This window comes from Chironomus tepperi, unplaced genomic scaffold (assembly GCF_022539635.2).
Source record: "Chironomus tepperi strain 1889 unplaced genomic scaffold, CSIRO-AGI_Ctep_v1 contig_74, whole genome shotgun sequence".
Taxonomy (NCBI): domain Eukaryota; kingdom Metazoa; phylum Arthropoda; class Insecta; order Diptera; family Chironomidae; genus Chironomus; species Chironomus tepperi.
This window is the reverse complement of record NW_027226196.1, coordinates 118,108-189,973: the sequence shown is the minus strand read 5'-3', so window position 1 is coordinate 189,973 and position 71,866 is coordinate 118,108. Positions and strand designations below refer to the sequence as shown.

The 71,866-nt window shown below is 32.8% G+C and overlaps 7 protein-coding genes and 1 long non-coding RNA gene across 13 annotated transcripts; 3 read left to right on the top strand and 5 right to left on the bottom strand.

The window, feature by feature from the left end:
• Positions 1-16,067: 16,067 nt before the first annotated feature.
• Positions 16,068-16,708, bottom strand: LOC139101057 (larval cuticle protein A2B). The gene is made up of 3 exons (XM_070653925.1): positions 16,694-16,708; positions 16,531-16,630; positions 16,068-16,465 (listed from the first exon to the last, which is right to left on the bottom strand). The coding sequence occupies exons 1-3, from the start codon at positions 16,706-16,708 to the stop codon at positions 16,068-16,070; spliced, it is 513 nt and encodes a 170-aa protein (XP_070510026.1).
• Positions 16,709-18,557: 1,849 nt separating this feature from the next.
• LOC139085570 (uncharacterized) lies at positions 18,558-20,935 on the bottom strand. Its single transcript, XM_070633653.1, has 2 exons — positions 20,274-20,935; positions 18,558-20,033 (listed from the first exon to the last, which is right to left on the bottom strand). Exons 1-2 carry the CDS (start codon positions 20,865-20,867, stop codon positions 18,669-18,671), a joined length of 1,959 nt encoding a protein of 652 aa, XP_070489754.1. The 5' UTR covers positions 20,868-20,935; the 3' UTR covers positions 18,558-18,668.
• Positions 20,936-21,024: 89 nt separating this feature from the next.
• LOC139085601 (DDB1- and CUL4-associated factor 8) lies at positions 21,025-23,552 on the bottom strand. Its single transcript, XM_070633688.1, has 4 exons — positions 22,940-23,552; positions 21,745-22,869; positions 21,559-21,688; positions 21,025-21,369 (listed from the first exon to the last, which is right to left on the bottom strand). The coding sequence occupies exons 1-4, from the start codon at positions 23,302-23,304 to the stop codon at positions 21,115-21,117; spliced, it is 1,875 nt and encodes a 624-aa protein (XP_070489789.1). The 5' UTR covers positions 23,305-23,552; the 3' UTR covers positions 21,025-21,114.
• Positions 23,553-23,840: 288 nt separating this feature from the next.
• LOC139101109 (NEDD4-binding protein 1-like) lies at positions 23,841-27,936 on the top strand. The gene is made up of 4 exons (XM_070653985.1): positions 23,841-24,025; positions 26,019-27,288; positions 27,350-27,574; positions 27,637-27,936. The coding sequence occupies exons 1-4, from the start codon at positions 23,915-23,917 to the stop codon at positions 27,789-27,791; spliced, it is 1,761 nt and encodes a 586-aa protein (XP_070510086.1). The 5' UTR covers positions 23,841-23,914; the 3' UTR covers positions 27,792-27,936.
• Positions 24,021-26,101, top strand: LOC139101110 (uncharacterized). The gene is made up of 3 exons (XM_070653987.1): positions 24,021-24,462; positions 24,523-24,638; positions 24,886-26,101. The coding sequence occupies exons 1-3, from the start codon at positions 24,172-24,174 to the stop codon at positions 25,100-25,102; spliced, it is 624 nt and encodes a 207-aa protein (XP_070510088.1). The 5' UTR covers positions 24,021-24,171; the 3' UTR covers positions 25,103-26,101.
• Positions 27,937-28,937: 1,001 nt separating the features above from the next.
• LOC139101098 (uncharacterized) lies at positions 28,938-31,059 on the top strand. Its single transcript, XR_011545508.1, has 3 exons — positions 28,938-29,072; positions 29,326-30,231; positions 30,594-31,059. It is a non-coding gene; the product is annotated as an uncharacterized lncRNA (long non-coding RNA).
• On the bottom strand, positions 30,978-33,701 carry LOC139101097 (protein KRI1 homolog). Its single transcript, XM_070653973.1, has 3 exons — positions 33,557-33,701; positions 32,084-33,498; positions 30,978-31,903 (listed from the first exon to the last, which is right to left on the bottom strand). The coding sequence occupies exons 1-3, from the start codon at positions 33,687-33,689 to the stop codon at positions 31,055-31,057; spliced, it is 2,397 nt and encodes a 798-aa protein (XP_070510074.1). The 5' UTR covers positions 33,690-33,701; the 3' UTR covers positions 30,978-31,054.
• A 261-nt stretch (positions 33,702-33,962) lies between these two features.
• On the bottom strand, positions 33,963-42,924 carry LOC139085644 (WD repeat-containing protein 26 homolog). Of its 6 annotated transcripts, none has more exons than XM_070633745.1 (5): positions 42,505-42,724; positions 41,553-41,775; positions 39,183-40,279; positions 38,631-38,894; positions 33,963-38,570 (listed from the first exon to the last, which is right to left on the bottom strand). In XM_070633745.1, the coding sequence occupies exons 3-5, from the start codon at positions 39,789-39,791 to the stop codon at positions 37,551-37,553; spliced, it is 1,893 nt and encodes a 630-aa protein (XP_070489846.1). In that variant the 5' UTR covers positions 39,792-40,279; positions 41,553-41,775; positions 42,505-42,724; the 3' UTR covers positions 33,963-37,550. The 6 variants fall into 6 exon arrangements, with proteins under 6 accessions (XP_070489846.1, XP_070489845.1, XP_070489848.1 ...); XM_070633744.1 differs by having other exon boundaries at positions 41,553-41,737; XM_070633747.1 differs by lacking the exons at positions 41,553-41,775; positions 42,505-42,724 and adding an exon at positions 42,874-42,924.
• Between the last annotated feature and the right edge of the window lie 28,942 nt (positions 42,925-71,866).

The window sequence follows — 71,866 nt, the reverse complement described above, 5'->3', positions numbered from 1 at the left end:
TCCACATCCCGATCAGCGCCTATTAATATGTTGCCGTCATGGCGACAAAATAGCAAGTCATGGCGAGTATACTAAGAGGCAGTATCTTGACAAAAACAGCTAAATCTGCCAATTAGCTGCCACTTGGTTCTAAATATACTGCTGCCTCGCCGCAATCAATGTGTGCCGACAGCGACAACCTCAAATGACCATTTTTTCATGTTCCCAAAAGTCATTTTCAAATATGCCGCAACACGACTTCATTTCTTTATGCAGCCGTCATCCAATTCGCATGAAAAATCTACTTAGCATTTAATTGAACAATGAAATAAGTCATAATTGACTTCAGATGAAAGAGATCTGCATGCAATTATGCAAAAATAATTCAAATATTCATCATTTGTGATTGATCAAAGTCAGAGCAGGAATTTCTCTTGCGCAAAAGATTAATTTGTGTTTTTGAGCCTCATGGATACATAAATGTACGTATTATACGCAATTTTTTTTATTGCAGCGTGAGCCATTTAACCTACGAAGTATTGGCAATATTGCTTTATGAGATTAATGAGTGAGAGGCTTATTACATGAATAGATATTTATATTAAGATAACTATTAATATTCATTAACATTATCGATAGAATTAAGAAATTTTGCCGGTAACGTTGACACAGAAATGTGTGAGTTTGGATGTTAATCATGTTGAACTGAGATCATAAGGCGCATAAATGGAAAATCGAGCTTTCTAGATAAAATTTGAGCTTTTAGGATTTTTTGGAAGATTTTTTGACAAAAATTGTGCTTTTTTGAACCGAAATTTTGTATTTTTGGAGCTTTTTGGACAATTTTAAAGTTTTTTTAGGACAAAAATTGAGCTTTTGGATGAAAGTTCATTTTTTATGACAATTTTTCAAAGCTTTTTAGTTCAAAAATTGAACTTCAGAGTGAACAAACGAACATCTAATCATTGTTGGGAGCTTTTTGAAAAAGAACTGTGCTTTTTTGACAATAATTGAGCATTTTGAACTATAGCTGAGCTTTTTGATCATAACTGAGCTTTTTGGACAATAACCGAGCTTTTTGGACAAATTGAAAGCTTATTCAAAAGAATTTTGAGCTTTTGATTCAAAATTTAGCTGTTTATTCAAAAACTGTAAGTTCCAATCCACTGCTTCAAAATAAGATTCCTCAAAATCAGACAAAACCTCCAACTTTACCAATCCGAGTCATATTAAAACAAAAATCGAGCTAAAAAAAGACATAAACATACTCAAAAATAATCGTGGTAGTTAATACAATAACTCAATTTTTTTTGCACAACATCACCATGCATGTAAGTCTAAATGTGCATACAGTACACACCAGATCGAAGGCCCAATATAATTATATTGAAAATTTATTTATAAACACTTCCTACATTTCGTCAGTCAACGCGCAAAAACAATTATTGGCATCATGCAAAATCATCATTCGTTTTTACATTTTACCAAGCCATGGCAGTTACTATAAATAAACAACAAGCTTTTGTTTTCAATTCACTTTTAGGTCCATCATAAGCCTTGAACTAATCTGATGGTGGCGGCAACCAACAATGACTGGAAATAATGACTCAGATGCGAAGAAAAGAGATTTGAAAAATGAATATGATTTGAGATTTGTGCCGGTGCTATTATGTGTCATAAAGTTGATGGCCAGAGTTGGGAAATGGATGAATTGGTTGGGATGGTTGGGTTGATCAATCGGACGAAATCAGCCGTCAGGGTAACTTGGTCGCCGTCACTTGCCGACACCAGAATAGCAAAAATCAGTTAATCGTTTGAAAATCCAGCACCAGGCCGACAAGACTCTGACTTCCTAAATTTAAATCCGGCATCATGCAAAAGTCTCTCAAGCCTGGTGCCAGATTTTAAATCGATTAACTGACTGTCTTGCGCTATTCGGATTAATACGGCGACGTGTGAACGAGTTGTGCTGTTCAACGTTTAGCTATGCTTAACATTGCCTTGAATTTAGATGAAAAATAGGGAAAAAGTAGAAAAGCAAACAAAATTCGACCGTTTAAGTCTTTTTTGCTTACATGTGATTTATTTCCAAACTATAATTAATTTAATTACTGCTCGTTTACTCATTGTACCGTTCTTTTTTCTTCTTCAACGTGCTTCCTCTTTTTGTGCATTTTGTTGATTTAATTTTACAACTTTACTGTTTGTTTTACTGATTTGAGTATTAAAATTGAGGCATTGAACCATTTATGGAACTTGTTTAATTTACCTAAAAGAACATAAATAATCGACTAAAGTGCTTAAAACTTTAATTGGTGCAAAATGAATTTTAAAAGTCATGCAAAAATATTGCCGTGTGATATTTTAACGAACCAAGAAGTTTATGAATGGATTGAGTGTCGGAAAATGTCGATTTGAAGTTGATATTTGAGTCGATGGTAGCGAAATTCTCGAGTGTGATGTGGTTATGAGTTGAAATGTTAAGTGGGAAGCCGCAAATGATTATTTAAGGTATGTCAGCAAGTAATGAAAGCAGTGATGAAAGAAGTTGATAATTTAGCATTCTAGGAGTCATGCTTTAGAGACGCAGCTTGATTTCGATTATTAATCAATGTTGGCAGCAATAAGTCGCACAGAAGAAATGCGTTAATGGTGCCTTGTTGGTTTTCTGATATTATATACCCAAATATATAGCACAAGTCGAAATCCGGTGCATGGCTGATGTAACTCTAGCCTCAGATTGACGAGACTCTAGTTTCAGTTAGGTGTGATTCTAAGTACAGACCAGATTGGCGTGACTCTGATCTGCTGCTAGTTTTGAATCAAATCCGGCACTAAGTCAGAGTCAAGCTGGCTTGGAATCGTAATTCGATAATTGATCCAACTTGTGCTATTCGAGTAGGTATTAACTAGGCTCATATTCTCAATTGCCACAATTTTAACATACTTTTGTTGAGTGTCTGAGCCTTACGATTAACATTAAAAATGAAGAAACAAAAAGTCAAAAATGACGGAACAAAAAAAGCATCAAATTTGACTAGCATGAACTAAAGCGAGCAGACAGAACTTAATTTCAATTATTTTAAGACTCAGTTCCCATAAGCATGATCAAAACAATATTCTTCCTGGTCAGAAGTTAATTAAGAAGTTCATTATAAACAGCAATGTACAGAATAATTGAGTCAAACTCGCAGAATGATGCAATTATTCTAATTATGTCACTTGATGGAATTTAATTATGTGAATTTAATTAATAATTTTTCCTTCAAAATTTCCCACAGAATCCCACAATAAATTATTTCAATTCCACTCACGTGCAGCATGAGAAAATTATTCCTCTTTTTTATATATTTATATCTCATTAAATTTAAATCGATTACCGTTCAAACTAGGCAATAGACAGAACAGGTAAGAGTTTGAAGTAAAAAAATTACAGCTAGTAAAGTTGTCGATGACTTGATAGACTTATTTGAAATAAGAAATTATGAAATTTAAATGTACATTAACATACAAAAATCGAATGGCTGTACGCGAATAGATGCAATATAATAGTAAATTTTTAATGACTCTATCAAAAAAGCCTCTGCAAAAAAAGAGACTATTCATATTTAAATTCATAAAGTACGGATGGTGTGTTTGGGAAAGTTTGGAAATAGTGTAACGCTTACTGACTTGCTATCTTCTGTGGAAGTACAGATTAATTCTGACTAGGACTTGCCGAAAATCTACAGACAGCAGAACTAGTTTGTCCAATCTTGGCAAACACCAATTCTGAACCATGACCTGATTCAGATGTTATTTGATCGTGGCCCTATCACTGTCTACAGCTTGTCAATTTCCTAAACCAAATGCAATACAGTCGGTCTCTATCAACTGCTCAAGTTTTGAGTGGATTTTGAGTCCAAATTTTGGTTCATGATTTTGTTACAAAGCGATTCGGTTGGGTAAGGAACTCTTAAAATGATATTTTTAGTATTACATAGTGTACGAATGTTCCTTTAGGGATCGTTGACGAATGAAGTATGTAGAAATGTAGGACAAAATTGATCCTTCTTTATCATCTCAAAAATGCTCACCTTGGTGCTGGATCATGGTTGAAATACGTCGGCATGATACTCCTTAGTTGACAATTAGCATGCTCATATGGTACAGTGATGCACCTCGGGCGTCCTTATTGCCCATTAAGGGTTATCATTCGGAATCAACATTATCCAACGCAGCAGTATGCCAAATCAGATGACTTACACTAATTGGTAGCAACATATCTTAAAACCATTGTCCGTCACTTACGAACGAACCTCCTTGAAAGATGTCTTTGAGTATAATCTAAATAAAAATCCACATTTGACAAGTATGCTACATAAATCCTATTTAAATGTCAACTTTATGTTGTGACAATATCATTAAAAAAATACATAAGAAATGCCATATAAAATAGTAAACTACTGACTTAGTGACTGACTGAGCAACTGCATAAAAACTATTGAGTACCCATTGAGAAAGCACCTCTTTCATTAAACTGATCCATTTTTAGTATGATGTTAATAAAGTAAACATTATGCAATGTCTATATGCAGGCAGTAGCTGCATTTTAAATGCAGCATGTAGGCATAAGCATTTCATCCAAAAATAATTATAATAAGCAATGGAATCGTGGCGATATATGGTAAAATAATTGATGTATTAAATCAAACTAACAAACATTTATCTTGTGAGCACCTCTAAGTGTATAATAAATGCATGAACAAGCAATCAACATCCCAAAAATGCCAATTAACATTCAAATTGTAGCTTGCTTGCTAGCTTTATGCAGAACATTTGCAGATTGAGAGGAAACACCTTCTTTATAATTAAATCGTTGAGACTTTACTTTGAATGGCAGAATGGCTTGGTTGCTCCTTCATGTTTTGCTATTAATTTCATATCCCATGATCTTTTGATTAATAGTACTCGTAGAATAAGTTATTATGCAATGAAATTTACCTTTGAATACATTTCACAAAAAAAAAAAATTAAAGGTACATGCATTATGCATTTAACATCGCATCGACCTCATCGAGACTCATTTATTTATTTATATTTTAATATATAATATTATTAGTTAGTTATACAAACATTTTCTTATAGAATTATGTTGTTTCGATCATGTATAGAAAGGTATACATTAAGAGAATTGTTCGGGTATAACGACAGTGATGTGCTTTATTTGATTATTGTCCCTGAGGCATGGATACTTGGGATAATTAGGCAGTTATTTTGGAAGCCATTCACTTATTACTGACTTAAAGCATTCTGGCCAATAGTATGAATTTGCATGCCTTAAACCCCGAGGTGATCAAAATCCATTATAAATAGCTAATGATAAATTGATGTCCCGTTTTTGACTAGTTCTGACTTATTTTTATCCACTTGTATATTTCGATAGCCATAGATATCAAATGTGATCCACAGCTTGCCTCAGATATTGCCTGAATCTGGATCTAATTCTGCTTACAGCTTGCCTATTTTCAATAGAAAATACAATCATGTCTGGGCTTCACTGTGATATAAAATCCATTAAGGAAGACTTTTAACTAAAGCATAAGACCGATATAAGTAAAATTTGACATGAATTCAGAACTATGTCAATCGCATGCCGGATTATTCAATTTCACTGAATAAGCCTTATAAGAGCATTAAAACTGAGTTTTGATTCGGTGTTAATTAATATATTGGTGACGGTGCTTTAAGAGTCGTAGTGAATATTTTAAAACCTAAATCACAGCTTTACCTAGGGGCAACTACAAGCAAAGAGCATGCTCTCGTGGTATAGAAAGACCATGGGACTACGGGTACCTAAATTCGGTGTCTATGCTTGTTAAAGCAATCAAACATTCTAAATACATCAAAATCATCCCATTTACATCATTTTAAAATGACCCCTCAAGAGTCAAAAGATATTTTTACACGTCAAAATTGCGCATTTAAAAAAAATTCTTTCCGAATGCATTGCATGAAATAAGCACAGAAAACAAGACAGCAAAAATAATGTTTCTTCTTCATCACGTTATGCGCGTGGCATGATCACTTTTAACGTCTTTCTTCAAGTACAAACTATTTATGAGACACAAAGTGTGAACTAAATGAGTCGGATAATTAATGGTGTATGTGTGGTTAAACTCTTTCTATTTAAGGCTTTTATTACGGGCAATTTTTTGGGACTTTTGTGGTTTATTTTGGATATTTTTGGCGTGGATTTGAAGGATTTTTAGGTTTTGTAATTGATTTTAAGCGTTAGTCATGTAATTTGGATCAAACTTAAGAGAATCGTGAGCTGCAGTTAGCTTTTGATGTTTAGAACTGATCCGAATTCCTTAACGAATACTATCCATGGCTTCTAAGCCTAAAAACCACACGGTGTAGGATTTGACGAAAGTATAACTCCAGATTGACTTGACTCAGGCCTTGCTATTGCCAGATAGATGATTCTATCGAGTCTGGCCTGAGCCTAGAGTCAAGCTGCTCTGTCCCCGGATTTTTGGCAATTTCTACATCCCGTGCCATCCAGAAAAGCTCTAAAATCAACTTGAAAGCTCTAAATCCACCTAGAAATCTCTAGAAATCTGCTAATCTAACAACAAACAACCAGATCAGTTACCAATGATCATCCTAACTAGGTCATAATTTATAATAATCTACCATTTATTTTCAATAATTAGCTTAATCAAAATGAACCTTTTAACACTTAATTGATCTTATATTGTGTAAATGAATGCACTTAAGAAATTATCACAGAATATATTACCAACTTTAATGACTCAACAGAGGTATTAAGCAATTCTAGATGAGAGAAAAAAAAATGAGTCTTTGAATGTCTGTGCAGATGCATTTAAAGTATGATAATTAAATTAAAATTCCAATTAATCATATTCACACCAAATTTTCAATTTGGGTGAATATATTGTTTTTGGTCTATCACTGAAACCACTTTTTTTGATTTGCTGGATTACCCTAGGGGAATTGCCCCATATAGTTGCTAGCCAAAAGTCTGTGCCTGGAAATACCAATCCAACAGTGAAAACCGCATCTCATTTGGTGCTTCCAGTGCCGAGAAATCGCAAAAAAACGCTTTCTGTCATTAAGTTAGCAAGTTAGCAAGTTAGCAAGTTAGCAAGTTAGCAAGTTAGCAAGTTAGCAAGTTAATCGGTGCGATAACTCGTTTCAAACTCAATATTAAGACTTCGGGTTTTTTGCATCTGATAGATATCGGTTATGGCAAGAGCTGTATTGTTTTTGGAGCCATAAGATGCTTCCACTGAGGCACACGATGCAAAAATCTGTCATTTTTTTGCAAAATTATAGCCGATTATTCCAAAACACGTGTCAAAAAAATCGCACTATTAGAGTTTTTTCTTATCTTGATTTTAATTAAGTAAAAATTAAGCATTTATAAATGTGTTTTATCCACAATATTAATATAAGTATTTAAAACGATTTAGCGTAATGCAATCGTAGCAATGTAATAATATTTTATCTTTATCATGTCGTGTGTTCAAGTCCTACTATTTTTTTTTATTTTTTAATTTTTTGAGTTGTTTTTTTTTGGAACCCTTATACTTTACCATAAATATAAATATTAAATAAGATTAATTTATCATAAATGACCACAACTTCATCGTTATCAATCTCTTTGATGATAAACACGTAACCAACGACAAAATTATTACCAGAGTAGATTGGTCAGGGTATTCGAAGCCAAATTTATCCAATTTCCTTAATTCGCTGGATTGGCATTCATTCGATCTTCACAACAACGTAAACAGTCAATACAATTTTATTCATGAAAATTTTCAGGTGTTTTTTAATCGGACCCTTTGTAGCAAGGAAATTAAAGTGAGATCATCCATAAGGTGGTTCACAAATGACCATAGAGAACTAAAGAGACAAAAAGCTACAGCCAAGAATGAATGGAACAGATCCAGAAATGAGATCAACTGGAAAAAATATACTAGGTTACGCAATCAGTACAAATCTAGTTTACGTACAGCTGAACGTAATTACTTGCAAGATCAACTAGCGTCGTGTTCCGAGGATCCAAAGAAATTGTGGTCAATCTTAAAATCTATGTATAGTAACAAAAATGAAGCACCTTTGACATCCTCACCTTTGACGACTCTGTCGAACATGATGGCCAGATATGCGCTGAGCGGTTAAACGAATATTTCATTAACAGCATTGTTCGCTTGTCTGGCAGCGTACCGTCTGTCAGCATGGACCTGAGATTTTATGTTCGCTCTTCTCCATCTCTTTTCAGTTTTCAGAAAGTCTCAACAGAGCATGTACGATCTATTGTAAATGAATTTAGAAACAAACATTACCAGGATAACCTCACAGGCAAAGTTTTGCTTGATGCTGTCACGACGGCAGATTTTCTAATTTCATTCACTGCCCTCATCAACTTTTCTCTCGAGCATGGCTCTGTACCTGACCTATTTAAGATTACAACAGTCATTCCAATACAAAAGGTACCAAAATCAGCGAGAATCTCCGACCTCAGGCCAATTAATACCTTGTCAGTCTGTAGTCAAATATTAGAACGAATCGTCAAAGATCAGCTTGTAGATCACTTTGAATCCAATTCTTTGTTTGCTTCTGAGCAATCCGGTTTCCGGAAATTCCACAGCTGTGAGTCCTCATTAGCCCTTGTTATGTCGGATTGGATTGATGCACTTGACAAGAATCGAATTGTAATAGCAGTTTTTCTGGATTTAAAGAGGGCATTCGAGACTATCGATAGACAGCTACTTTTACGTAAATTAGAGCTATATGGTTGCGATCCTACTGTTATCAATTGGTTTAGTTCTTACCTACACAATCGATTCCAAAAGACTAAATTTAATGGTTTCCTCTCGTCGCTCCTGCCTATTATTTTCGGTATTCCGCAGGGAAGCGTCCTCAGTTGCGTGCTGTTTATAATTTTCGTAAATGATCTCGTAAATGTAGTCGAGCACTGTAGAATTCGAATGTTTGCGGACGATACTCTGATTTACCTTGAGTGTGATGCAGATAAAGTAAATGAAGCTGTAGGTCACCTAAACCACGATCTGAACAAAATTTATGAATGGCTCTGCTACTCAAAGCTTTCCATTAATGTTGAAAAGACAAAAGCAATGGTTATTACCAAAAACAGAGCTTTACATCAGTTGTCAGCAAGAGTATTAATCAACAACGAGAACATTGAAATTGTCAATTCAATTAAGTATTTAGGCATCATTATAGATAATCACATGACATTACAGGAACAACACGAGACCATGCTTAAAAAACTAAATAAGAAGTTCTTTGTATTTAAGCGCTGTGAACCAAAGATGAACTATGAAAGCAAAAAACTATTTGTACAGTCTCTCGTGTTTCCGCACTTTAATTATTGCTCTACAATTTCATTCCTCTTCAGCAACACTCAAGTTGACGACTTCCAAAAAATATTAAATCGTTTTATGCGAGTTATACTTAAGCGTGATAACCAAGCACACCGTCAGGAAATGCTCGATGTTTTCAATTGGTTATCGGTGAAGCAGCTACTAAATCTTAATGTATTATTATTCTTCCACAGGCTGGTAGTTTTTGAATCTCCAGATTACTTGTTCTTCAAGCTACAGAAAGCAGCATGTGCTCATCGATATCCGACAAGACGTGGCGACCAGTACATTCTACCTAACTATACGAAGCCTTTCTCACAAAATAGTTTGTTCTATAAGGGACTGCAGCTCTTTAATGAATTTTCAACCTATCGTAAGGAACAAGGCAGACACGCGTCCGTAAAAAATATGGCAACTGATTTCGTGAAAACACGATTCCCTTTAAACTAAACGCATTCAACAAGACACATGTGAGCGGTTGAAACACTCGTCACTCGTGTCCCATACCATGAATCTCCGCGTTGTGTGATATGAGCTGCTCGTTCTTAGTCCAGAGTGGCTTGTGTATGACAAGTAGAATGATCATGATGATGATTATCTGCTTTTCATCAATAGCCTGTCCCCATTCACGGCGCCACGCTTGCATCAGATCCAAGGATGTACTCGTGCAGCGTGGTGTGACAAACAAGCCAACAAAGTAGGATAAACGGTGGCCTCCGGGTACCTAGTCCATAAACACAAAGGCTTGCGTGTGAGAGCACGGTTGAATGGAACACGACGTTTATGCCTCTGCTTCGTTAGTAGCAGCACCATTGTCGAACAGCCGAGTTAGTAATGGTGTTGGGATGTGATTGTTGAGTGTCAAACCACAAAACTGTCTTCTTTGAAGGCTTATATGAATTATTTTAATTGGACTTTTATACTGAATTAATTGTGATATATGAATTTATTGTTAATCAAATACCTTTATGGTAAATAAAACCCATCTATCTATCATAAATATTGCAAAACAGACACCTGTGACAGGCAAAAACCATACAATTCCTTGATAATTTGTATGGATTTGTAAGAAATTCTATACAAGTTGGTTTTTGTCTGTCACAGGTGCCTGTTTTGCAACTCTATATTAAATGTATTAATTAGAGATATCTTTCGATCAATGCCTATTTTTTAGAAAACAAAAACATGTGATAAAATAGAATCTGCGCTGGCTCCTATAGTGATCTATATAAGGACTGTAATCTACCCAAGTCGGGCGAGCGAAGCTCAGCCCGGCTCCTATAGTGATCTATATTAGTACTGTAATCTACCCAAGTCGGGCGAGCGAAGCTCAGCCCGGCTCCTATAGTGATCTATATTAGTACTGTAATCTACCCAAGTCGGGCGAGCGAAGCTCAGCCCGGCTCCTATAGTGATCTATATTAGTACTGTAATCTACAGTGTGAGTAGAAAAATAGTTCGAGCGAAGCTCGAACATCAACAGTTCGAACGCAGTTCGGACTTGGTTGAGCGAAGCTCACAAATTTTTGCGCCCTGAACGGAGCGAAGCGAGTGAAGGCGTGAAAATTTTCCCAAACAGCACAAACTGCATTTATATCAAAAAATGTTGCCGTGTGGAAAAAAAATAGTTCGAGCGAAGCTCGAACATTAATGGTTCGAATGCATACTTCATTTGAATAATTTTAGTTACTATGTAAGTAATCATTATTTATCACATTTATTTGATGAATCTTTTATTTTGTTCAAGTTGTTTTTTTAATTCTAACTTTTCTGAACAGTTTTCTGATCTGTGTATGGTGTGAATATTCCATGAAGCGTGATCCGCTTCATTACTAGTTTTTATATAATCATCAGTTGCAATTAAATTTCTTCATTCGCATCATCATCAACATTATATTGATAACTAACTATCCACTCACTTGATTGGAAGTAAAATTTGCTTGCGCAGTTTAGCATTAATATGAATACAATATGTGTGCAATTTACTTGGTGGGCAATTCTATAGAATGTAATGCATTTTGAAAAATTTATATTTTGAAAGCTTTTTGATAGAAAGCTTCAATTTGAATAAATAATGGAAGCTTTTTGAAAATTGTGAAAGCTTTTTTGAAGAATGTAGAAAGCTTTTTGAAAAGATTGAGAGCTTTTAAAAAGAATTAAAAGATTTTCTGAAATGATTGAAAGCTTCTTGAAAAGATTGAGAGCTTTTTGAAAGGAATGAAAGCTTTTTGCAAGGATTGAAGCTTTTTGCAAGGATTGAAGCTTTTTGGAAGATTTTTGGAAGCTTTTTGAACGAATTGAAAGTATTTTTGAAAGGATTGAGAGCTTTTTGAAAGAATTGTGAACATTTTGGAAGAATTCCTAAATTTCCCAAAAAAGAGCACAGCCTTACAATCCAACAGAATCACCCAAAATATCCAAAACCAATTAACAAAGTGTCATTGCACATTATTATTGTTGTCTGTTGTTATTGTGCATCACATTGCATAAATAGAAGCTATTGAATGATGATACTCATCAAGTTATAATGGTTTAAAATTGAGTCTGCATCGTACGATGATGAATGAGTGATCATTAGAGTCAATCAAAGCATGTTGCTGCATTTTCTTTCCTCACCATATATCCACTTACCTGCATGTGTCATACGAAATCTTATTAATTAATGGAGAAGAAAGCCATAAAGTAATAAAATAGACATTATTAGTTTTATATATATCAAGTAAGTTGCTGCATTGCTGCAACATCTAAAAATGTGTGAGAGACCTGCGTGCCTGACTCTTGTTTTTAAAATTGTGTTCACCTTGAAATAATTTTTATGTCTTTCATTGCCTCTATTTTCGTCATCTCGGACGTGTATGCATGTTTACTATTGTCAAAAAGTACCATTTTTTAAATTATGTCCAACTTACAGATCTACTAGCAATTTTCAAACTGACTAAATCCATAATTGGATGGACATTAAACTAAATGAAGTCTGAATTAAGGAAAATTACATGTTTGAATAGCTGAAAAAGTTGATATTCATGAATTACATATTTTTTTCCATTGATCTACAAGATTTAGGTGCTAATTAGATGCTTTTTTTTGGATAATTCGTGCATTTATTCATTGTTAAAGTTCAATGATGGGCTTCCATGTATGAAGATTATTGGAAGTCAATTCAATTTCATGTAACAATAAATGCTACTTCCGACTGATTCAATTAATATTTTTTTTGATCTTGATTGAGCTTGTAAGTAGCAGTAAGTAGATTAAATTGTGATTGTCATTTGTAATTTAATTGTGGTTTTGATTTTATGCTGTATAATAATTATGTTTTGTGTAAAGTCAATGACGAAGGTTATTTTATAGTGATTTGATTTATGGAAGGATGTTGCTATTGGAGACAGCAATTGGAAGTTGGTAACTGACAAGTAATTCCCATCAAAAGAGTCAGATTCAGGTGTCTTCTAAAGGAAGTCATGAATCAAAATTGATCGATAAAGACAGTGAAGTTAGGAAGTTGGTAAATAGAGCAGCATAACATATGTAGTTTCAAGTGTATTACTGCATATGCATTTAAATGACAAGAAGTAAACCCAATCGGCACAAATTTTCCATGGCAACCAAGTGGCTACCACATGGCGTTCTTGTTAAGTGCCATAAAAATAGCGTCTTGGATGCGACCCAGATGGCAAATGAAAATATACCCAGATGGCATGATGATGGCTGTTTTTGTGGAAGCGAATTGGATAGCAAATAGTTTCAATAGTAAGACTTTGTTCCTAATCAAACATTCTTGGATCTTCAATGTTTTGAGTCAAAATAGGACTTGAAGTAGACTCTGATTTTGTACGGATAAGCCAACCCAAGTCAACTCGACTCCACATAACATCCGAGTAGAATTAGACCTCAGATTTTGACTCCAGAAAAGCTACAAGATCAACTAAATCAGAAATCTTCAATCTCGTCTGTTATCCATAAAAATCTACATATTGTCTTAGGTCAGTTCCATAGACGAATGAAATATCTTTTAATACATTAATTCACTTCATCGAATAGCCTGAATACAGAAATAGACAAGTGGATTTAGGTCAATAATTATAAAGAAATTAATGAATACAGTGCGAATGTCACCGATTACTCAACACTCATTTATCTATTTTGATAAATAGATTGCAGTCCATAAAGCAATTCCATAAAATGCAGCAATTCAGTTGATATGAATGGGGCGTTAATAAAGCTTTGACATTTTTGACAATTGTTTAATTACAAATCTCATCAAAGCTGAATATTTCAATTCATCAATGCATGCATGTTGCCCAATACAGCCATAAAAGGAGTCATTGATTGAAAAGTAAATCATATCAATTAAAACTTTTTATCTTTGCTGTCTTTGGTCTAAATATACACATAATGAGATCTGCAGATGCCCTCGAGTTATTTCAAGGGTTCAACAATTTCAATTGATGAAATGAAAATGTCCATAAAAGTCAGTAAAATAGTTTGAAGCTATGAAGCATAAATTCAGTGACACACGAAATGGTTAGTTTAGTATAACTTAGTTGTGACATAAATCAAGGAAATTGACGAAAGAAATATGATCTATCATGGTATTTTGGTACAGGTAAAGGTAATACGATGCACGCATGTGGATACATGCAGGGTCGTATTAAGTGGGAAAGGGGCCTTGGGGGTCAAACGTCCCCCAAAATTAGGGTTTTTCATGATAAATATCATTAAACGCCGCCTAAAATTTTGCAATCCATACCAGCGGATTGCGAATAAACAGCATGCTATACACCAATGTTGGACCACCTTTTATTTTTCGTGGCACAGCTTAATGGGATGCTTCGATCAAAACCGCACATGGTATACGGTTCATGGCATTTCCAAAATTAATTGACGACATATTAGTGTTTCGCGGCAAACAGGTTGTCTATTAGTGTAGTTTCGGTCTTAGCTTACATCCAAGATGTGTCGCGGCACACAGGTTGCTCTAGATCTTTGTGCACTAGTGTGCGTGTGTGTTTGTGGTATTTAAAGTTCCACGAACCGAGTTCCGTCTGCGATTTTGTTCGTAACTTACCTTCAATATGTGTCACGACACACAGATTGCCCATCACTGCTCTTGACTATGACTACATACTATAAACGCCGATAGAAAAACCCCTGACTTCTTACTTCTTTTTCACGGTCCATCAAAAAAAAGTGGTTTAAGTTCATTGCATTTCGAAATGATTGTTTCGGTTTTCTTGGTCAACATTTGCTATTCGCATGGCTGATTAAATTATCGGAAGTGAGTGTTAAAAAAAAAAACAATCTTTTATTGCTGATAAATAATTTTAACAATTTTGATTTCGAAGAAATTTTCAATTAGCCAACACTTTTTATTTCCAAGTAATTGGCATGTCTACATGGTTAATGAAGTGAATACAGGCTTGATATTATCGCATGAACAATAACAATTGATATTAAAAATTGTAATTTATTCATAAATTTATTACAATATCTTTTACATAATTACACTATTAAAAATATCACAAAAATGAGTAATAATGAGTAGGAATATTACATGACCAATCATATCTCGATGCTGAATGAATTTCTTACTGATATGACATGTTTGACACTTTAAGGTTATGTATTTAATCTATTTAATAATGCTGTTAACAATGTGTAATGGATAAATTGGTAAGACGTTAGCTCTTTTTTTGGTTAGTCAATAAAATGTATAATAAATCAGTCTATGTCGTCAATATTGCGGTTAATTAATATGTATGTCGTAAGTAGTTCAGAACTATTGGATATTAGCTCATTGGTCAATGCGGCATTAACAATTATTGAAGTGGAGAAATGTTGAAGTGGAATGTCATATCGATGACAATAATCCATGATGATGGCTGGTTTGGTTGTTCTAATTTTATTGTGGAAGCTATGAGGATGCCTTTGTTATGTTGTGCTACTCGGAATAATTCAACATTCATGATTTTAAATGGAATAGGATGGATTGAATAGTTTTTTCTTGACTTTTGGATGTAGAATCAGCCATTGACTGCTAGACTTGAGTATACCATAGACCATACCTTCTAGGATAAACATCAAGTCCAGTGTACACTGAAAACCAATTCCCGAGTGGACGCAAATACGTTATAACTAGTTGATGGCAAATCAATATCCAGTTGATAACTTGTTCTAACATATTTTTGTCCACTTGGAATTCTAACATGTTGTCAAGTGTTAAGGATGTATCTTCAAAGTTTAACCATATCTAATCTTTCGATTTATCAGCTTAATTACAGTAAAAGCCTCTATTAAGCTGATTTCATGATTATTTGATTGAATTTTGAATTCAGATCCAGATTGGAATGAAGAAACGTCTCATAAAGGCTTGAAAGCTTGATCTTTATAATTGAACACAATGTCTCTAGTTTTGCTTGTTCCAGAAACTTAAAGATGATCAATATTTATCCATGAAACATCTCATAATGCCCACTGTTTCTCAATCTTAAATTCTCAATTCTTTCCTTAGCAGCTCACAAAGTTAACAGCCACCGATAATCACATTCCACTCAACTATCTCCACAAAGTAGTAAACAGCTCTTTGGTTAAACAACTTAACGTCTAATAAAATCGTCGTCTATGGTCTATGTTGATAATTCCAATAATAATGAGGTATAATAACAATAAATTTGGATACAACTAAGTCACTTAATATTCATTGCTATCGTAATCTCCACCCTCTTCTTCCTTAACCTCATCATGTGAATCATAATCTCTTGCCTGTTGATGACTTGGATGATGATGATGATTTTCTTGTGGAACTGCTTGTGATCCATGTGGCTGTTCTAATTTTCCATCAACATAAATTTCAGCACGAAAACCATGAACTTTATCAGCTGTATATTTGACAAGTCGGACATGACCGAGTGGATCTGTGTAGCTATATTCACCAACAACTGCATCGTCATGTCTGTTTTCTTTGCGGAACTGTGAAACGTGTGACTTTGGATCTTCAACTCCGTACTCGAATTGATAATCAGGCTTTGCGATATAGTCAACTGAAGTTCCATGATGCTTGTCATGTGTTACGACTTCCTTTGCTGGACCTGTGGAAGGTAAATTGTTAAAATTAAAAAGGCACTTCCAGTTATATCCAATTTTATTGACATACCACTGACAGGTCCACTAAACTTTGCATAACTATATCCAACTGAATGTTCATCATCGTATTCAGCACTGACCAGTGATGTTATGGCAATAATTGTGAAAATCTAAAGAAATTGAAAGTTTTTTTTTAGGTTATGAAAATCCTGACTTGTTAAAAAAATATTTACTTTAATAAATGCCATAATTGGTAATTTCATGAAATGCTTTAACTCAAAAATCCAAAACTCAACTAATGCTCAATAACTGATAATGCACGTTATTTATAGCCACAAAAGAAATTATTCAACACCCCAACATTTCTACAAAAAAAAATGGAAAAATGGAAAAAAAATCACTTATTATTTTTCTTTTTCTTTTTTTTCAAAAAGCTACTTACTTCTTGGTTCGAAAAATAAAGTTAATTAAATTTCTTTAATACCTTTTTTCCTTATTGTTGTTGGAGGCAGAGCTGCTATTGTGTGAATTATCACATATGTGTCTTTTGATTGATCAATTTTAACTATTCGGTGTTGACTTTTGCTTGAGTGCTGCTTTACACTTGGTTGCTGTTCCTAGTTCTGTTGCGAATAGCTCGATGCAGCAAATTTAATATTCTAACCTTGAAAATGTACCAAAATCAGTCCTCATGTTGTTGTCAGGCACTTTCACATCTTGCTGTCAATGTGGACATGGAGTGACACCCTGGTGATTTCAGTTTGCAGCACAGGATGCATTAGATCTGTAAATGACAAAGATCCGGGAGAAAAATCTCTTGTTTCCTGGATTCTGGCTGCGTACTTAAGTTGTTGACTAGAATTTTCGAACGTTTATGAACCTAGTGACGTCTGCTCAGCCTTATAACTATAAGGACATCATACATTGATGTCGAACTGCCAAAAAATTCCAATATAAACCCAAAATAACCACCTCTGGTATCGATGCACAAGTGTAAAGAAATCAAAGTTATAAATCAGCAAGAAAAAATGCCGGGAAGCAAATAAAAAATTGGAAATACCGCAACATGTGAGTGAATTCACCGCAATAATTTCTGAATTACAAACCTGCTGATTATCTTATGTACTGGATCAGATTATAACTTACTGATAATTTTAAATCACACCATTTAGATACAAATTTGCATTTAATGCACATTAGATTAATGCATAATTAGTGGTCGCGGTCGGATGATGTTGTAGTCAGCAGTGTTAAATAAGCCATCAAATTAATAATTTTGTCATTTGGCAATTCTATCGATTATGTGATTTCTGGCTAAAGAATCAACAATGTTGATAAATATTTTTTTGCATTTTACTCATGAGTAACTTTTCTGTGCTCTAAAAAGTGCGTTAATAATCGATTTAATTTCTTTATTATTTTTTTTATGTCTTCTGAAAAAGTTGTGAAGCAGAAATAGAGTTGAATGGAAAAATTCAATATCAATTTTAATGGATATTGATAGACAGTAATTTAGATTGATATCTTAATGATCGTTAATTATAGTTTGAAATGTTTTAAGTCAACATATGTCAAGATTATTGTGTTATGTGAAGAATTCATAATTATTTTTATTTTAACGGTAATATTAAATTTGAATTTGAAGTTCAAAAAAGAAAGAATTTTAAAAGTTTAACGTAAACATGAAAACAATACAAAAGCTGAAATAAATGAATTTCTTATTCAAAAAACATATAAGTGTTGATTTAAGTGATTAGAACCCTACAAATGTTTTAAAGCTATAGCAAATCATACAATAGTTTTTTAAATGTTTGAAAACTCTACAAATGTTTTAAGTTCATTTTCGAAACCATACAAATGTTCCGAATATCAAATTTGAAACCATTCAAATGTTTTTAAAATTCAGTTTTTGAAATCATACAATTTCTTATTTAAGTGCTCGAAAACAGTTCAAATGTTTTTTAAACGTTCAAATTATAAAATCTAAAAAATAACCGAATTAAAATAATTCGATTGTTCGTGATTCACCTGTAATTATTTTAAAAAGCCAATAATTATATTTATATAAAATTAATGAACAACAAAATCTTTCCTCAATATAGCTTCTATAATGTGTATTTAACTTCTTACATTTATTTAACTTCTTATAAAACTAATAAGTACTGTCTTTGGCAACAAAAAATATATAAAAGTCTAAGCTTAATGTTATTAGATCTTTCGCTGCATCTCATCGACCATCTTCAACCACTCATCAAATTGTGAGTCATACTTTTGATGACATTTCTGTATCAACTTGATTATGAGTGGAACGTTCCTAATTTCATTACGATAAAATGTGCAATTGTCCTTAGTCAGTCGAATGTGAACCAAATTTTGAGTATGTAAATCAACCGTTCGTAGACTAACTTTCTCATTGAGATCAATGCTCTCCAGCTGTTTCATGAAGTCTGCAAACTTGGAAATAGTCGGCTGATATTTCATTTCTACGTCTGATGAGCATTCTTGTGCTTGCTTTATCTCATTTATGATGTCAATTAAATGATAATTCTTAATTACAGCATCTGAATAAAGCATCATTAATTTAATAAAGTTATCTTGCGTTACTCGGCATTTTTTGGCTGTTTTCTTAGCGTCAAATCTTGGATATGTCTCGTCCTTCTTCTGTTCAACCAGAACTTTTGTTGATTTTGAGAATTTTTGAAAATCACGATTTAAAATAGCTTTGAAAGGAACATTGAGAGAAATTGGCAAGTTCTGGCCAATGATTTTTGAGTACACTTGATTTGCAAGCAACATCCGGACCATCGGAGATCTTAAATTCTCAATTACATCGATGTAAAGTTCCATTGAGTAATAAACTGAGCTTTCGACTGTCTTTTGTATCTCATTCACTAGATTTGATGTGTATGCTTTATAAACTGGGTACTGGATGGTCTCTTCTGGATATTCGTACATATTTATGACATTGATTATTAGATTAAGGAGTCGTGAGATTACTCTGATTTTTTCCACTGGATATTTAAGTGCAGTCATGACTACAAATGTTGAGATGATATTCTTGACTGTTGCATTAATGGACATAAGATTTCCATATTCTTTCCATATAACTGAGCATAGTAGAGGTTTTGTTTGCTTTTTGTTAATCGTCGATGCAAATTGATGTGAATATTTACTGACAAACATTGCTGTATCATATTCAAGAACCCGAACAAGTAAATCCAGTACCATAAAAACTCGATTGAAACGATCATTACGTGATAATTTTGAAAATGAAGCATTTTCACTATGCTCTAAATCCCACATATAAAAGTTCTTATTAAAATCGATCTTAATTGATTCATCTAGTTTTGGATTATCATTAATATAAATTAGGTCGTGTATGAGATCAAATATCGTTGGTAAAATTTGCTTCCTTTCAGGCAACCCTTCAATTTTAACAGGTGAGGTAAAAAGTCGTAGATATGAGTCCTGTATGTGACATGGTGGGAATGTGTTGAGTATTGTGATGAAAACATTGTGTAATTCCGATAGAACAAAATTTGTCGAATAATGAGCGTCCTTGGATTTGAATTTCTGCAAAAAGAGGGACATTATTAATATATTGAATTATAACGGATCTTCGAAATTCAAAATTTTAACGGATTTCAAAAATTCAAAATTCTCAATGTTTTTAAATTTTCAAAATTACCGGTTTTTTTTGTGAAAGTTTGGTGAATTAGTTAAATTAAGTTTCTCACTCATCTATAGTCTGTATGTCTGAACATGTCCAACATCTAGAAACTTCTTAATTTTGAAAAACTATCTGTAACTTACCATAATCTCCTGGATTATACACAAGCAGATATCAGATCCAGGATTTAATTTGCAAGCCACTATGTTTCGCCGGACATGATGACAAAATTGGAAGTGTCGCTCTTCAGCGAGATACAGCTTTGTAACAAAGGTATTCTCAATTGGTGCTTTTCGCGGCAAATTATCTGAACTATGATTTTTGTGACATTTTTCAGTATCAAAGAGGCAATCAGGAACTACATCAAGCTGTAGACGTTCTGGAACATTGCTATATCCTTTTTTCAATGCTGCTTTGACTTTTTTCATGATTTTCAAAGCTTCTTCAACGTTTGATTGGGTTTGAATTGTAGGAAATTCCTGAAGTCTACTCGAAATTGGTGGCAACTGGCTAGAAGTTGTTGATTTGACATCTGAATCAACAGGAATTGTTGGCTTTCGTGCGTAAAGCACACTGTCACTCTTTTGACTTGTTAATTGGCTTTTATCATTTTGTTTAATTCCATTTTTACCCTTTTTGTTTGTTATATCCACCAATTTTATGAGTTTCTTCTTGGGAATCACATCAACTTCACCCATATCTATGGTTTTACGTTTAGAACGTGTTGTTACTGGCATTTTTATATGCTAATTAAGTATTTTAACTACATAAACTTTAATTTTAATGAATTTCACAAGAGTTTGTTTATAACTGAAATTTTTTGTATACAATCATTTACATGGATTGGTTGAAACGTGAGTTTTTAACGGAATTCAAATTTCAAAAAACCGTTAATTTTTTCCTAAAAATCCATAAATTTTGTTTTATTTTATTTAATTTCCTTTGATACAGTTCTTAAAATCTTTAAATTTTTACATCGAAAAATTAATCTGAATCATCGGACGTGTCCGAATTTGGATAAGCGAATGCCAGAGGATTTGGCGAGACCGAAGGATCTCTATGACGTTGAAAAAATCTTCTAGCCAATTCAATTATTGTTGGATCTAACGAAAAAGTTGCATGCTGATTGCTCTCATATATATTCTTAACATTTTCGTTGACACATTTCTTTAAATTCTCCTTATCAAGTACGAAATTATCGTTTGAAGGCATCCAAATTTTGATATCCTTATCTAATCCCTGAATGAGAAATAAAACAATTAGTCAATAGTATTATTAATGCGTAAAATGCCCGAAAATAACAATAACTTTTTTTTCCAAATTTAACGGTTTTCAAAAATTCAAATGAATTTTTCGACTAAATCACTGGATTAAAAATTTAATCTTCGGATTAAAAATTTGTGTCACCGGATTAAAAACTAAACTTACTGAAGTTGCAAGAACTGGGTATATTGGATGTGGTTCCAAAACATTAACAATTCCATTTTCATCTCCTTCCATAAATTGCACAATTGATTCGCTATGCTTCTCATAAAAGAAAATGTGACTGCAGTCCGAACTGTAAATTTAATGAAAATTAGTTATAAGTATAACAGCATAAACTGAATATCCTACCCAGTAACAATAAATTCACTACGAGGACCATAGAAATTAACACCTTTAATAGTTGCAGAATTGACATGTCCTTGGTATTTATGTACAAATGATCCCAAACTTGTGTTATTGGTATCAAATAGATAAATATGTTCATCATTAAAACTAGCCAACAATTCAGTTCCATTGTAATTATAGACACAGCACGAAATATATCGGACAGTTGTGTTCCTTTCAAGTAATTCTTGTGGACAATGTCTTGTTAAAACTTGCTTTGCATTACGTCTATCATAAACTCGCACGAATTGATCACGTCCACTTACAGCATATTTATATTCGTGAGGATGAGCGGTGATGCTGAAAAGTGGAATTTTCCTATGCTTTTCACGTACAGTCGTTAATTTTGTGGGATTTTTTGAGCGATAATCAAACTCAATAATAAGTCCGTCTTCGCCACACGAATAAATTACATTGTGAGCTTCTGAGACTGCAATTTTATGTACAGCACCAGCATGAGTATAAACTTGTTTTTCCGTATGTCCACCATCGCCTGTATATTGATGAAGTGAAATGCTTCCTTCAGCTGAAGCACTAATAGCTTTCATAACAATGTCAGATTCATCATAAAATTTAGTCTGGAAGATGTTTTTCTTGTGTTTACTATTTGCGGACGTTAGTGCCTTGCCATTATACCAATTCCACAAAATGACACGTAAATCATCACTGCCTGATAATAGATATTGACCATTTTTGCTAAATCCTAAACAGTTAACGCAGCCAAAATGATCATTTAATTTACTCATTAATTCTAATCGTTCAACAGCATTTAATGATCCATAAAAGTTCCTTTCAAAATTCTTACGATGATTAAGATATCGAGCTTCATTTTGCTTACAGTAAAATCCTTTTTCACGATTCAACAGGACATTAGGCCATGAAAAATTATTGTGTAATGGAGTTTCCTTATTCATAACTTCAGTCGTGGTTTTATTCGCTTTTTCGCGAATTTCCTCATTATCCTCAAAAGAATCCGAACTGTCACTGTGTGATCCAAAGATCCTGCGACTTCCTAGTCCGAAACGAAGTAGTGGAGATAGTGGCGATGTAAAGCTGAAATCTGAATCTGAATCATCTGATGTGTCATGACTGTATTTTTGGGGAAAATGGGCATTAATTAATATTTATGGATTAAGATCTAGCAAAGCATCCAGCTTACCTGTCATGATTACTTGCTTCATTATTTCCACTATCGTTATTATCACTGTTCATTCCATCTTCGTCCTCAACAGCCTCAATATTCTCATTTTGTGCAGGAGCATTTTCATTAATATTACTATTATCCTCTATATTTGCACTGACATTTTGATTTTCTGGATCTACTTCATTCATCTCTTCATCATCACTGCTCTCGTCGGTTCTACGACGATAATTTCGCCTCTTTGTGACTGCCTTAATCTCTATATTGTTGCTTTTTGACGATGTACTTGCTTGCTCATTATTTTCTTCTTTTTTCTCTCTATTTTCATTGGAATCGTTCGAGTCTTCACTCTTTTTCGATGGACTTTGATTTTCTGCTTCCATTTATACACTTATTAAGTTAATTTAATGTTTCCTAGACGATTTTTTGACAATATTAAAGTTTATTTTGCAAAAATTCTTTAGTTGTTGTTGTGATTTTTATTGTTGCATATTTATGCAATTTTTTCAGTCTTTCGTAGAAAGATTTTATGAATTTTGATATAATTATCACTTTAATGATATTTTAGATACCAATAAACTGGTTAAAACTTAGTTAAAGTATTATTTTCAAAGGAATTTGTCAAATCTTAAAAAATGAACCGAAATGAGCTTAACGAAACTGGACTGAAATGAACTTATTTGCTGATCAGTTGTAAGTAATACAAGTAAGGAAGACTATACTTTTTCCTTGGCTAAAACGCACCCGTATACAATTTACTGTCAAAAAAACTCGGCACACTCTGATAGATTTAATGACCGTTCCTGTAAATGAAGCCAATGTCATAATGCATTTCGATGGACGTACAATTACACCTGACTATATGCTTAATGGAATCAATGTAAAATGCGCTTCTGTTCCGCTTTATGCAAACATTTTTTACTAGTTTTTATTTTGTTCAAAATTTCAAATTTATTGAAATTGATTAAAAAACAGCAAGTTAATTAGCGTAGAATGAAAAATAAACGGTCTGTAAAGCAGGATAAGCAACAGAACAACGGAGGTAAGAAAAGAATAATGAGACGGAGAAGGGGAAAAGGAAAAAAGAACAAGAACAAACCTGATGTAAGTTGTTCATAGATTCCTTTGAAAACAAAGAAAAATACCATAATATATTTAGAGATCTATGCCTTAATATGTGCGTTGCGCATGTCGGGAAAACTGAAAAATCAGACTTACAGCTTTTATCACAATTTATTTGAGTATTAAAAATGGAAGTATTTAAATCAGTTTGTAAGCGTAAATTAAGCATTTCTGATGAAGTATTAAGTGAATGGCAGAAGAAAATTGAGGAACAGTATTCAAATCGTCATTATCATAATTTAAATATGATTGAAAAAAAGATGGAAGTGATTAGGGAATTTACAGACGATGAGACATTAAGTTGTGCATTAATATTCGCTAGTATCTTCCAATACTATCATTTTGATGGCAAGGAAGATAAAGTTCAGGATAATTGCGATGAATTTAAGCTTTTTGTTGAACAAGCTGGAATCAAAGATGTAAGTTTTTATCATTTTCATAACATCCCGCTTGATTATGATGAAATTAACTCATTTTAGACAGCACTAATCAATCGAATCTTGCGTATGCTACAAGATAGCACATTGACTGATGATGTAGAAGACTTTCAAGACGATGTCGATATTTTTAAAGACCTTGAATTAGTTATTTTGGGGTAAAGTTACATCAATATCCTTACAGAGTTGTTGATCAGGTGTTTGTGATAAAGCAACTGTGACGCAACTGTTGCTTTATCATAGGCAGAGTTTTTGACAGAAAGTGAGTTGTAGGCTTGCTGTATTGTCCTCTAGGACTAAGAACCTGTGATTCCTTCTGACTCAAATTCTTTCTGATCATAGCAACAATAAAATAGCAACCCTGACCTCACGAAATATAAAAATCCCACTTATGACTCATTTTAGTTCATCTAACGAGGACTATAATCAATATACACGAAATGTTGAGAAAGAATACTCGTCTGACAATGATGACTCATACAAAAAGGATAGACTGAAAATGCTTAAAACTTTACTGATGATTCCATCTATCTACTCGAATCAAACATTGCGTGATAAATATGAAGGAACTGCCAGAACTAACATTAACATGGAAATTGAGGAACTCGAAAAATTAAATTAAATTATTTTATAGCCTTTAGGACTTTATTTATTATAGAGCAAAATGATATTTATTCAGACATTATTCTTAAAATATCAGCTTTTTGTGCTTATGTAATCTGGTTGTGTTTATTGTATCCACAAACAAAAAACATCATTTTCTTGTGTGTTGATGATTATTTTAAAGAGAATTGAAAATTGAAATAAATGTTGAGCTTTTAAGCTTTTATTGAATGACATTGTGAGTGATTGAGATTCAAAGGGAGAGCCTTGAGACTCGCTGTGGACAAAATTATTAATGAATCTCGCCAAAAACAACAGAACCACAGCTTGAGCCATTCGAATGTATAATGAGACTTGACTATGAGACTCTCCATTCAGTCACAATTCTTCAAATACTGTCATTAAGTGATGAAAGCTTTTTGGATAGTATTTAGAGAGTTTTGGCTAAATGGGTGACATTCTTATGGGCTCTCATTGGAAACAGGGTTGGTAATTTGGATATAATCTGGAAGTAGATAAAGTCTTGAATTTTGTACTGATTGAGACGTGGGATGCTAGGTGATTTGTGAATTTATGGGGTTTTGGACGTAGAATCGAAACAATTACTCACATGAGGACATGAGATCGCTGACAACAATACTTTGATATATCGCTAGTGACAATGCAATTTGACTTAAAGACCTGCATATAGACACCGTTACTCCTTTATTAAAGGACACAAATCTACTATTCAGCATCACTACATCTCAATTAATAACAATTCGAGCCTTTATCTACCCAGTTTTTGAGTTCCTTCCTCAAATTCTAGACTACCAACAGTGTAAATACCATTCCAATGATCGACAGCAAAGTCGTCCCTAATTTGTATATTTTTACATGCTTTATGTTTTTAGAATTTCACTTCCTGCTTTCTCATTAAAAATTTAATAATTTAGGAATCAACGGCAGCAACAACGTCGAACAACAATCAACAACATCAACAGAACAATAACAATCAGAATAGAGGCAATAGAAAGAACTTCCATAAAATGAATCGTCCACTGAAGCGTCTTAATAATAGAAACGGAAGAGACAAGAACCGAAAGAATTTTAAAGTTAAAAAATTGTTAAAAAATCCAGAAAAGCCAAACTTCCTTGATGCATTGAGTGAATATAAGAGGATCAGGGGCAGTAACAATCAAAATGCACCGTCAACATCTAAAGACAATCAAGAGAACCTCAAAGCTTATCAATCTGTAACTGTCATTAGTGATGATGACTTAGAAGATGGTGAAATAATTGAGGATAAAGTCACTCAATATGTAGACTTAATAGCTGAAAGCTTTAAAGAAGTTGAACGTTCCAAAAATATTAAAGACATAAAATCTCCTGATTCGAGTCTTGAGAATCAGCCAATATTTTATGTCGATAAATCAGCAAATAGCTTCTCAGAAGTTCCACTTTATACGTCGTTGTCAAGCCCGTCTGCTGATCAAATGGAAGTTGAAGATTCTGTCATTATTGTTAATGATACGCAATCAAACTCGGATGATTCAGTCATAATTATTGAGGATAAAACACCAACTAAGCCACAATTCTCAGCTGGAAGTGATTTTATTGCATTATCGCCGATTCCTCATGACGTCCAAAAATCACCTGAATTATCGAACAAGGAAAAACGTAGGGAACGACAAAAGGCCAGGATTAATAAATATAAACAGAAAAAAATGGTCGAAAAAGTTCTGGAACTTCAATCAAATGGATTGTTGGAAGGAATTGCACCTATAAAAGTGCCATTGAAGTTATGTACCGCTGTATCATCTGATACACAAAATAATAGAGCTTCCACAACAAATAATTTACATGCCATACCAAAACCTTCACACATAGCATTCAATAGTGCTACTTCCAGTGTTAATTCAGTTCCTTTGCCATCAAAATATCAAAATATTCCAACTTTATCGCAAGTTGTACAATCAATGATACGACCAGTTCAGTCTGTGTCTATAAATCCATCAAGCATCCAAAATAATCCATTCAGACCACCATTGAATGCAGCACGAAATCCACAACTTATGCATTCTACGCCAGTTACTGGAAAAACTCCAAACGAACGTGAAAAACGAAAAATTTTAATTGACGGAAGTAATGTTGCTATGGGATTCACAGCATCGGAAATTGGTAAGAAAGCAATGAGTAATGATTTTAAGGAATTTTCAGCTGAAGGTAAGTTAATCAGCATAACATCCAGTGATGTATTTTACATGAAGTTCCATTTAATAAACAGCATTAAAGCAAGTAGTTACCTATTTTGAGAACAAAGGATTTCAAGTCAAAGCAGTCGTTCCTGAATTTCGAGTACGTCGTGAAAAGTCATCAAATCATTCACTAATGGTGGAGCTGCTTGACGGGAACAAACTTATCACAACTCCGTCCAAATCTTATGATGATCTTATACTTTTGGAATCAGCAGCTAAACTTGATGCAGCTATTGTTAGCAATGATTTGTTTCGTAAGTTCTTGAGATTGTGCCTTTAACTTTTGTGTTGCTATTTTCATTAATTTATTCAACAGGTGATGTCAAGAATATGAAGAAAGATTGTAAGGATGTGATGGACGTGATTAATAAGCGACAAATACGATATAATTGGGTTTTTGGGGAGTTTATATTAGCTGATGATCCGTACGGCAGAGCAGGACCAAAGTTAGATGATATTTTATTTAAGTAACAACTTACAAAACAACATGTTTTTATATTTTTTAAGATTTACTAATTTTATGTTATTTTTTTCGGCATAAACTGTTAATAAGAATATTAGAGAGTAATAAAGAAATGAACAGTGTTAATCATTTATAATGATTTCTAAAACATGATGTCTTTTGATGTCAAATTTGCTTCTTAACGAATTTTTGAAATTTGAATTTTAACGACTTTTTTCAGCTTGAAATTTTTAACGATGATTTGGAATTTGAATTTTTGAACTGAAATGAATTGAACATTCTAACTGGATCTTGAGCTGGATCTTTGTCAATAGAATTAAATTTTATTTAATATTACAATCCATTAAAGTTGATCAACGTTATGTTCAGCTTTCAGCGAATGTTCAGTTTTGTCAATTTATCGATAACTTCCACTATTTTCCGCAGTAATTTAATAATGATTCATGACATTCCGTCGACAAATTGGACAAGTTGCTTCTTGACCTAGCCAGCTAAAAATGCATTCTTCATGAAAGATGTGATTGCAAAATAGCTTACGTAGCAGTTGATCTTTTCTTAACGGTGCCAAGCAAATGGTGCAAGTATTGCCCCTAACATCTGAAGATGATGGTCTCGGAATGCGTATGAATTGTTCTGGCGATAATGATCGATTTCTAATTGATCTCCTCGGTATTGGATTGGATGGACGATTTGTATCATTTCGAATGTAGCTTGAAATTTGATAAGGACGAGCATTTTGATTATTTTGATTCGTAAAAAAACGATAAACACGATAGAATGCATATTGAATTCCAGATATTAAGGCAGTTAGGATTAGTAGATTTAATAAGAAGTCGTAAATATTTTGGGCCATTTTTCAACTGACTACTATGATTGAATGTTTAATTAAATTTTAGATAAACATCCTGCGATTAAAATTAAATCCTAGGATTTAAATTAAATCCATTGTTTACATTTAAGCACTGATCTTAATAATTCAGCATAAATTGACATGCAGCATCAATAGCTTGAGTCATATTCCTCATTTCTTATAATCATATTGACTTTATTAATTATCTTATTTGATTTTTGTACATAACAAACTTCAAAGTCAAAACAAAGATGCTTAACACTTGACTGTAGTTGTTTTGTCTACTCTTAATGATCTCATGGTATATCCCCTATTTAAGCAGATGAGAATTTCTTCAAAATACTCAGTTTATTGGCATTTTTTGACTGTGACACAATGAAGTTGACATTTATCTTACTAGGAACACTTTTGATATTGCTTGTGGCTGTTAATTCAGTCGGTGAGTATTATTGGCATCTAAGGATAGGTTTAGACAAAGAGTTTGAGTATGGACGATCATTTTTGATGAAATTTTAAAAATGATCCGAATATTAACCTAAAATACTTAAAAATGGGTCAAAAGCAGTCATCACAATGTCGTCAGGGCCACTTTGCGTCTTACCGGTAATGCGGCGACGTAGCAGTGCCTTAGCGAACATGAAGTGCTATTCAGGATTAGTTTTCATCATTAAAATTCAATATTTCATTAACAGAAATGGCAAAAAGCAAGAAGAAAGGAGAATCCCGTGAACATTCTAGAGAAAGAGGATCAAAAGAGAAAGGCGGACCTAAAGGACCAAAAAGTAAGGAACGCGAGCGAGACAGAGATCGCGATAATAGTAAGAATCGAGATCGAGACAGCAGCAATAGAGACCGAGATCGGGATAACAATAATAGAGACCGAGATCGAGACAGCAGCAACAGAGACCGAGACCGGGACAGCAGCGACATAAATCGGGACAGCAACAATCGAGACCGGGATAACTACAACCAAAACAGAAACAGGGATAATAATAATGACAGAGACCGAGATAACAACAGAAACAATAATAACAATGATAGGAACAACAACAATGACAGAAACAATGATCGTGACAGACAAAACAGAGACAGAAACCGAAATTAAATTGAATTTAATCATCAATGGATGTTCTTCTTAACTGTTTACAAAAACAAGTAGCATATTGCGTTGCTACAATCAAGGAACGAAGTCTCAATTTTACTCTTTTTCTCTCTCACGTGTATGCCTGCATAAATGCTATGCTATGCTGTCGATAAAAATATCCAAAAATGTTTGTATGAAAATTATAGTTTTGGAGATACTGGATGTAAAGTTTATGTGCTGTTAATGTCTTATTATGAGTTTAATAAATTAGACATAAAGTCATACAATTTTCAAATCCATTATAAAGCCTTTGATTATCCTTAAAATGCATTTTAGTCGAGTACTTCAATTTTTGAACATTTCCATCCAAAATAGACTATAAGCACGACACGACCCGAAGAAAGTATTTCTCTAAATTTCTTCAGATTCTTTTTGGAAGTCAAACAAGTCACAATGAAGTCAATTTTTGTGTTTCTCGGAATTGTTTTAATTATTTTAACTGTCAATTCCTTTGGTAAGTTGATAGTAATTCTTATATTCAAGTGCTTTTATGGATTATTAGTAGGAGTTGAGAAGCTTGTCGGTATATTTTGTGACAATTTCATTGGAACTGCGTTTCAAGTGTGTAGTGTGACTTAAGGCCTAATTAAGGGTTTTAGAACTAACAATTTATAGACCAAGATCCTACCTGCATTAACAAAGGATAGAATTAATTAATTTATGGAAGGTCAAACAAATGTCACCAAACTTCTGCAAACTTGACCTTAAATTATGAAATTCTATGCTGTATAAACCTCCTTAATTCAATTACGACATCTTTTACAGGCTTTAAGTTATGAAACTTTGCAGGCACTTCCAATATAAACTTTTTAATAGAAATTTCAGGTCACAGAAGTGAAGGACATGATGCACATTGTGTCGACTGTAAAGAACCTGAAATGGAATTCAGTTTTGTAGACGAGCATAACGATGCCAATAAGTACCATCATGATGACAAAAATGAAGAATACCACGATAACAGAAATCAAGGACACCATGGCCATAACCGAGATATAATCAAGAAAGAACCAGATCACGGGCATGGACATCATCAGGATTTTCTAGAAAATCATGGACATGGTCATCGTAATCGAGGACATCACGGACATCATTAAAATATGAAGAAATAAAAGTTCCAATAGGTGTTGTTCATTAGTGATGTCCAGCATAAGATTTGAATCTTCTAATTTGGACATCATTTGTGGACAATACCTAGTCATATCCATTAAATATTTTTTAATTTCCAAATCATTGATGATAAAATAAAATTTACAAAAAAATTCTTTGTATTCACTTCCTTAAACTTTTTCTTTCTTCCTATTCTGTTGCTGCTTCGGACTTTTCTGTGTCTGATTTTGATTTTTCTGGTTCTGTCCACCATACTTGGCCTTATTGTGAAATTTCTTTGGATTAATTCCAAAAGCTTTTAATCTTTCATCGGCGATTCCATTTGTTGTTGAGCCATTTTGCTTCCAGTTCTGCTTGTTGTCGAATTTCCTCTTCTTGAAGTTGTTTTTCTGCTGCTGACTGCCTTCAAGCTTTCGTTTATTGCTATTTTGATGATTTCTGGATGGCAAAATGGTCATTATTTTAGGAATATCTGTAGTTGAAGTTGGTTCTGTTGCTACTGTTGGTTCCTTGCTATTTTCGGTCTTAGATTTTTCAACTTTGCTATTTTGTGGCTTAACATTTTGTTGTTTTGTTGGAGTTACTTTATTTTCAGTCTTTTGTTGACTTTCTGTTTCTTTCTTCTTATTACTTTGATTATCTACACGTGGAGCATCTTCTTGCTTACTATTTACAGGCTTTTGTGTATTTGAAATGGAAGTGCTAGCTTGAGTATCAACATTTGGTGACTTCTTCTTCTTTTTGTTTTTCTTTTTCTTCTTCTTTGCTGGAGTTTCAGCTTCAGTTTTTTCCTCTGATTTTGCTGGCACTTCCTTTGATTCACTTTCGGAACCTTCATCATCTTCACTCTCTGATGCCTCGCCGAACATACTTTTGAAAATTTTCTTCTTTAGAGCTATATTGTTTCGCCAGCGATTATATTTCTCGACATCATTCATTTCAACATTTTTCGGACGATTTTGCATTGTTTTCTTAAGACTGGCCCACTGATTGAGTTCCTTGTTTGATGCCATTAAAATCTAGGAAGAATAAATTTAACGGATTTTTAGAATTTGATTTTTAACGGTTAATTGAAATTTAGATGAACTGAACGAAAATGAAGTTTAATGGATTACTGAATGAATTCAAATTAATGTTCAGGATTAAAAATTATATCTGTAGATTTAAATAAATTTTTAAGCTTAAGTCACTCAACTCACCTCCTCAACAGTCAATCCAAAATCATTAGGCACACATTCAACGTAATTAAATCGACAGGGCTGATCTCCAATGATGTCCTCATAATCTAGTTTATAATATTCATCAAGATATTCCTCGTAAGTTTTGCCTTCTTCAGGATCAAAGGCTGGTTTATCCTTTTTGATGATTTCAGCTAATTTTGAGACTTTCTTCTTTCGTTTACGTCCTTTAGACATGTCTATTAATTCCTGCTGAATTTTATCCTTCTTTGCCTTTTGTGGATCATAATCACAATCCATATTAAAGTCGTCGTCTTCACAATGTGGCTCATCTTCATCCTGTTCAGGTGATGGAACTTTACTAATATCAAAGTTATCCCAATCCTCAATGTTTAATTCCTCATCAATGTCTGGAAATTGTGGTTTTTGTTCGCCTTCATCGATTCCATAATATTGATTGTCGAATAATGCAGCCATTCTCTTGTCGTGCTCTGCTGGATCGAAGTCTGAATTTAAATCGTCTTCCTTCATCTCAAAATCATCACGGCCAGAAACATCCTTAAGAACCATTAATTTTTCTTCAATTTCACGTTTTCTAATGTTCTGTAACTCCCTTAGGTCCTTCATTTTAAGTTCCTTTTCTTTTGCCTTCCTCTCTTCTCGTTCCTTACGTTTTTCTTTCCTTCTTGTGTCCTCAACACGAAGTGTGTCATCAATTTTTCTTGGAAATCGCTTAATGAACTCATTATCTGGTTCCTCAAATCGGAAATTGTATTTATGTTCATATTCAGTTTGTTTCTCAAACTCAGCTTCGTCGTCGGATATTCCAACTAGGTCATTGAAATTTGTTTCCTCACCATTCTCAAGATATCTTTTGTTGAGGATATAGTCACGAAGGAACTTGTCTTCCTTATTTAATTCATTGCTTGTCCAAAAGTCTTTTAATGGTTTCATGGATTTTGGACCTTTTTGCTCGGACAACCACTTTTTATAGTCTGTCTTTTCCTGTTGGATCTCTTCATTTGTTTTACTACGAACTTGAAGGAACTCATCTTCATCGTCACTTCCAGAAAGTGCCTTTTTGAGCTCGTTCTTAATCTTTTGTTGCTCAGCAACGTATGACATGTCTTCTGGATTAGTTTCAGCATTTTGTTCCTCTTCATCGGACATAAGACCTTCTGTTTTAATCAACCTCTCACGTTGATGATCAGCTACTGTAATTGGCTTTTGAGACTTGCTCTGTTGCTTATTTTTCACTGTTTCTTCCACTGTTGGAATGTCTTTAAAGAATGTCGGAATTTCCTCATATTTTGATGGATCTTTATTCTTTAAATAAGACAGCGCATTGAAGAATTCCTTATCAAATTCAGGATTCTCAAGCTCCTCATCTGTACTAACGTCGTCATCACTGCTACTTTCATCGCTAATGTTTTTGACTGGAAGATTGTTTACACGTGAGAATATACTTTATGAATTTAACATTAATTTACTTACGATGACTGAGTATCTCCTTTTTCCTGAATTCGTCGTAGTGCTTGGCATAAGATTTGTTGGTACCAAATGCTAGATCCTCCTCGTTATCGCTGTCAAACAGAGTTTTATTAAAATTTTTATCCTTTTTAGACATGCTGAATGAATGTTTACTTCGTACTGACTTAGTTTTAAAGCGTTGCTTTGATTGCAAAATATTTGAATTATTTTCGACCGTTATGATTTTGAAAATTCTAAAAAATGTCAATAACAATTTAATAACTAGAAGTATTGATAAGAAAGGTAATAAAAAGCTGAAATACGTCAATAAAAGAATTGTTTTTTTATTATAATCAATTTTTCCTTTTATTTTGTTCATATTTTAAGAGACAAATTTTTAATTATTTCCTATAGATTAATATACTTTTTTTTATATTGATCAACTTTTTCTCATTTATCTATTAGATTTATACGCAAATTTTTACAGTAATTACTCATATTTATATGTATTTATATAAAAAAAAACTCAGAATGCAAAAGAAAAATTTCTCTTAATCTACGATTTTCTTGTATTTGTTAGCCATTTTTCTTGCTTATCATCATGATTTTTTTATTTTAAAATGATAAAATATTATTGCAATTTTTTATTTATTTATATTCATTCAATTTTCCTTAAAAATTGTTTGTGTTAAGAAAACGAAAAGGTATTTGACTTTTAACAAATTAAGTGATTTTGATGCTGACACGACATGTGCCATGTATTTCACATAAAAAAGACTAATAAATTTGGATAAAATTGTGTGACTGGGAGCGCATTTTTGCAATTGATCGATCAGCACTTTTAGTCATATCAATTTTTTTGTGGGTGTCAAAATTAACGGTTTTGTAAAATTTAAATTTTGTTACATTTATCCAATCAAAATTTAACGGATTTTGTAGAATTCAAATTTTGAAATTCAATATTTAACGGTTTAAATTCAAATTTTGCGAGTTTTTGTAGCCCAATTTTGAGTTAAGTTTTATTTAAAATTAACGAATTTTGAAGCTTTTTAGTGAATTAAAAGCTTATAATTTTTATATAATTTCCATAGTTAATTCATCCATACGAAGGTTTAATCCAAACATCTACTAATTTCTACATAATTCGTCATTATAATATATAAAGCCCAATTCGAAAAGCATTAATCCCTAGAATCGATTAGCCTAGGGACCTGCTGGATCAAAAAATCACAGTTAGGGCACAAAAATTCACTCAATTACACCCAAAAAAAAAGTGAATATATATTCGCATTAATTTACCAAAAATGTGCTTAATAAAGACGAGTGATAAGGAAGAAAATTTGTTAAATTAATTAATTAGGGATTTAAAATCGGGGGAGGGAGAAGGCTTAAAATCTACTTTGAAACAAATCCTTAATATTAAAATTTGAATTGTTATTTTCAATTTTTTTTTATCATTTTTTCCATTGAAATTTTCCATTTTCCGAGCATCATTTCCAATGCTTTTCATCATCATCATTATTCAATTTTCATTTTTTTAACTTTTCATTGTCCCACCATTTTTAATTATTTTTTAAAAATTTTCAATTCAATGTCTTCAACACAGTTTCACAGTTCCTTTATGTCACTTCCTCTAATTAATGTTTTATTTTTAATTAATTTACCTTTTTGTGTTCAATGGATTGGCATTTTAATTCCATCTGATTATTAATTTCTCTGATGGCTTCATATATTTGTTAAGATCACATTTCATAGATCATGCTGATGATTTTTCAGCATGCTTTATCGACTTTCAGTCTTAAGTTGGTTTTATGTTTTTTTGTTTCTTGCAAAAAATTTGTTTTTTGTTGTTAAAATTATGCCCGAATCGACAGGTTTTTATTTGACTTGGATGTTGTACTGTTGCGATACATGGCAAAATGAGTCGTCTTGTAACGACACAGGGCAACTAATGTCGTGTTGCGTTCTACGAAGACTCATTTTGTGTTGTTCCGATACAGAATAACGGATGTTGACTTGTTGTGAAACATGACTAATGTCATTTTGTTGCGTTACAGGACATCTGATGTCATCTCGTTGAGATACAGAACAATTGACGTTTCCTTGTTGTGGTACATAAAGAATAATGTCTTGTTGCGATACAAAACAACTCATGTCACCATGTTGCGATACAGACACACAACAAATCAAATAAAGACAACTATCCACTCGGGTTTTTCATTAAGGATGGCATATGATCGTCATTAATAACAAAAAAAAAATGTAATTAAAAATTGTGTCGGTTGTGGATTAATGCACAGCAATTGATTACTCTGAGATTCCCTCACTTTCATCTTTACTTTTTGTGCCAAAAATGATTAAATGAGGGTTATTTTTCGCTATGAAATATTTCTGAGAATGCTCAGTCATTGCACATTAGTTCCACTTTTTTTTTGTTTGTTGGAATTCGTAAATTATTGCGTCAAGATTTTCTTTTAATAGACAATATTTTTTTTCGTGGTCTTTATGGACTAAGTGCTGGCTAGAGTATGAATTGAATTAAGTAGGCTGAATTTGAGTGACTTTATGGGATTATGGACTTTTTAGGATTGAATTTTGAGGTCCATCGATCACAATTGACCGAAAGTAATCAAAATCTGATTATTAATCTCAAGATTAATTTAAATCCAAGGATTTATTTTTTAATCTAACCCTCAAATTCAAATTTTGAAAAGCAAATAACGGCCAAAATACAAAAACAAAAGTCAATATCCACAATTATTTCACTTTTCCGTGTTCAATGCATTAACTGATATAGGATTTTTTTCTCTCGCACTGCAGAGATATTGTCAAGGTCATTTCTGTTTACATTTTCACGCACGTCTAATTTTCTTCTTCCCGTTATCAATCTAAACTTCAAAAATAATGAAAAATCAAGGAACATCTTTTAAAATTTTTTTAATAAAAAATCATTTCAAATTTTAATGCAAAGTTTATATAGTACAAAAGTTGTATTGGAAGTAAAATATTGACATAAAGGTTTGATAATGCTGATGAAATCTAGAATAATGTTTTGAAAATTTTGTGACAATTTTTAGCCGTTATGTTTTAAATAGTTTTGGCAGTTATTTTTTGACTGTTTTTAAATATTTTTTGGCCGTTATATTTTAAAATATTTTTTGGCCTTCAAACTTGAACTTTTGTTCTGCCTTAAACAAATATGTTTCTGCTTTGAGCAGATGACGGACTACTGTTGGCCAATAATCATCACATACACAGTACTTTATGAGCGTAATAAACGATTAAATCTGTGCGGAAGCCTCAATTATTCAAAACATTGCAATTAAGCTTCCATAACAATAATATTTATAAAATAAAAAATCTACACATAAGATCATCATTACATGATTAAATTCCAAATTGTAAACAAAAATGACCTTGACGCTTATCAACGATCTGTAGACAATAAGTCGACCTTGTTAAAAATATCACTCAAATCCCAGTTTAAATATCCAATTCATAATTTTTAGACAGCACTTTCTAGGACATATAATATAATCATTGTTATTTTTACTCATATTCTCTTATAAGATTCGCGAGATCACTCATGAAATTGAAAGCAAAGTCAATTAACGTAGTGAAAAAGACAATAAAATCATAAAATTATATTTTTTCTAAATTATTAATATTCCATTACTTAAAACTCAACATAATCATCTAAAAGAAATTAAATTTACTTTTTTTATACCATAAATATCTTCAAAAAAATTTATCCACATTATTGATGTGTAATCAAGCTTAATTTAAGGGATTGGGCAAAATCTTCTATTGGAAAATTAAAAAATAAGTTATGTACGGAAAAAAAATTACTTTAAAAAAACAGAAAAAATAAACATGTTTTTTGGTTGTTTTCATTATTAAAATTGGATCCATAACAGAGTAGATCCATCAAAAATATATATAGAAAGTAGAACGGACACAGAAGATTTTTAGTTTTTGAGAGAAGTGAGTGAGTAAAGAAGAGAAATTGCTTTTAATTCTACGAAATATTCCAATCATTATTTGAATTTCCCATATGATCATCATTATGATTTAATGATGATGATGATGATGTCGCGGGTGTCGATGACGATGATCCTGATATTAATGATGACAAATAGTTATTTCCTGATGGTTTTGGACCCCATATTCTAACAGTTCCATCATCGGAACATGAGGCTAACATATCGTGAAAAACTGGATTCCATGAGACACAATTAACAGTACGTGTATGTCCGGTAAGTGTTGCTAATGGCTCTTCACGACGTACATGCCAAATGCATACTGTATTATCTTCACTACCGCTTGCTATAAAGCTCTCATTAACACCACCAAACGTTGAATAAATTGTATATGCGCCTTGAGTTATTCCTTGATAAGTTCTTATCAGACACTTGTCTCGTAGATCCCACAAGTGTAAACCTTGAGATGAAATATTAAGCAACGCCAATCTGTCTGTTGAATTCACACTAAATGTCATAATTGGATGTTGTTCCTGAATCATATTATAATCATTGCGCGTCTCAAAACAATAACTTCTTATACGATAATGTGTATCGGCAGCCAAAACAGTTTGATTGTCGTTTAGAAAAGCTAATGAATTAACACGAACGCCATCCCAATTATTTAATATTGTGCCTTCTAAATCACACAAATAAAATTGTCCACGAATACCGCCAGTCACAAAACGTGTACCATCGGGCGAGAATGCAGCACATGTTAGTGACTCGTCATTTGAATGTGACACTTTTGAATGAAGTTTAAGTTCGTCTATATTAAAAATAAGCAACTCTGACGACTCTTCCGTTCCACCAACTATAAGATACTTTGAATCTGGTGACCAAGTCACAAACGATACGCCATTTGGATGACATTCGAACGATTTACGATGCTTTAATTGATGCTTTTCTGGATCAACATCCCATATTATAACATAAGTATCTTTTGAACCTGTTGCTAATTTGAGACCATTTGGTGAGAATTTGCAGAACCAGACTTCGTCCGAATGTTCGTTGAGAATCTGCAAAGGAAATATACTTTAATACACAATTTAATGTTTAATTAATTAATTGTGTTATACCTGAACAGGATACATAGGGAAATTGTGGGCAGTATCGGAGCAATTATGATCACTTAACAATGATACATTATCAATTGATGTCTCCCAAGCCATATCATGATGACTACAGCGTTCTGTTTGTAATTCAACAGCTTGTCTTAAAAGCGTATGAAGACGTTTTGGTGGCAGCATGACACTTGCTGGCAAATATGATTGCAAACGGTCCATTAAACGGGTGCGAGATTTTATATTCTTGCCTTCCCAACTTGCACGCTCATATAATTCCTAATTGGGTGAATATTTTTGAGTGTTTCATGGAAATAAAAGAAAAATTGAGAGAAATCATGAAGAGGTTGTATTAAATTGATGATTCGGAGGTGTTTGTATGCATCATTAGTCGATAAAATGATGGAGAATAACAAGAAATCACTTCGAAAAAAAGGTTTAAGAGGAATTTCTGAGTAACGGATTTCTGAGATTTGAACTGAACTGAAATGAAGTTTAGAACTACTGAACGATTTAAAATGAATAATTTGAATTCCAAAAATCCGTTAGAAATCAAAAATAACTTACCTGATTGTTTGTGCACATCATATAACTGGATAATTGATGGACACGTGGGGTATTGTGTTGCAGAGGTGTCAATTCATTCCTTAACACATGCAACGCATCGATGGGACGAGAATCATCTAAATATTCAAGATACTTTTGTTCCAACAATAAAAATTTCATTTCAATCAAATTATGTTTCGTTAATTTATCATCATCAACAATTGTCTGTAGTTCTTGCAGATCATAATCTGCTTTATGCCAATCTCCGCTCAGAACGTGCTCACGAAATTTTGTTGCAGCTGGATGCTCAAGCGTGCAACCAGATTCCTGCATCAACATTTGAGCTGTCCGTTCAAGACCAATTAACTTTAAATGTTGTCCAATTAGACGAACTATGTCACGATTTGTATTGTCTAATTGAACATTTTGATTTTGTGTCGAATATTGATCGTGATGACTATTGTGATTCATAACGCCGTTTGTTGTATAGTCAGCACAATTATTTGACGACGTACCATTTGCTGATATTGACGATTGATCTGCATTACTATTAGCTTGTGCTATTCTATGTCCATTCATGTCATATGTCGATGACGATGATGACGATCCATTCAGATTTTCCTCGAGCATTTCGAATATGTTACTAAATTGATGTGATGAATTTATATTATTTTGTGGATGATGTTGTTGATTTTGATGATTTGTTGTCGTTGACGTTTGGGAAGCTGCGTTTATCGTGTGTGATGAAGTATTTGATAATGTTGCAAATGTCGACGAAGATGATGTGCTATATCTAGACAGTGAATTTTGTGATGATTCCTCTAACACCGACGTCTTTTTGGAGCGTTTACGCGGTGGCTGGTCCTCGGTCGAGGACCTTGTAGAGGTCGAGAAGCCCTGAACGAAATCAATTTTGAGAATTTAAGGATGACCAAAAAATGTTGGGAGATGTCGATGATGATTTAATATTTATGCACTTCCACTCCTCCGTTTTGAGACTTTTTTCTTTTCCTTTTCCTTTAATCACAATGCCTGAATTTTTCACATAGAAAACTATTCAGGCAGATACTTGACTCACTCACGTCCTATTTCTGAATTATGACACCAATATTATATCACTGAAATGATAGATAATAAGGAAATTAATGATTAAAATATTACCGGACAAAGAGACACAGCCACAGAACCAAGAAAAAAAAAATTTATTTCTTTTATTGATTTGAGTTTTTATAAGTGAAATCATCGGAGTAAAACAACAACAAAGATGGCTCTGCGTATAGTTACATGTGTTAGAAAGAGAACGACATATAATACAGCTGATGTCAAAATAGGGCACATTCAATGGTTGAGTTTATATATTTTTATTGCGTTGCATCATAAACAAATGACGTCGAACATAAAAACACGAAAAAACTTGTTCATCTTGACTTCAATCATCGTCATTTAAGTACATTCAAATTTTCCTTATTTTATGAACTTTTTAGAGACTTTTAAAATTAATTAATGACGATGACTTGTTGGCAGCAACACTAGTCAGTGTAGAAAAAAAATATACACTCAATTGAAAAATGAATGAAAAAAAAAGAGAAATATAGTATAGTATTGTGTTGTATCTGCTGCTCATTGCTTAGCCATTAATTATATAGTTTTGCTTTTGTGTATGTCAATGCGATTTTTGTGAGATTTTTTGTGATCAACTAAATTAGCATAAACAAATTTAATTAAAATTTGTGATGAATTGAACTAAATTCGGGAATTATTTTTTTAATCCGATGACTTAAACTTTTAATCCGAAGATTAGTAAATTTTAGAGTTCGACAATTGCAAGCAAGTATGCGCATATTGTTTGAAAGTCTTGTATACAAGTGCTACAATCTGCATGAAATTCCTGTACTTCTATACAAGACTTGTAGATAGTACGCGCACACTTGCGAGCAATTTTCTTACCCTACATGAAAGTATGCGCATATTGCTTGCAAGCATTGTATACAAGCGCTTGAATTTCATGTTATTTCAAGCAATTCTTGAAAACAGTATGCGCATTCTTATATCCAATTTTGGAACCCTGGATTAGCAAACCTGAGATTAAAATAAATTTCTAAATTTAAATCCTACGATTAAAAATTCAAATTACACAATTTTGAACATACATGCACGACTGAACACATACTTAACGACTATTCGCACTAGTTGTCTAGAAACCTGAATTTCATGCGAATTTCAAGACGATAGAGACAGACAAAAATAAAAAAGAAATGGACACAAAGAATCGAGAATAGATGAATTAATTTTAATATATCCACTGTTTTTGATGACGTCCCAATTCCCTATTAGAACTAAATTTTCCACATACACACATATATCCATTAAATAATTTACATTTTCACTCACATTTTCCCAGAAAGTATCTTCAGCTAACTTTTTCTTAATAATGGAATTTTCTTTGTTTTTATTTTTTTATTTTTCCTTTCACATTAAAAATAATATTCAAAATTTTTCACTTTTTTGTCTCGTTTTTCTTTATTGTCTCAAAGTTATTGCGTTTGTTAATCGCATTTCTTTTTCACATCACACATCTATATGTATAAAAAATATAAAATTATACTTGTATTAACTGCAACCAAAAAAAAAAAAAATAAATTAAAAAAAATTGTGTATCAAAATTAAAAGAAAATTGATTACAAAAGTTTGCTTATCAATTTTCAAGTTCACAATCGATTTATTATGAAATATCACACAAAAGTGATGGAAATAGCTAGTTAACTTAACTAGGCATTGAAGGTTACCTACTTAATTCTACTGTTCATTTGTCCAATGGTACATTTTCTGACTAGGACAAATACAAAAGCTCATTGGTACTAATTCCCACAGGGATCAACTGGTACAAGAGTCCATTGGTACGAATGTCCACTGATACAAATGTCAGTGGGCTTTTGTCCCATTGGTCTTTGTACCAATGAGCTTTTCTACCAGTGAGCTTTTGTCCCAATGGGAAAATGTTCCAGTGGGCAAATGTCCCTAACCCTAACCCCAACTAAGTCATTGAGCTCAATTTTTCCTTTTGTGGATGTCACAAGTCTCAATTTCGTTTTAAATTAATTTTTCTAGCATTAATCTAAGTAAACTTGTTTTTCTATCTCTTTCTCTTTCTCTTGAAATGGCAAAAATATTTTCTTTTTGATGATTTTTACAAAAATCAATGAACTAAAAAAATTTATTTCGCAATCTAGTCTCAAATCATGACAAGATCCAGTTAATTATGTTAACTTGATAAAATTGTCTTATTTTTAATCCTAAAATCTTTTGTTAAAAAAGTCTAATTATTATATGTTCTTTGTCTTACAAGTTAATTCACTTTTATCGTGTTTATTGTCTTATTTTTGGGTAAATTTGAGTCACTTTTAGCACTTTATTGTCTATAGCATTGCATTTGCTTAATATTGATTAGTTTTATGGATTTTGGAGCCCCCAAACTATTAATTTAATTCACTCAATCACACAAAAAATCTCGATTTCATCAGTTACGTCAAATTATTTCACAAAATGGGGCTAGTTCGGAAGTTTTGTAAATTTTGAAGGGCAAATATTAAAATTTCGCAATTTTAAGCTTTAAATATCGAGTATTTCTAAATAATTACATGCTATTATGATAATATGACTTATATCTAATGACATTGTGCTATGTTAATCAATTAAAAAGCTGTTAAATTACCTTTTTTCTCTAATTAATATATTCAAACTGATAAACTGTACTCACATGAACCTGGATGACTGAATGTTTTTCCTTTGTTTACTCTTTCAAGATCATCGTAACGGCCAATTAATATTCAAAATCTTTTTTGCTTTCAAATTATTTCCGAACGTTACTTTGGTCTTGATGTGTAAATTCATTAACGGCTTTTTGGAATTCAATTTGATTTTGCAATTTTAAATATTTTTTATCCGTTTAAAGCAACTACAACAATAGATAGGCAGAAACCTTTATCCGCATAATTAAATGCATAAAACAATAAATATTAGCGCTAAAATAAACAGTCCGCTTATCTACCATTTACACGCTCTTTAAAATTGTCTGACTTGCTGGTTTACGAGCCTCATTATTAAAGAACAAACATTTAATATGTTGGAACAAACAATTGAAATAAATGTAAAGATTAATTGATTTAAAAATAACGCATAATTATCGGAAATGTATATCAGACATCATTGAATCAATGCAGTAATTAATTAATTTTAATTTGCAAAAGTTGTGGTTTCAGGCTAAAGACAGGCATACAAAAAAATTGTGTGTGAATTGAATTTCTGTGTTCAATTGTCATTCACAATCATATTTTTTTGCTTATTCTGTTATGCTGTCATTCAGGGACGTAGCCAGTGTGTCCATTGGGGGCTCCCCCAAGAACTAGAAACCCTTTTATTTTCTAACGGTTTTTTCTTTTTTAAATTTTTTTCTTCTTTAAATTCAAAAAATAACGGTCAAGCCTCCAAGTAAAATTTTGTGGCTACATCTCTGCCGTCATTATTATTCTCTTTATTTTTAACTTTTTTTCATCATCATCATCATGAAATGCCAGAAAAACCGCAGGGAAATTTAATTCTTTTTATACACTATGTACATGCACAACAGATAAATGAGCAGCGGAAAAATTAAAATTAATTAAACCTATCGACATTGAAGAGGTTCGTGTCATAATCGATTCAATCAATTTACTTGTTTTTATATGTCTTTATGCATTTATTATTATTATTGGAAGTGCTTAATGCGATTGAATTTTTCAGTTGGTTGACGATAATTTCGTCGTTAGAAATGAGTTGCATGTCTATTTTTGGAATTTCATTTAGTGAAATTGAAGTTTTCATAATAGCTGCATGCAAATTCAGTCAGTCTTTCTTTGAGAATGTCTCTTGACACTTGCCATACCAAACATGCTTGTCGACTACCTCTAATATACATAAATCACTAATATTATGTATAAGAATTAACAAAATTGAACTTTATTCAATAAATTGAACATATTATATGACTTTTAATATAATTAAGAAACATTATTACTTAAATTAATCACTTAATTCTGTGTCAGTCTTTGATGCTGTAAAACCAAGCAAGACTTGCAACGAATCGATGATTTTCGATAGTCCAAGATCCGATTGCTCTGTAAAATGAGAAGAATTTTATTAATTACTAGTTTATACTATCTTATGGATGCAGTTTTGGGATAATTGTGAAGTTTTGAATTCACTGGATCTTTTGGATTTACTGGATTTTATAGTTTTTGTCCAAATTTATCAACAAAACTCACTGGATCTTACCTAAAGTATCCACGATCTTGGCATAAGCTATTTTCTTCTTCGTCATTTGATCATCGATCTCTTCCTGTTTTTCCTGAAGTGCTCGGATTTGTGCTGATAAGATTTCCTTATTTCTCTCGTCTTGTGATATTTCCAGCTGTATTTTCTGCTTTCTTCTCTTCAACAGTTCTATATACTTCACTAGCTCCTGATTATAATTCTGTAGAACAACTGCTTTCTCTGCCATTTAATTAAATTTATTTTGAAATATTTCTGTGCTGTTTGAATGATTTTAAGTGTGATTGTGTTAGTGTGTTTACTGTAAATAAAACCGTTAGAAATCGGATTTGAATTGAGCTTCAATTTCGTGAAGTTCAAAAACGACTGTTGAAATGCTTTGAACTTAAATTTCGGAACAACTTCATGAGATTGAATTTAAAATAAATCCGTTGAAGTTCAAAAATAACCGGTGAATTTTTCTTTGAATTTGAATATGGGATACAACTTCATGTGGTTGAGTTTAAAAAAATCCATTGAAGTTTAAAAACAACCGTTGAAATTTACTTTTGCTCACGTGTGCTATTAAAATCGATCAAAAATGCACGATTCTCCCAATGACAATTTTCTACTAAATTTTTAATTCATTGGAAATAAAGCATAGATAGCAAAATTGTCGTGCTTCTTCCATTCTGACATGCTGCTAAGCTGAAAAATTCAATTAACAACAAAATTATTTATGAACGAATACGAGAGAATAATTAAAATCAATTTAAAAATAAAATCTATTACGAAGCTAAAAGTTAACGTCATATAAAATGAAAGGATGAATGATTTCGAGTGCATAATAAAAATTTCATAATTTCCTGACAATTTTCAACAATAAACTTTTTATTCCTCAATAATCGAATTATCATCAACATCATATTGAATGAAAATTGTTGTGTATATATCCATGTTATGAGCGTATATGTATGCCATTGTTGATGACATGACATGTACTCGATAGATAATAATTGATAAGATCACTTAAAAGCCATTTTAAAATTCTATCTAGCTCACTCACTCGTCCTAATATGAACTAAAATTCCATAGAGATTTTTAGTGATATAGCATAAAGGCATGTCTGATTAAAAATTCTTGTGGCGTTTCATGAAATCAATTTTTTTGAGAAAAAAAGGATGATTGGCATCTTTTTATCAAGATACACATACTCACACTCTTTATGTGCTTAGATGGAAAGTTATGTGCCCGAGTGATGTAGGACATTTTTTGGGGATTAAAATGGAAAATTTTAAAAAAGGGGGGATGTCAAGGGATGCTAATAATTTGTAATTGACAGGATATTGATATGGAGTTGTTCATTTATTATGAATTGAGTTACTTACTTCGCTGAACGTGCAGATCAATTGTGATTCATGACCTCTCTCAGATTTCGTTTGAAACTGACCCAACCGTTTGCCAATTTCCAATACCAAATAAAATACTGTCTTTACAGCTTCCTTTCATGAGTTCTTAGGTCGGTCTTGTGATTTATTGTCATTTACAAAGTCAGATTTGAGCACTTTATTTAAAGTAGCTTCTACAGGTCTTTTCGTACACATATAATGTTCAAAAGTGTAAAGTTCGTCAAATATCTCTTGACAAAGTGGTGTATCATAGAACATGAAGGAACTTCTTAGAGCAGCATAGCATCAAAACCACCACTTCATAGTCATGTTGACGACAAAACATCAAAATGACATGAAAGTAACCTAGTGACACCAGGACGACTGATATTAGCTTATTTGAACTAAAAATGAGATTTGCTGCAACGGGACGCTCTGTTGCCTCGAATAAATCGACTAATGAACATGTTCAATGATATTGGCTCAGTATACTCATAACCAACCCGATTTAGGTGAGTATGCAAATTGTCTGTCAGGCAACTTTGACAGGCAAAACCCGTACAAATTCTTGATAACTTATATGGTTTTGTAAGAAAAATCCTTCCAAATTATCAAGAATTTGTACGGTTTTTACCTGTCACAGGCCCAAGTCCATCTACAGCTCGGTATTATTTAAAGAACTTCAACTCATAGAAATTCCATCTTAGGTCAATTAGAAATGAAAGTTTTTTGTTGTAGTTAAACAAACTACGAACCTATTTACTTAATATCCCTTTTGTCTTAATATTCTTCCTCATTAAAGTTTTCCTTTTTTCTTTTTCATATCCAGAAGACAAACAAAAACAACAACAAGAACAAAAAATTAAAGAAGTAAGGAAAGATGAAGCAAATGCTGGATAGATAATAATGAAAAAGATGGAGTGGAAAAAAGGTCGAGGACAATAATTCTTTTCAACGGCATTGTTGATGAAATTTTCTTTGCTTAATCAGCATCGAGGCTAAAGTCACATTATCAAAGACCATTAAATCTTCTGGTCCTGTCCCCTCTCATTTTCCTTTCTCCTACCCAAATATGCTGTAAATGTTTATAAATAATTGTCTGTTGCAAAACCGTAACATGCAATTGTGGTCATGTATATAGGAACATTTAAGTCCCGTTAAATGTTAATGTATTGAATTTGGTGGGGTTCCACTCCACACACACTTAAAGGCACATTATTACTGTCCATTTGCTGGGGTCTGATTTCTTTTTTCTTCCTTTTTTTGTTTCTAAACGAAAATTTAATTACTTGGAAAATGTTGTTTTTGGGATTCTTTCTCATTCGGCATTTAACACAAGGTCGTGTCATTATGCTGAATAGATTCAATGAATTGGAATGGATTTTCTGGAGTTAATGTACCACGAGTTTCGTTTTTAATCTCATTTTTATACTTCGCGCTTTTAAATCTTTGTTTTAGTGCAGATTTATTGGAATTTGAAGGATGGATGTGTTTTTTTGACTGCTTGGCTGGATTATTTGAGTCTTGGTCTTGGATTTTAATCATGATGCTTGATTTTTGATCAGTTTTGGTGATAGTCTTCAGAATTTACGTCATATTAGGTGATTATGGATGTCTGGGTTTGTCCAATTATTGGACCTAGATTTTGTGTTTCTCAGAATCTGATGAACTGGGGATCCAACGGAATGGCCATCGGGATCAAGTTTTATTAAGAAGAGTCTGGCCAGAGGACATCAACCGAGAACAATTGCGTAAATATGGCTGGATGGGTCACACACTTCGAAAACCGAATAGTTTGTAGCTGGAGGAGAGACACAAGCTGCCTTGCTTTGAATCCACAAGGAAAAAAGGCGTCCAAGTGCTCCAAGATCAACATGACGTAGGAACTAATGAAAGAATGCTGTTAGATGTAAAACTGAGTAAATTGTCCACTTTGTATACAGAAGCATAGGCAAGTGGAAGCCAGCGTTAGAGCCAGCTTTAGGCGACTCCTGTAAAAGGTCATGGATCACAACTGATCTGTACGACCAGCGAAGTAAGTAAGTAGGTAAGTATGGATGTCTATTTGATGGTTTGTTTAATTGGAATTAGCTAATTTATCATTTTGGGAATTTGAATTCGTCACCAAACCAATACAATGTGATCGTCTTATGATGTACTTGTGTTAATGTTCAATGGAACTTGTAATTGCTGTGCCACTCTGGTTATGTTGTGGGAGAAGTGTACGTTTTATATCCAAAACCCTAGAAAATAGAAAAGTTTCAAACATATTAATGTAAGCAATTCGTGTCTCTAAGCTGCTAAAGTGATATTAAATTCAATTAACTCCTACAGATTGGACATCGATTATCACTTCAACAAATGCGCTTAAATTTATTTAATTTTTGTAATCTGCAACTGAACAGCGATTAGTTCCTTTCCTTATGCTTACTGCTGCTGCTGCTGTTAATGCTGGTGATCATGAAAAGGAATCTAATGAATAGTAAGAACAAAAAGAAAAAATTAAATAAAAAGGACGTGCATTTTGCAGTTCATTAAATTTAATGGAAATTTTACTCTAATAGATTTTTTTTTATTTTTTTTTTTCAAGATAATATTTTTTTTTTATTTCGGCAGCACAAGAAATTATAAGCTTTAGAAGAATGAGAGTTGGATGGGGCTGAAGGGATTGAGGAATTTAATGAATAGAAGAGTTGAAATATGGCAAAAGTTTTGTGTTTTCTTTTAAATGGGAAATGGGAGACGAACGATAAGCAAGAGAATTTTTACATTTTTATCGGCTAGAAAAAAAAGGAACAAGTAGATTTGGGGGTCAATTGATTGTGATGTCCAACGTTTAGGGAATGAGACAATAATATTAGGACATTAGGGCGTCAACATGAAGTACGTTTCGGGATTGGGGAAGCTTGAGTCAGACTCTGAAGGATACCTAATGCATCTTCTCGTGGTATTCCGTGACAACCGAGCTATGTGTCGGGATAATTACGTTAAAGGATATAGTAAGAGCCTTTCCAAAGCATCTAGCCTAAGGGGTGACAGTACCACTATCAGGCTAGAGAAGACAAGGCTTACAATCAACCAGTTGAAACTGTCTGCAATTAGTCAACTGTAACTCTAGATTTAAATTTTGACATTGGATAACAACCTGGAAAGTACAAGGTTTAGAAATGGTCGAAAATCTGGTACTAATTAAGTATTTAGTCAATACTTCATGGTTCTAAGCCACAGATCTAATTCGATGCAATTTGACCTCAGACCAGAGTTAGGGTTAGGCCAAATCGTATTCGAATATATTTGATTATTTGCCCAACCCTAGAGCAGAGTCAAGGCAACATTGACTACTTCATGTGCCTTCTTTGCCAATAACACAACTAATCATCCAGTAGTATAATTGCATGATAGTCAACTCGTTCAATAGATGCTAACTCTACCCCAACTACCCTCGCTTGGGTTGAATGGTTTAGTAAAGACTTTTATCCTGTATACTTAAGTAAGACAGGATTAAATTGATAACCTTACAAACTAAACAGCAAGGGGTATCCAATTTTCAGACATAATTTGGAATCGACCCCACTTACAGAAGTAACAACAACAAAAAAAAAAAATGTCACCACTCTCGATGTATAAAATACTTTTATCTTTTATCCCTAGACAGAGGATTAAGTGAAGGAAGGAAATTACTATGCATTCGAGAGATATTCATAAAAAGAAAAGTTTCTCATTGAAGGAACAAGGAAATTGAATTTAAGTTTTTATGACTATCTCTTTTTCTCTCTTTACTATATCTTCTGACACTATATACCTCCCTCCATTTACTTAAGACGACGACTCCCCATGAGAAATGAAAAAGTAAGCACTTTGTAGTATTATTAGTAAAAAATTTGTATGACTTTAAAAGTGCAATTACATACTTTATAGATTGAGAATCTTTATCATAATTTTCCTATTTTTTTTTTGCCGTAGCATCATCTTTACTATCTATAACGGTTATGCATATAAAATGTGGATTATAATAAAAAGGGATAGGATGGAACTGGGAAATGAATGGAATTTTGCTCACGGGATTAAAACTTATGAGCTTCAGCATAAGCTAGATGATATTGTGTACTTTGATACTAGTTTTGAAGGGAAGAATTTGGGATTGATGGTATTTTGTCTGGATTGTGGAGTTCTGTGCGATAGTTTGGTGGCTAATTAGGCTTTTTTGTGTATTTGATGTGTACTGATATGTAATTGACGTACGTTAATGTTTATTTGATATGTATTCATGCATGATAGATGTTTATTTGTTTCAATTTGATGTGTAACGATATGGAATTAATGTGTACTCATATGTAAATGATGTGTACTGATATGTAAATACAAATTTTTAATTTGTAAACGTTCGAATTCTCCTAACTGAAACAGAATAAATGCGAACAATTGATTTAAATCAGTACTTAAATTTCTTATTGATCAATTTCCTCAAGGAACTGCTTTCAATTCAATATTAAATGATAAGTAATCCTTCCTCATTCAATTTTGATTCTCAAAAAGGATATTGACCCTTTCAGCTGTCATGTTCACACCAGTCATGCAGTATTTCTAGTAAAAGCCTTCCATAATTACGTCAATTAGTATTTCTATAATTCAATTATCTTCTTTCAGAACTAAGGAAATCCCCTTCAATGTTAAATGCGTCAAAAGCAATTCAATTGCACTTCCTAGTTACTTCCTAGTTTTATCATAAAAAAATCACTAGATGAGGCTAAAGTGAAATTGAATGTGAAAAGAATGAATGACTAAAAGAATTTTTTTTAAAAAAAATAAATGCACAAAAAAACAACATGTCATGCTTAAACGACCCTCGTGACAAAAAAAATGCTTTTTATGTGGAAAAAAAAAACTGAAAGTAAGTGAGAGGGATAGGGAAAGTAAAACAAAATTTTAAAACCTCAGCATAAAAGCAATGTCACTAAACAACATCATAAAGTTTACCTTTTTAAAACCTATATGGGGTTAATTGTAAATGATGTATATTGGAATTTGGAATTTTCAGCTTCTGATTTTGACTGATTTGAATAGAAATTAGCCGTCGCGATGCCGTTGAGGTAATTTGGCGTCTTACCGTTGATACGGCGACGTAGAATGCTACTAGCGGACATTTGTGGGTGCTGCTCGGGTCAATTTTATACAATAATACTTACTTACTTCTTACTTCATTAAAACTGGGGCGCACATCCCATGGCCGCGTTTAAAGAACGTCTGTAAGCTCAAGATTTTTTTCAACAACTTCTTCCAGTTCAGGATAGTGAGAACTCTAGCGTCCTTATCAATCAAATGGAAAAAATATAATACTCTAAACTGCTATGCAAATTAGACTTGAACAGACTTTTATTATTTAAGGCAGAACCGAAAATCCTGAACAGCACAATGCGGAAAATTCGCCATTTTTTCGCTGATTAAATGACACCATTAACAGTCGTTTATTCCCATCTGAACATATTCTTGCTAACAGCATGGTGACGTGACCGGGTCTTTATGACTACACTGTGCTGCTCGGGGGTGGGTATCTTATTATTTTAGATGCTTTATATGAGAGATTTAAGCAGTTTTATATGGTATTATTAAAGCATTCTATATTCCCATAAAAAACTCGACTCACGACATCAATTTCCTTCATTAAAACCTTAAAGTCAGACATCATCCACAAACGACCCCATCCATCCATACACATTTACATGAAAGCGAAATGAAGATTTTTTTTGGATATTTTTTTCGAAAAAGGGGGAGATGAACAGAAAAATCTCGTTCCATCCACGTTTGCAGAGGTTGTAAAAAAAATTTTTTTACGGGAAAAAAGTCGTAATCAGCAAAGTCATAAAACTTCATTTTGGCTTTATGCACGGGGAGTAATGCCTGTGTCTCTTAAAGTTACTTTTATTATTTAAGGCAGAACCGAAAATTTTCTCCCCAGCACAAAAAAAAAAATCTCGCCATAATCATTTTCGTGATATTTAAATGACAGGAAATATAAAACAACACCAAATGACAACAACAACGTCGAAAAATATTCAATTAGAAATGAAACAAAAGAAATGTGCTGTTAAATGGTAATTGGAGGCTTCAGATGAAATGAAAATTTATTCGACCGTGCGCTGCTTTTTTTGGTGGATATATTAAAATTATTTTCATTTCTGTTGCGTATTTTTCGTCTATTTTAGATGAAAATAAAAGTATGAAAATATATGAGAGATTTAATTAAATTTTTTTGTGCTGTTTGTATCGGATTAACATATTTTTGCATTCCATTATTACAAATATCATAAAAACACGTGCGTTTGTTGGAATGTTGAGAATTTAAGTGGACAGTGAGTGACAGAGTTGTCAAATGAGTGACAATAGTTGAGTCTGAAGAAGTGCTCAGTAGTCAATCATTCCTGGAAGGCACATAACGTAGAAATGGCCAAAAATTCAGCCTTAGACCAATTTTACTCCATTTTCAGACCGGATCCTATCAAATTTGGCTTAAAGACAGAGAGAAACTTGTCTGGTGCCGAATTTTGACATTTTTACGTCTACAGCAACAAAGGCTTCACTTTAACAGTGTCTACATATGACTCGATACCCCAGATTCCAGTCTCCTACAACTCAAAGTACCCAAGCAACCCCAGACCCTCCACCCATCCAAAAGCATAAGACATCAATGTCAAATAGTCCAATCCAACAAATAAAACCAAAAATTCCTCTTTTTTTGATGCCTTTGAGGTAATAAAAAGCATGAACATAAAAGTATCGAAAATTCATGTTTTAATGTTGAAATGATTCATGGAAATCATTACTACTGTCTATCTGTTTTGATGGTTGTCATTAAAAATCTTATATGTAGTTTTTGCATTAATGGATGTTAGGGATTCATTTGATGTACATTGTATGCGGATGACTCATGACTCGAGGCGAAAAATAGCATGTAAATGAGATATTGCGTATTCAATTCTGAGAATGAATTAGGGAAGTAGTTAATGTGAATGATGATTTTATGTAGTTTGTGAGTTATGCTTGATATTTGAAAGAATCATTACAAAAAGGCACACTCGAGTGATGAATTCAGAAAAACGTGACTTTGGCTTCAAATGGGATTCAGTAAAATCTGGTACGGTGCAAAATTAACGAAGGTCAATTTTTCTGCTTTTTCACATCGTGTGCCTTTTAAGTTAAGGCATTGTGCGAATTCATTGACTTCACACTCCAAAATAACCTATGAATCAACCTCAAGGTCGTACGGAGTAATTTTCTGAGCCAAAACATTGAACAGTCGTTACGGTGCCGTCAAGACCCTTTCACGTCTTACTGTCAACGCGAAGTAGCAGTGCAATTAGAGAATACAATGAGCTGTCCTTAACCTAAAATTAAGAACCAAATTTATGAATTATTGTTAGATTATCAGACCATCCACAATCTTCTCCTGTATCAATCTGCACGAAGAATTAAAGTGACTATACTTCTGTAAACTTAGGATTCGATGTGTAGAAAAGAGACGCTTAAGTCCTTGACCGCTTCCGAAGTTCTCGAAGAATTGGCCGGCTTAGACATTTGTTTCTGATGCTCAGCAGCAAATGAAGCTAACAATTAGTAAATATACTCTGTAATCACCTGTTGTGATAGGAATTCAATCAAAGATCCTAGAAATCAACTACATCCTTATCAGTATTGACACCAAAAAAGCAACCCTGATGATCAAAAATAAATGAAAACGGGAAAAATGTTTCGCGTTTATGAGAAATTATTGAATTTTTAATTGAAAAAGTAGGAATCTCCTAGGCAATAGATATAATCTGCACGATTAACATTTCAATTTTTCATAATCATTATTTTTTCTGTCTCATTGTGCTTTGTGAAAAAAGCAAATAAAAAAGATAATTATAACACACAAAAAAAAGTGAGGCCGGAAAAATAATGAAAATTTATGTTTATATAGGAAAATGCATTAAAATGTTTCCCAAAAAATGAAAATATAAAATAAGCATAAACAGAACAACAAGAGTAGGATGAAAATAGAGTTAAGAGTATGACAAAAAGGCAAATAGCAAATGATGACAGCAATTAAGTACGTTGTGTCTCGGAAAAAGGAGGAAGGACGATTTATATTGTTAGTGTATATATTCTCTGAAATTAATAGCATCCTTGCTGGAAGGCATAAATAAAATAGTCTTCAAAGGATTGTTAAATTTTTTAACCCCCATCACTGAACTTTCAACTCTCTCACAAAACACACAAAAGCAGGTCGTCGTCGTCGTCATATTTAGAGATACAGCACAAGGAAGATAATGAACGTCAACATAACATTGCTCAACATTAACTGTTTATGTCGGATCAAAGATTTTCTCATTTACCGAAAAATGAAATAAAATTGAAAATGAAGAAGGAAAATAAATTTTTTTATTCTGCAATTTAATTTCACAGACAAGGCATATTGCCTGCCATTGTCAAAATGTGTTGAGTTGGAAGGCGAAAATTTCTAAATTGTGTTTTCCATATCTGCCATTTTTCCTAAACATTATTTTTTAGCATGATATTTAGCAAATTGGAAAGGGAGCGACATATTAGTGTTTGTGACTGTCTGTTGATCATCAAAGGATTTTGATGATGTAGGACGGATCATCATAGCTAATCGCAGAATGGGATTTGTTGTGTTATCGAAATAATCGATTAAAACAGTGGTGGATAACCTGTGTGCAACCATAAAATTATGGAAATGCCTTGTGCCATATGCGGTTTAAATTGAGGCTTACCACCAAGGTGTGCCGCGAAAAATAAAAGATTGTCATATTTCTACAGACTATAATCGAGAATCGTATGATGGTCAAATCGACAAACGTTGGGATGATGACTATACTGTTGAAACCAGAGCTCGAATTCGAAATATTTGTGGGTTGATTTGAGACTTTTGTCTCGAAAAGCCACAGCAAATTGAAGCATTTTATCAAAAGAGAGTTTTGTGCAAGGGTTTAACTTCAAACTTTCCTTCTTCTGAATCTATTGTCAATTGATTCTATCGTATGTAGATCGGGATCGCAGTGTCCCAGCGTTTTGGAATTTTCACCACACAACGTCAGGAACTCTATCTCATTGCTAGTTTTAACCCAGAATATGCCTCTGACTTGAAGTCGACCTTCTTTAAGTTTAACCCCAAGAAAAAAAATCGATTTACTTGACTCGGAATCTGATTGAAACCAATGAGAGTTCAGATAAAAGAAATGCTTCTTAAATTCAATAATAATGTTTGTTTTGTGATCAGTTACTTTGTAAATGTTTAGATGCCGCATGGTTCTCATCATACCTTTTATCTTGTTATTCGCTATTTAATTTCAACTAACTCAACTCGTTCTTCAATGACATTCAAACCGTTCTGAAGATGAAAAACTCGTTCACTTTCCATCTCTATTTCCATAAAATCTTCTGATAATGTTCAGGTTTTGTATTCCCTAACAGGTATACATATCGCTTTTAGGTACCGAGGCGGTATTTCTGAATTGTGAAAGCATGCTCTCTGCCTGTTAGAGGTCCTTGTCGAAAAGCCTCAAAAAACGCACCTTCCACCCGCATCCCGTCTGTGTTTATTACTAAATTTCTCACTCTTCTCCTTCATAAAAATGTTGGTGGAAAAATATGATTCAGGCCTCACCTAATCCCAAACAATTTTGTTATGATAAAAAAATATTTTTTTTGCAAATTTTTTCATGCGTGTATGCATATGTATATGGCGCTCATGTGAGAAGGAACAAGAATATATGAACGCAATTTTGAATTTTTATGTCTGCTGACAGAAATTATGCTCTTTTCAACGTGTATGCTGATAACAATGTTTAAAATCATATTTATATATGTATATATTTTGCGTTGTTGAGCATAGAATCACTTCTTTTGTTTTCTTTTCGTTTTATTTCCTTTTTTTCTCCATCCGAATCATCATCCCACCCATCCTCGACTCTCTCGTTAACATCGCGAATGTAAGAGCACACAACGCACATATCATATGTGATATTATTATACATACATAAAAAAAAGTAGAAAATTTTACGACGAGTGTCACATAAGAACAAAAGGAACTTTTTTTGTGAGGTAAAACAAATTTTTTTATATTTTTTTATTTTCATTTCTTCTCGACAAAAATATGATATTATTTTCACGATATTGCCGCGGTACAAAACATATTCCCATATTGCAAAAATAAGTGAGATTTTTATTTCATTTTATTCCCATTCCTCGATGGGATATATTTAGCATGAAATGTTTGAGGGGAGGGTGTTCTTGTCAATACTATGACCTTTTATCTGTTGATACTTTTTTCTCAGTATGTAGCGCCCGTACACAACATCTCATGCCGTTAGGTTGCGTTACGACCTATAACAATTAATATTTTGCATAAAGGATTCCTTTGATAGAATCAAAAATTGTTAATTCTGTTGATGAAAGGTTGTTCTTTATCTGAGACATGTTAAGGTATGATTGTTGGCATGATGCAGGCTATGTGTGCATAGTTGCAGGTTGTTTGTTCAAGAATGATGCAATGTTACAGTGCAAATGCCTGTAAATGCACAACTTGTAAGAGGGACGTTTGTTGCCGATTGAGGCACTCGATTTTTTGGAAAATGTTTGTTTTACCCGAGCAACACAAATGAAAAGAATACTCGGCACTGAATTTAAAAGTTTATCAACTCCAAATGGAAGCCGTCTTCTTTAAGGAGTCCTTCTTCATATTTGTCGCTCGGATTAGTACTTATCTTCAGGTAAAGTTTGGCTCAATTTCAATTCATTTCTAATGCATTGTAATGAATGAAAGGCAAGTGATCACGAAGTTCCCAAGAACTCATTAAAGATGCTGTCCAAAGAGATGATAATGCACTTGTCATCGGTTGCAAGCGGTTGCCAGCGATAAAGTCAGATTCCGACGTAAACTAAGATAGGCAATGGATTTGAATGGCTGTAGGGGCTAGTGATGTAAGTAAGTAAGTAAGTAATGGACTGTATGTCTTGTCAATTTGAAATTGTCAAATTTGGGAATATTTTGGGATACACGAAATTAAAACTAGATCAAAAAGGTGTAATCAAAATATTGTTTCAGTGGTGTAAAGATACCGTAATGTACCATATTAGTACCTAAATTAGCTCCTGTGGACTCCTGTGAGTTGAGTTGAGTCATACTAAAATTTTAGGACAAAAAATTATTAAAAAAAGAGCGTAGACTCTGGAATTGAACCCACTATCTTTGGCAAAAGTCAACTCTCGACCATTTAGATTACTGACATAAATTTTCAAGACCAACTGAGCATAATTTTCCCAGACAGTTCCAGAAACTTCATGCGCTTCCTCATCTCACTTCCTAGAATCTCATCCTACTCTCAAAAAATTTTTAGATCTTACTTTTATTTCATTTTCCTTCATCAAAATGCATAAAAAGCGAGGAAAAGAAATCTAATGGCTCAAGGCATGAAAAAGTTGAAGTTGAATTTCACTCTACGCACCATCAATCCAAAAAACATCAAATCAACGTACATAAAATTTATGTTCAGTCAGAAGTAAAATGAAAAAAGTAAGAGGAGGAATCACCCCGAAAAAAAAACAGTGAAATCCTTGATGTAAAACGATATTATCGTCAAAGAGAATTCATAATGTATATCCTAACATGTGTTTACGTAAAATATTAAAATAAATCTTGTAAAATTCTTCGCAATCATCGTCGTAACCGCATACAAATTTAAGCATCTCTTTATACTTTAATTTAATGTTTTTAAATTGTAAAAACTGTTTCATCTCTTTTCATCTATTATTGATACAGAATTTACGTACTTTTTTCATGTCTATTTAAATATCCCTGCAGCAACATACTCTATAGATTTTTGAGTACGATGACTTTAAAATCACACAATTTTTTAAGTTCAAATTAATAAAAAATACAAACTGTAAGAAATTATATCGTCATGTCATGTCATTCAATTCAACATTATGATATGGTTGTTAATACATATAAATGTCATGAAATTGAAATATCCATTAAAATATTATTGCAATCATGAGTCTGCAATCGACATTATATGTAGATATATATATACACATATATACATAAAAAAAATCACATTCACAAAGAGCACGTTCTCTGTTGAAAGTGAAATGAAGTGGAAAAGCAGAAAATGTAGATATCTTTTCAACTCACTCTCCCATGCCCGTGTACAATCCATGTAGAATTGTGAATGCCACTTTTCATAAGGAATCTGTGATTGCATGATTTCACTTGTCGATATACTTTCATTTCCCCTTTTCATGTTCTTCATCTGCCTTTTCTGTTATACTTTTTTTTCGTGCTCTTGTGCCTTTTCTTTGCTGGATTTTTTTTGGTTATTGGAGATAATGGAGTTGGTGGGTGATTTTTTTGTCGGACGGAGTTTTTGGAAAATTTGTGAGAGATTGGATTTTATTTCGTTTTTTGTATGGTTTGGCCAAGAATGGCAGGCTTAGATTTTCTGCATTTGGATGTCCATTTCTACCATTTCAGATGCACAAGGCCTGTAGTTTTCGACTGTGGATGATTAGTTGTTTATATTAAATTATTTTAAAAATCACTTGCTGGAAAAAATTGATTTAACTGACATTGAGGTTGTAGCAAAGCTGATTTTGATGTGAAAATATGCTTCTATCACAGCCCTTGTTAAGGCAGGTTCATCTCACAGTTAAGTATCTATAAAATATTCCAAAACAGTGGCAAAAATGAAAATTAGTGTCCAGAGTTGGCAGGACTCCAATGTGGAGTTTGAGTCCAAAGGGGTCCTCCAACTCTGGAGCAAAATGATTGTAGTTTCACCAAATCCGTCTCCAAGTCAGAATCACGATGCCTTGAGGAAACTCGTCTTTTCCACGCCATGCACTTTTGAATTTATGAAAAAATGCTCAATTTTGTTCATAATTGTTAACTTAATTGTTGCTTTTATCTGTATGAAGATACCTACGGCTTAATTGTTGCTACACTTTGAGTTTTCAATTGACTATTCATATACAAAGTAAGTGTTTGTCAAGTGTTTGCTATCTTAAATGCAAATCAGCTAAGATTTAGAATCAAATTGCTTGTTTACAGCAAATTGAGGTACAGAAGCAAGTTTCAGGATCACTAATTATTCAATTTCTAGTTTATTCCAAATCAAGCTCCAGAATTCAGTATTTTAATTGAAACAAACTCCCGAGCAGCACAGTGCGGCTTAACACATTTTTTGCCTTAAAAATGGATTGAAATTCACCTTCAAGTTTAGGCTCCGTTAGGACCACTTGGCGTCTTTCCTTTAACATAGAAGCGCAGCAATGTCCTAGCAAACACGATGTACTTACTGTTCGGGAATACTAACTTTTCATCCCAAAAATGCGCTTCAAAACATCCAAACTGACCACATCTCTCAACCAGACTATATCTTTTTTTATTTAAGCGATGGATGAATGGAATAAAAAATTTTTCTTTTCTATTGAGAGAGTATATAAAAAAAAAGAAATTCCATAATATGAGCAAGCAACAGAAAATGAAATCATTTCATTTGGAAATTGATGTGTGTAGCATGGCATGCCTTTTTGAAATTGTTATATCGCATCGACAGCAGCAAAGAAAAATGAAAGTCAATGTAATTAATCAAAGTAAAAATTATCAGAAAAAGTAATAATAATAATAATCTGATTAAGGGTGAAGTAGCGCGTACATACAACACGATAAACCATTAATAATTTGCTTCAAATAATCTTTATGTGTGCACATATAAAATTTCATATAAAAAAGTTTTTATTTTTTGAGAGACGTGCATGTGATGGAAATTGTGCAATTTTTACCCTTGAAGTGTTGCCTGCAATAAAATTCCTTCCTTTTTTACTATTATTTTCTCTCTTTATTTCCCCGTTTATTAAGGGTTCATTATTTCACGTTCGTTGACTGCACCAATTTGGCTGTTGAAAAAGTGCGGGAAGAACAATAGCTGAACAAAAAATCTGCAAAAAATAAAAATTGTGCAAAATACCAATTTTCAGTTGTCATTTTCAGCCTATATGGCACACGGTATTGGATGCAATGGATGAAAATTAAAACATAACTCAATTATGCGTTTCACTTAACATTGCTGAAGCGTTATGTTAGTGCCCACTTAACTGCAAATTATAACGATGAAAAAAAATATATATATAATTATAAAATTATTATTATAGATTAAAGGGATCTGAGGGAGTTGAAGTGCAATCGATTCTGTATTGTTTTTATTGTTAGAATGGAATCAGGGAAGGGAATTACTGAATTTTTGGAGTAATTTGGAAGGATTTAAGAAAGAGGTAGATAGGATACTCAAGTTCTCTCAGTGATACTGAACAAAAATGACACTAGCCAGGTCAGGTCAGGCTCGTGATTCTAAGATGTGATTATGACTAAGTGTCATATTCGGAAAGAGGTCTAAAATGCAATTTTAGCACTAATTATTTAATTTCACATAGAAACAGTCTCGGAAAGCTCATAATGATAAAATAATAAAAATCATCCAATGCTTACCTCAGATACGAGACTTGTTGTGGCTTGGTACGGATTCACGCAGCTTGATGCTGGATTTTTACTTTTCTATACCGTGGACCTTCGAAAAGTGTTCTAGTATTGATATTGAGGATAAGTAAGCAGCGAACTAGTCGGACTGAGACTTGATTCTAACCTAAGACCGGAATCAAATCTGGGCTCGAGCCATAATCATGCTGGACTTGTTCCGGTTTTTCGACCATTTTCACACATTGTACCATTTGAGAAGAGCTCGAATTCGAGTCGAGTCGACTTGAATCGTCTCAAAAAAAAAAAACCGTGCCGATTCGAGTCGTCTTGAAGTCGACTACATTTGAGTCGACTCGAGTCGACTTCAACCACATCGACTTCTAGCTCTGCTGTTGAGTAGTTTCAGACGACGTATCTTTGAGGTGACAATTTAAAATTGATCTGCATGACCAGCGATGTACAGCTAGTTTCTCATATTTAAATAATCTTCCAGTTTTTGGACAAAATACCATCAATATTTCCACAGCTACAACCCTGAACCCTGAAATGACTTAAATCTTTTAATAGAATCGCCTCTCCAAACAATAGAACATATCGTAATAATTTTTTAATGCCAATATAAAAATGATAAATTCATTTTAATGCTCAAAACAATAAAAACAAAATTTGTCTGTATGGCGTCAAAATTTATGATGATAAAAGGCATTAGTAGCAAGCATAGCGTCAGTAATATTTCCTTGGCATTCATACAATTATTATTGTCATCATAAGGATGATGAAGAGAAGAAGAGCTTGCTCCTCTCTAATTTCCCTTCATTTCCTATCACAAATTTCCCATCATTCTCATTCTTGTTATAATAAATTGCATATTTCTTCCTTCATTACTTATTGCTTCAATTTTCATTCATTTTTTTCCATTTAATTTCTCATTTTCTCATCTTTTATTTCATTTCATTCAAATTGTGTCGCACACCAAAAATGGAGAAATAAAAAAGACTAAACATGATGATGAAGAAGAAGAAGACAACATCATCATAATATTATATTTTTCGACATTCAACAATAAATTTAATTATAAAATTTTATCGCAATTTCTCTTCTGCCAGTTATCCTATTCAGCATCACCGTCAATAAATGAATAGCAGAAGTAACACGTTATTTTTTTTAGCTAGGGATGGGCGACTTGACTTTTTGATGTTTTATTGGAGATGATTTTTTTGAATTAATTATTAAATTATGGTGTTGGTGGTATTCATAGTGGAGCAGTGAGGTTTTTATACTTTAAAGGAGGTGGTATGGTTAAAATTGACATTTTTTGGAAATATTTCTATTTACTTATTTTACTTCACTAACAGATTTTTATCTATTTTTTTATAATTAAGACCGAGATGTATATAGTAGTAAAAATGTCAATAAAATTTTAAAATTTCGGATTGCTCATAACAACGGGAGCCAAGAAATTCAAAAATGTATTTTGTGAGTACAACTATTAAGGTGCCAAATTCGCCCATTAAACCGATTTGATATCTGAAAAAGTCTAAGCCAAATGTGGCTTCCACCAATAATTTTTTGATTGAATTATCCGGAAAAACTGTTAGTAACAAGATGAATTTTTTTTTGGAAAGTTGGGTATCTCTCGTTTTTCTGCGTTTTAACTTTTTTACTTTCATAAATCGAAGACACAGTTCGAAATTCTTTAATAATGTGGATGGGCGATTGACTTTTCGGAGTCGGATTTTGAGCTTTAATTATAGGTGTTGAATGATAGTGGAGCAGCGAGAAGCGGACGTCTGACTTTACTTATCCGTCAGCTAGACCAATATAAATCAGTGTCAGGTGCACATCTTCTCATGGTATCCCCTGTTATCACTAAATGCACCGTTGGTGATCGAGCTCTGTGCCAGAACATGCACTGTAGTAAAAGACGAATTAAAGCCGTGTATCTCTGTTTTCAGAGTTCTAACCTTTCTCACAAATCGAAGACAAAGCTCGAATTCGAGTCGACTTCGAGCTATGTTCGAGGGATTGGGAAAGCCGACGTCTGACTCCGAAGCTGACCAATGCACATCAGTGTGGTATCTTCTTGTGATATCTACTGTTATCCTAAGCAGCCGTTGGTTATCGAGCTCAGGAACATGCACTTGAAAATAGATTGTAAGATTTAAACAACCCAGCCATCTAGGGTGACAGCCTCACTAATCAGGATAAAATGATAAGGTAAACCTGCCAAAGAGACTTGGCTAAGAACAACGACAATCCAACGCAAACGACTCTCATAATTTCAAAATTCTCACTAACTTTAAGCTTGGTTTTCAGTCAACTGAATGAAATTAACTCATTTCTTGAACAGGATCGCATTAACTCTGACACTTCGCATCATCTTGAAACACATCTCATCACCTCCATCCATCTTCATTATTATTAGTAACATATTTCCTTATTCCATTTCCACAGCTCAAGTTTCCATCACAATCTAATTTTCCCACGCCTAACATAAACATTAAAGAATTATTATCACAGCAGCACTAAACAAACACAGATAAATAATAAAAGATGGCACATTTTATTTCAAAATTTAAATATCATTCGCTGACAATTAATGATTTAAACATTGCCACAGCGAAAAAGGCAACAAAAAAAAAATATTTTAATTTTATTTGTCATTTTTGCACGAAATGAAAATTTTTGATTAAAATTTTATTTGTTTACTTGTTCTGTCTGCTATCATCAACAACAGCAAGCAACACGAAAACGCAATTTGAGCACAAAAATAAATGCTTATGAGATTCCATTTTGAAATTTGTTTCATTTTTCATGGGAGATTCCATAATTGTCAAAAAGGCACAACGTTAATTATGAATGAGCATGCAATGATATACGGAAATATAACCAAAATAAAGGGGGAGAATTATAAGTTAGTAAACAATGATTAAATGTACATCAAGGCATTGGTACAAGAAATTAATATCCATCGAATTGATATCCATAGAATAAAAATGTATGGAAATAGAAATTGGAAAGGAAAAAGAGTCGAAGTACCCTCAATATTACTAATATACTAAAATATATTTTTATTTCATTATAGTTGTATAGTTTTTGGTGTTTGTTTGCTTGTAGATTGTTGATATCTGATTTGACACTACACATAAGGAACTCTTGATATGATTGTTTGACATTCAGTTACTTGAACTTAAGAGCAATAATTTGAATAAACGATAGAAAAATGCATTGATAAGATTAATGTCTATCTAAGAAATTAGAGTATGCTTGTAAACTTCTTAATTGACACCTACTTCAAAGAAATTCTTAGAAATTAGTATGTCTTTTAAACTAGGATCAAACTAGAACTTGGGAAAAATAGATGAGAATGGCTAAATTACTCATCCGAGTGGGCAAAAATAAGTTAAAACTAGTTGATGCAAGTTAATGTACAGTTAAAGACTACCCGTAAGGCACATGGTGACGAAATGGTCAAAAATCCAGCTCCAGCCAAAGGTGAATCTAGCCTAAGACCTGATTGGTCTAGTTCTAATTTAATGATTTTCCATTTGGACATGGAATAAAACCAATTAACAAAAGTCAGTTAATTCATTCAAAATCAGGCATCAAGCCGACGTGACTCTGTCGGATTTAAACCAAATCAGATTCATTCTGGTCTGCAGATAGATTTTTGATCAATTAATCGATTTGTACTATTTGGTTAAGCTGTTGATACAGATAGTATTGGATTTGCTCTGCAAATTGGTAATAGTGACAGAGTCTTTTAGCAACGGTTGACTGATTAATGATGAATAGCTTCAGGCAACTTCCTTCTAACTAAGGTTTCAATGCACAATTGATTTGCCATACCTAAGAACAACATCAACATAAGATGAATTCCGCATTTTTCAACAGAAATTCTAGATTTTTTTTAATAAACCATAGCAACTCCTTGTCTATATTAAGAAATTAATAACATCAATAATAATTTCTCTAGTCTTTCCCAGTGTGCTTCATAAAATTAATTCACAAAATTATTAGAAAAAAATCTAACAAAATTTAATAAATGACGCAAGAAATTACTATTGCATCCACAAATCAAACAATTCCGAGTAAAAAGAGAATAAGCCATCACCATCAATAATTCAGAATTTCTTCAATTTGTCATACTGGACGAAGAAATCACCCTAATTCAATAAACAGAGAGAAAAAAAACTTACAATAGATTGGGAAAAAAGGCGGAAGGCAAAGAACAAATGGGCATAATATTAAGAATCAATATTTGGACGACCCTTCTTTTCTATTCCTTCATCATACGGATAGTTTTGATGGAAAAATATATTCGAACAAATACAGCATAAATACACACACAAAAAAAGTGAAATCAAGGATATAAAAATAGAAATGATAATTTTATTTTATTTCATTTCTTCTACTTTTTTTATACTGTGCCTTTCTATTCCGATACATTATTTTGTTATTGAATTGAATTTTCGTCCATTCTTTCCTTATTTGTTTATGTTTGGCATGGGAAGTGAAGAGGGGTCAAGTCTTTATTACTTTACATTCAATTTTTGTTTTTTAAGGCATAAGTTGACATACATGCTATATTATAGCTATTAAAACTATCCCTGTGTAATGATCCTGAAAAAAAAAATACAACTTTGTCACATAAAAGCAATTGGTGATTCACTGCCTCATTTTCTTATTTTGGACAGTGCCATGGATAATTTAAAAAGAAAAATATTCAATAAACATAAAAAGTCTCCGTTTTGGACTTCTTTTAAGTGTATTTTATCAATTCACAATGTTCAATGTTGATATTGATGTAATGCTTAGGTCTGCACTTTGTTTGTCTTTTTCTTGACTATTTGTCTATTGGAAAATAAATCTTTTTTCATGTTATTTTGTGTGTATTTATTGAGCCCATTTGTTGTTTTACAGGAAAAGTTTTTAAAATTTATTAATTTTGGGTCTAACAAGAAAGAGTTTTGAGCCTTGATGATGTTGCTGATACAGAAAGTTGATTGTTGTCAATGAATTACAGTTTCGTGCAGAGTTGGTAGGCCTGTGCAAATCCATTGTGAATTTGAGAAATAAGGAAAATGATGATTTTTGGTCGTTGACGAAAGCCTCCAATTGGAAATAAAATGGCCAACCTCTGGTTTCATGATTGTTTCTATAATTAGATATTAAACAGGTTCTTTACGTCGAATTCCTTCCTTTGCAGAATTGAAGATATTAATTGTTTTTCTCTAAATTATGGATAGATTGTTCAATATCCCTAGTCAGAAATTCATCGAAATTCCCTGTCTATACACGTTCATTAAACGCAAATCCAAGGCGCCCGCAAGGAAGTTATAATCTAAGTAAGGTCTTTTGTTGATGGCTAATGCACGAGGATTCCAGATAATCTTAAATAATCTAATTGTATGAAGATTATCATAGATTATAATCTTTAAGTGATGGAAGGATCACAATCTTTGAAAATTTTGTATGAAGATTATAATCTTTAATAAGTATGGAATTATAATCTTTTCCATAAAATCCTTTTAAAATTATGATTTCAACTTTAATGTCATATTAAGTTTTTAACTATTACGAAAACGTAATTTATATTAATCTATCGAAATAAGCTGAACGTGTTGGCCTTAGCTTTATCATCAGATTAACGATTAGAAAAATATCTCGACAAGCTTAATAATTTCACTGATCTTGTACAAAGATCAGTTTCCTGTTATTTGAAAGAAAAACCTTTGTGAATATGCATCATTCTAGTCAAAAATTCTTAAATTCCCAAAATACATTCATTAGATGGAAAAATCTAATAATGCGCCACCTGCCTCACTAACCTAGTCCCAAACGAGAATATTGTTTAAGTGGATAGCAAGAAAATCTCAAAACTTGATCAAGAGAAAGCTCACGGAACATTTCACAAAGATAAAAAAAAGATGAAAAACATAAAAAAATCCTCTACGGATAGATTATTGCAGAAAGCAATAAATGAAAATGTAGACAGATATAAAAGGAATCTGTTAAAATTAATAGTTGAACATGGATAAAATTTAAAGGATGAAAAAAATTTTTTCCCATTAGTTTGATTTTTTTCATGATCAATTGAAGCATCAATTGACTTTTAATAACGGTTATGCTTATAGTTGATAGATTATTTATGGTAGATGGAACTTTTATCCGTATGGGGAAGATGTCGAGTTAGTTGAAAAAATATATCTTGATAATTCAATCATAAATAATATATCTGGCAACTTCTCAGCCAATAAAAAACGCTTGAATTATTGCCAATGACACAAATATGCTACTCAATATATTTTATTGAGCTTATTTTCATCCGAATAATAAGGAATCGAGGAGTGAGAAAGAGTCAAGTCAGCCAAGATAGAAGAATGAGATGCGAATTTGTGTTGAGAATCATGAAGAAGAAGAAGAAAAACAATAAAAAGCGACAAGATTTATATTGATTATTAATACAGCATGATAATCTCAAGAAAATGCCATGTTAATGACATTTTTAGTTTATTTTTCTCATTGGTTTGTCATTTATGGATTATGTTTGGGGGCTTCTTTTATGTCGTTTACCAATGTCTTTGGCTAATTTCATTTAAGCATTCTTTATTGTGATGTGATAACTTTCTCCAACCCCACTCATTCTTCTTGTTATATCACTTCTCTTTGTCTTTATCATCACATCTATGTGGATAAATATATCGTTTTGTTAGTTCATAAAAAAGTCTTCTATCACAATCATTACTATCGTCATCATCATCATAAAAGCATTTTTATGTTATATACCACATTGTAATAAAGAATATGCTTTGCTTTTACACAATTTAATTTCTTCTTAGACTTTCACCTGCCATCAATATATTATAGTGATTTGGGGGGGTCGAGGGGTGATTACTGTAGAGTATCTAAAACTGTGAATTTGTAGGATTTTCTGAAATATTGGGGGAATTTGATATTTTGGAAGTAAATCTTGAGCAAAGCTTGTATTCAATTCGATGGGAATGTATGGATTAGAACTCAAATGATGGGTAAAATTTTTTCCCATTAGTTTGATTTTTTCATGATCAATTGAAGCATCGATTGACTTTTAATAACGGTTATGCTTATATTGATAGATTTTTATGAGTAGACCTTTTATCCGTAAAGATGTCGAGTGTTGAAAAAATATATCTTGATTCATAGAATATATCTGGCAACTGGCTTGATTATTGCCAATGACCAAATATGCTATCAATATATTTTATTGATTATTTTCATCCGAATAATACAAAGAGTTCAGCCAAGATTGAGATGCGAATTTGTGTTGAGAATCATGAAGAAGAAGAAGAAAAACAATAAAAAGCGACAAGATTTATATTGATTATTAATACAGCATGATAATCTCAAGAAAATGCCATGTTAATGACATTTTTAGTTTATTTTTCTCATTGGTTTGTCATTTATGGATTATGTTTGGGGGCTTCTTTTATGTCGTTTACCAATGTCGTAACATTAAGCATTCTTTAGTGATGTGAAACTTTCGGCCCTCTATCATCACATCTATGTGGATAAATGCGTTTTGTTAGTTCATAGTCTTCTATCACAATCATTACTATCGTTCCATCATCATAAAAGCATTTTTATGAAAATATGCTTTGCTTTTACACAATTTAATGTTTCACCTGATCATGTCTGATTACTGTAGAGTATCTAAAACTCCAGCTGAAATATTGGGGGAATTTGATATTTTGGAAGTAAATCTTGAGCAAAGCTTGTATTCAATTCGATGGGAATGTATGGATTAGAACTCAAATGATGGGTAGTTCATTGTATATGTTGAGTCGAGTTGACTTTTCCATCAAACTTCGAGTCGACCTTCTAAGTTGTAGATTCATAGACATGTTAATGGGCTATTACCTCCTGATAATAATGATGTAACCGTTATTGAAGCATCCACGAGACTACGAGTCAATTATTACGTTACGATAGGATGGGATACGGAGGAAGAGTTTCGTAACTTAATAGATGAACGGCCCCTATCATACATCTGCAGTTCAAGGTTAGTTCCCGAAAGCACACAATGTAAGAATGTCTGAAAATCCAGCTCCAAGTAAGCGTGACTCTGTGCTAGGTCTATGTTTGAAAAAACCCCGTCTCTTGCCAGAATCAAATCGGTCTGGAGCTTTATTTTTGGCCATTTCTACTCCTTATTCTCAGATATAGTTCCTGATACAAAGGAATAGTCAGATTTTAATTATTTTACCGTTAATGGTTTTAATAGAATTCTAAAAGCAGCTTTGACTCCTCATTGATTAGCACTGCAAAGTCTCAAATATACCAAAATATCAAGTCAATCCTCCCTTGCAAGTAAAAGCACGCAGATATTCAATCATGATCCATTTTCAATATATTTCAGTCGATGTCGCTTCTATTCAGTCTTATAGATGATGATGATAAAATGCACTTCATTTCATCCTTGTTATTTATTTACATTTCATTTAGTTCACAGTTTTTTTTTCCTCATCTTCCTGTTTTTCTAGTCTTTGCTTTCCATTTTTTTTTTCTCCTTTTTTCCTTTAGTTAACGTTCGTGTGAGCATGAAAAATCCATTTCTTAGCGTGACATAGCAGCTGATATACAATTACGTACACAAATATTTACGTTTACTTAATATTCATTTCATTGGAAAATCTGAAAAAGAAATGAAAGGAAACGGGAAAAAAAACATAAGACAGGCTCTTGAAAATCACGCAGACTTAATTCAGTAATGTTTGTTGTGTACTTTTCGATAACATTACCAACATTAGAAATGAAAGAAGAGATGGATATGAAAGTACTGATAGACGACAAAAAAATTTACTTTCATTTCTACAACTTAACATGACTGAATGCAATATGGGATATACACATATAATGTGAAATATCTCTATGTATACAGTATGAAAATGTATGAGACAACTTTTACTTAGAAGAAAATGAAAAAATTTTACTTCTTTTTTTGCTATTTCTTTATTTTAAAGTGATGTGAATTGGGGGGGAAGATGAGCTGTTGTGTCTTAGCAGTGTCTGAATGATTGTTTAATTGAAATTAAATATGATTTAAGTATAGGCATTCAAGGATAATCAAATTGTTCTTGCATTTTACTTCTGTACTTTGAGCCCTTACATATAAAGAGCGTGCTCATAATTATGAGCATACTCAAAGCAAGCTTTTTTCATACAAATGATCATGCTCACAAATGTGAGTATAATCAGAGTATGCTCTTTGTATGTTAGGAGAGGGCTATAAAAATCAACTGTGATCCTTGTCTTTCTTTAGATGTCATCAGATAAAGTTTCAATAGCTGGTTACCGCGATCTAAATCTCGAGAAAACCCAAAGATTCTCCGTATTTAAATGTTCTCTCTCCTCGCGCCTTAAATGTTCTCTCCTCGCGACAATGAGCACAATTGCACCCAGCCAAGGAAGTAAGTAAGTATGATCATTGAGACGACATGCTGCGCCTGATCTCTGGACCTAAGAAGTTATAGACCTACAGTTCATTGTGGAATCGGGATTACACTTATGATGGCAATCCTGCCTGTAGCTTACAAAGAAATGCGGCTGTGAGCAAAGTTTCCACGACATTTGATTCGAAAAAGGACAAGTGGAACTATCGAGTTTCGAACCCATGATTGCAAAGACAGTATTGCAATAATTAGGTAACAAAGAACTACTAAACCATTCCACCATCGAGTCACTTTGACTCACTAGATACTAATATTAATTTTAAATTATACAAAACTCTGTTTTAAATGCGCATCTAACCAAAACCTTCCACCATCATTCCAACTCCTTTGTAAATCTCTCTCACAAAAAGTAAAGAAAAAAGGGGAGAAATAATTCATTACATGTACATATGAGAAAATATAAAGCAAAGTTGATGCTCCTTTGTAAGTTGTCGTTTATTATGATAAGATTTTAATTAAGCTTTTTCCAAAAAAATATCTTCACTGTCGAGTGTATAGACACGTACATATGAAAAAAATATTTTAATATAATAAGATGAGTCAGAGGCGGGGAACCCAGTGAGATGTAAATGAGAATAAATGCTGATGATAATGAAGTCATTGAAGTTGAAAATTTAAACTAAAATTGATACTGTCGATTAACTTTGTCATAATCAATAATTTACATATTAAAGGCAGAGGGAATTTTATCATCGACATCCAATCTTGTAATGTGATATGTATTTAAAGTTTTAAGCCGTTGTTGAATCAGAATTAAGAATCTATACGAGATCCTCAACAAATATTTAAATTACATCGAAAAAAAGGATCAAGGTTGAATGAGCTCAACATGAAGTAAATCCCTTCACATCTTTTGTTTGTCTTTTCGTCAAGCAATTCATTTGCTTTTGAAGACAAAAAGCTGAAATGTCCTTACAGGTGGTTGACTGCTTATATGCTGAAAAAACTTACAGTGTTTGCATTTTGGATATTATGAATTTGTTTAAACCTTTTCTTTTGGTATGTTTTTTGGGTTGATGGATATGGAGTTTTGGTATGATGGATGAATGTGGGGTAATGGGGATGTGATATCTCTGGGTAAAATCGATCATATTTTTTGCAAAAATCGGGACATTTTTAAGTTCGGCACTATTGAGGTTCTTTTGGACTATTTTGTGTTTTAATATTCAAGAACTAGTTAAATTAGGATAGAAACTTTAACATTTTGAGTCCTGGGCTTGAATTCAAGGTCCGACAAAGTAAAATTTTCAAAATTTGTCAAAAATTTCATTATTTGAAGCTTTGTCGGGACACAGCAGCAAGGTAGAAAAGTACAGCAGCGTCCCGGCAAAAATACAGCAATTATTACCCTTTACACTGACCCTCGAGTAGCAAAAAGCACAACGAGAAGCTAAAATCCAGTTTAAGGCTAGATTTCGTTGAATGAGGCCAAAAACAGAGTCAAGTTGGCCTTAGGCTGGACTTTCGGCCATTTCTACATCATTTGCCTTCCGGCTACATGACATATCCTAGGAACACGAACCACATATTCAAAGACACTCAACTAGACCTCATTTCTACCAACTGGGACTGAAATTCTCATAATGAAAATATAAAATGGAAAATATTCTTGAAAAAAGTTAGTAAGATATAAAATCATATTACTCTCATTTCTTTCTGTCTTTTAACTTTGCTGGATGGATGAAAATGCTCAAGAAAAAGTCTCATGCCATTTATTTTATAAAAATCTTTTTTAAGAAAAGAGTTATAATATGAAATAAAATAATATTCTGAATGTATAAAACTTTCATTCGTGAAAAGAAGACGATATGATTTTTGCGGATAGATATAATTAAATGCAATATTATATTTATATTCAGAATTATGAAAGGCATGAATAAGAAGAGTAAGATTGAAGGGGATTACCCGAGCGGTATACCAAAAATTTGTAATAATTTGAATGAACTTTTTGGAAGTTTTGTGAATTATTTTCGGTTGAAATGTTTCAAAAAGTTTTTCTTATTCTTT

Coding starts and splice junctions, on each gene's coding strand:
- LOC139085601 (XM_070633688.1), bottom strand. CDS start 23,304: ATGGAAGCAGAAAATCAAAGTCCATCGAAAAAGAGTGAAGACTCGAAC. Junction 22,870..22,939: donor GAAGCAAGTAATCATGACAG/GTAAGCTGGATG, acceptor CCAAAAATACAG/TCATGACACATCAGATGATT. Junction 21,689..21,744: donor AGTGAATTTATTGTTACTGG/GTAGGATATTCA, acceptor TTAAATTTACAG/TTCGGACTGCAGTCACATTT.
- LOC139101097 (XM_070653973.1), bottom strand. CDS start 33,689: ATGTCTAAAAAGGATAAAAATTTTAATAAAACTCTGTTTGACAGCGAT. Junction 33,499..33,556: donor AAAGGAGATACTCAGTCATC/GTAAGTAAATTA, acceptor ACAATCTTCCAG/TCAAAAACATTAGCGATGAA. Junction 31,904..32,083: donor TTGGATTGACTGTTGAGGAG/GTGAGTTGAGTG, acceptor TATTCTTCCTAG/ATTTTAATGGCATCAAACAA.
- LOC139101109 (XM_070653985.1), top strand. CDS start 23,915: ATGAAAAATAAACGGTCTGTAAAGCAGGATAAGCAACAGAACAACGGA. Junction 24,026..26,018: donor AGAACAAGAACAAACCTGAT/GTAAGTTGTTCA, acceptor TTAATAATTTAG/GAATCAACGGCAGCAACAAC. Junction 27,289..27,349: donor TAAGGAATTTTCAGCTGAAG/GTAAGTTAATCA, acceptor TTTAATAAACAG/CATTAAAGCAAGTAGTTACC.
- LOC139101110 (XM_070653987.1), top strand. CDS start 24,172: ATGGAAGTATTTAAATCAGTTTGTAAGCGTAAATTAAGCATTTCTGAT. Junction 24,463..24,522: donor AACAAGCTGGAATCAAAGAT/GTAAGTTTTTAT, acceptor AACTCATTTTAG/ACAGCACTAATCAATCGAAT. Junction 24,639..24,885: donor CTTGAATTAGTTATTTTGGG/GTAAAGTTACAT, acceptor GACTCATTTTAG/TTCATCTAACGAGGACTATA.
- LOC139085570 (XM_070633653.1), bottom strand. CDS start 20,867: ATGCCAGTAACAACACGTTCTAAACGTAAAACCATAGATATGGGTGAA. Junction 20,034..20,273: donor GTATAATCCAGGAGATTATG/GTAAGTTACAGA, acceptor CTCTTTTTGCAG/AAATTCAAATCCAAGGACGC.
- LOC139085644 (XM_070633747.1), bottom strand. CDS start 39,791: ATGCTCGAGGAAAATCTGAATGGATCGTCATCATCGTCATCGACATAT. Junction 38,895..39,182: donor TGATGTGCACAAACAATCAG/GTAAGTTATTTT, acceptor TCACCCAATTAG/GAATTATATGAGCGTGCAAG. Junction 38,571..38,630: donor TCCCTATGTATCCTGTTCAG/GTATAACACAAT, acceptor TTTCCTTTGCAG/ATTCTCAACGAACATTCGGA.
- LOC139101057 (XM_070653925.1), bottom strand. Junction 16,466..16,530: donor GTTTAGTGGACCTGTCAGTG/GTATGTCAATAA, acceptor TACCTTCCACAG/GTCCAGCAAAGGAAGTCGTA.